This window comes from Humulus lupulus, chromosome 1, assembly GCF_963169125.1.
Source record: "Humulus lupulus chromosome 1, drHumLupu1.1, whole genome shotgun sequence".
Taxonomy (NCBI): Eukaryota; Viridiplantae; Streptophyta; class Magnoliopsida; order Rosales; family Cannabaceae; genus Humulus; species Humulus lupulus.
In genome coordinates, this window is record NC_084793.1 from 5818241 (window position 1) to 5888624 (window position 70384).

The 70384-nt window shown below is 33.5% G+C and overlaps 4 protein-coding genes across 9 annotated transcripts; 1 reads left to right on the forward strand and 3 right to left on the reverse strand.

Annotated features, from left to right (window-relative positions):
- Positions 1-15323: 15323 nt before the first annotated feature.
- Positions 15324-21200, reverse strand: LOC133783619 (uncharacterized). Of its 2 annotated transcripts, XM_062223271.1 has the most exons (18): positions 21014-21199; positions 20820-20922; positions 20623-20697; positions 20357-20431; positions 20096-20170; positions 19884-20000; positions 19672-19745; positions 19214-19316; positions 19093-19135; positions 18651-18713; positions 18121-18347; positions 17627-17747; positions 17437-17540; positions 16737-16850; positions 16488-16658; positions 16258-16407; positions 16019-16164; positions 15324-15742 (listed from the first exon to the last, which is right to left on the reverse strand). In XM_062223271.1, exons 1-18 carry the CDS (start codon positions 21075-21077, stop codon positions 15597-15599), a joined length of 1971 nt encoding a protein of 656 aa, XP_062079255.1. In that variant the 5' UTR covers positions 21078-21199; the 3' UTR covers positions 15324-15596. The 2 variants fall into 2 exon arrangements, with proteins under 2 accessions (XP_062079255.1, XP_062079261.1); XM_062223277.1 differs by lacking the exons at positions 17627-17747; positions 18121-18347 and having other exon boundaries at positions 21014-21200.
- Positions 21201-35315: 14115 nt separating this feature from the next.
- Positions 35316-38979, forward strand: LOC133783633 (tetraspanin-18). The gene is made up of 6 exons (XM_062223284.1): positions 35316-35805; positions 36582-36681; positions 37046-37126; positions 37221-37325; positions 37537-37734; positions 38548-38979. Exons 1-6 carry the CDS (start codon positions 35534-35536, stop codon positions 38611-38613), a joined length of 822 nt encoding a protein of 273 aa, XP_062079268.1. The 5' UTR covers positions 35316-35533; the 3' UTR covers positions 38614-38979.
- Positions 38980-43080: 4101 nt separating this feature from the next.
- Positions 43081-48195, reverse strand: LOC133783644 (uncharacterized). Of its 4 annotated transcripts, none has more exons than XM_062223294.1 (6): positions 47866-48195; positions 46679-46828; positions 46270-46346; positions 44315-46150; positions 44063-44198; positions 43081-43974 (listed from the first exon to the last, which is right to left on the reverse strand). In XM_062223294.1, the coding sequence occupies exons 2-6, from the start codon at positions 46818-46820 to the stop codon at positions 43253-43255; spliced, it is 2913 nt and encodes a 970-aa protein (XP_062079278.1). In that variant the 5' UTR covers positions 46821-46828; positions 47866-48195; the 3' UTR covers positions 43081-43252. The 4 variants fall into 4 exon arrangements, with proteins under 4 accessions (XP_062079278.1, XP_062079295.1, XP_062079283.1 ...); XM_062223311.1 differs by lacking the exon at positions 47866-48195 and adding an exon at positions 47154-47516; XM_062223299.1 differs by lacking the exon at positions 47866-48195 and adding an exon at positions 47072-47516.
- Positions 48196-59576: 11381 nt separating this feature from the next.
- Positions 59577-63012, reverse strand: LOC133783665 (uncharacterized). Of its 2 annotated transcripts, XM_062223315.1 has the most exons (8): positions 62840-63012; positions 62629-62700; positions 62284-62418; positions 61903-62034; positions 61498-61590; positions 61096-61201; positions 60958-61015; positions 59577-60881 (listed from the first exon to the last, which is right to left on the reverse strand). In XM_062223315.1, the coding sequence occupies exons 1-8, from the start codon at positions 62904-62906 to the stop codon at positions 59790-59792; spliced, it is 1755 nt and encodes a 584-aa protein (XP_062079299.1). In that variant the 5' UTR covers positions 62907-63012; the 3' UTR covers positions 59577-59789. The 2 variants fall into 2 exon arrangements, with proteins under 2 accessions (XP_062079299.1, XP_062079305.1); XM_062223321.1 differs by lacking the exons at positions 62629-62700; positions 62840-63012 and having other exon boundaries at positions 61506-61590; positions 62284-62417.
- Between the last annotated feature and the right edge of the window lie 7372 nt (positions 63013-70384).

Consider the following 70384-nt stretch of genomic DNA (forward strand, 5'->3'; position numbering starts at 1 on the left):
CAAATTGATTGATCGTTGTTTTTCTTAAAAAACACGAGATATTGATAAAGGATTAACGCGAACGAAGTCTTATCCTGGATATAACCAGGTCGCCTTAAAGGCTTAGAAGTTGATTCAAATTGATTGATCGTTGTTTTCTTAAAAAACACGAGATATTGATAAAGGATTAACGCGAACTAAATCCTATCCTGGATATAACCAGGTCGCCTTAAAGGCTTAGAAGTTGATTCAAATTGATTGATCGTTGTTTTTCTTAAAAAACACGAGATATTGATAAAAGATTAACGCGAACTAAGTCATATCCTGGATATAACCAGGTCGACATCAAACTTAGAAGTTAATTCAAATTGATTGATCGTTGTTTTTCTTAAAAAGCACGAGATATTGATAAAAATTAACGCGAACTAAGTTTTCAAACTAACGTCCTGGACATAACCAGGTCATAAAACTTAGAAGTTAATTCAAATTGATTGATCGTTGTTTTTCTTAAAAAGCACGAGATATTGATAAAAATTAACACGAACTAAGTTTTCAAACTAACGTCCTGGACATAACCAGGTCATAAAGCTTAGAAGTTAATTCAAATTGATTAATCGGTGTTTTTCTTAAAAAGCACAAAATATTAGTCAAGAATTAACACGAACTAAGTTTTTCAAAGCAATGACCAAAATGCGTAGAGGAAAAAGGAAATAAACCAATTAAATGCAAAAATTGATAAAGCCAATTGTCTCGAGGTGGAAAAACGTCATACAAAAGTTACAAAAAAAATATTAATAATAATGTGGGTGCGAAAAAGAAAGGCCCTAGGCTCCACCGGGCTGCTCTGTTGAGGTCGCCGTCTCGCCCTCCTGCTTGGCCGCTGTGGAGGTCTCCCCGGTCTCAGAGGGCGCCTCTCGCTGAAGAAGAGCTTTGAACCCCTCCAGGAAGGGCTCCTAGACTTCCGCTCCTAGGAAGGAAAAATCGCCATCAGGGTTGAAGACCCAGCAGTGGTATAACATGTCCTCCATGGCAGAGCTGGAGGTCGCCTTCTCTTTTTTAAGGGCGGCCTTAGCCTCCTCGGCCTCGGCTTTTGTGGTGTCCAGCGCAGTCCAGGTAGTCCTGGCCTCCTCGAGTTCAGCCGTTACAGCGGCTAGGGTGGCCTTGTTAGCCTCGGCCTCTTCCAGCTTGGGGTAGGACGCTTCCAGCTTGGCCCGCGCGGCCGCCAAGGCATCTTTGGCCTCCTGTTCCTGCTTTTGGGCAGTCTTCAGGGCGGCCAAAGTAGTTTGCTGAGCGGCCAAAATAGCCTGATGCTCGCCCCTCATGTCCTCGAGGCGAGCCTTGGACCTGGATATGCTCTGGTGAAGAGCCAAGGCACCCTGCAAAGCAAAGAGGCAACTGCCTTAGAAAAGAAAAAAGAAGGAACGTACGATGCATGGAAACCAAAGGATACAAAGTGTAAAGCCATCTTACCGTTAGAGCCATTCCCAGTGAAGACTCCATCACGTTCTCCGGGCTCCTTGTTTCGATCGCCCACAGGTCCCTTTCGGTGGTGCCATAGTAGTGGTCGACGGTGTAGGTCGCCGTCTCGTACACCGTCCCTCGAAAGACGTCGGGAATTTTCTCCAGGGCTGGGGGTCCACCGGAATGCGCACCTCGGGGGCTGCGATTGCCAAAATCCTGGGCTCCACCCCCGTATCCCGAACAAAGGCCGGAGCTCGTGGAGGGGGCGGGGGCATCTTCTCCACTGCGGCAGGAGGTGGAGGTACCTTGGCCTAGGCAGCTGGGGTCTGGTCTTTCCCCTATGCAGGGGACTTGGTTGGGGTCCTAGCGGCCTTCTTCGCCACCCGGAGCTTCTTCATTTTGGGTCCAGAGGCCCCGGCAGAGGAGTTCCCTCCGGCGAACATAGCTCACAGGTCTCTATTCCCGGGCTGAGACATTTCCTCTGGCAAAACAAAGACAACATTAATATACAAGTAAACATTCATGCAAGAACAAAAATAAGGGGGAAAAAGCGAAACTCAAGTATATATATTGAAAGGGATCCTACCCCCCGAGCTAGAAGAGGAATCTATGGTCACGACCATCGGCCTCATAGCTTCTACGGGGAATCTAAGACAATGACTTCGCAGGCTGGCACGGGTTCTGGGTCCGAAACTGGCTCAGGACTAGACTTTTCTACGTACTGCCTAAGACCCGGAGCTACGGTACCCTCCCGGAGCGAGGGCCATGACCGAAGATTGGTCCCATACTCCTCAAATAAGGCCGACCTAAAGGCTAAAGTGTTGTCTGCGACTACGGTACCCCTAGGGCGGCTACTTTCGTAATCCAGCACGAGCCAGTCGACACACTGGAGTAGGGTTACATCGAGGTCGGGGTTGTTTCGATGGCGTTCGACGGGCTGGTTGGGATTAAACCTAGCTAACCGAGGATCGGCGGTGGCCCTATCTAAGCCCCTGAACATGTAAGGATTACCTTGCCCAGAGGGACCTGCGGTTGCTCCGGACCGGATCCTCTCCTCGTCCGTTCTTTGGGCGACCACCAGCACCCGCTTCCTCCTCGTCCTCATCCCCCGCGGCCTCCTCCTCGGGGATGGGCCTCATCTCGCAAGCTGGGGAAAGCCCCCGGGGTCTCCTCAAGGCCAAAGTCTGGCCCGGAGAGATCAGTTTGCACGCCAACATCGTCTCGTCTGTCACGAGCAGGCGATAGTCCTTTTCACTGGGGGGCAAACCCGCCAGTGTCTCGTACTGACTCCCGAGAATCACAGACTTGTCTGTCCTCGCGAAAATGGCTGCAGAATTATTCTAAGTCAGAAATGGATAAAGGGGGGAGCTAACCATTACTTAACTTACGAGCTAAGAGAAAAAGGTACTTACGAGGATGGTTGAAGTAGTGCAGTTCGTAGTTGCCAAAACCCCTTGGACATAAAGAACTGGTCTTTGAAGTCGTTGGGGTGGCTGGGCAGCTCGATAACCTCAGCTGTGTTTGGGAATCGGGTCAAGTAATAGAACGCGTCGTCTCGCCCCCGCTGCTCCGGGCTGGCCTTGAGGCAGAAAAAATATAGGATATCTGCCGGAGTGGGGACCTCCCACTCCTGTTTCAAGAACAGATATCTCAACCCCGCCAACAAACGGTAGGAGTTGGGGGGGAGTTGGGGGGGAGCTGGAAAGGAGCCATTCTCACGTAGTTGAGGAAGTAGGCGAAGTATTGGTCCAGCGGGAGGAAGGCCCCAGCCTTGAAGTGCTCGTCACTCCAGGCCGCGAACTCCTCGTCGAGCGGCGCGCAGCTCCTCTCACCTTCCGCAGGAGGTCGGGCGATCAGGGCGCCCCTCCCCAGCTCGATGTTGTGGGAAAGGAATATTCTATTCACTTTCCCTTGGTCAATAATCTTCGAGACAATCCTCTCGGCCTCGAAGAAAGCATCGGGCGCCACCTCGAGCTTCTGCTCCACGGCCGGCCCAAAGACGGGGATTGGGGAGTCTGTCATCACCTCCTTTCCTTTGGATTGTTGGGAGGACGAGCTCCCTGCGATCCTCTTAGGAGCGTTCTTCTTGGGTCCCATCTGGTCGCCTAGCGAACAAAAGAAGAAATTTCAGAAAAGGCAACCTAAGCATAAGGGAGAATCTAAAGAGAAGTGTTTATTTTGCATGGCCTGAGGTAATCTCAGCCCGTGGAGAGTGAGACCACGCGGTTCTATGAACACGCGCCTGTGCTCCCAACAGATCCCCGATTACTCGGAATTCGTGTGTCAGGAGGGTCAGGGTAGAAATTTGCCTTGGAAGGAAAGTTTCAGTAGGCAAGAGGTGCAAAACTGCTTGTGAAGCGTGTCTCCGAAGTTACCCGGTTTTGCACCCAAAGTACTGGATATTTTGAACAAGCATACCCAAAAATCTACCCAGAAGATTTCCCCAGAAAACGCACCCTACTGAACCATGCCCCTAAATGGTTTTCCTCTACAATCGATGCCCTAAGATAAAAACCTACACCCTTCATACCCACAAAAAACCAACAGAATATTGCATGCAGCTACAGGAACTATTTACCTAGGCTACAGTGAAAAGAGAATTTAAAACATGCACAGTCAGAGAACTTACGAAGTAGTTTGCTGTGGGAAGTATGAAGGGGTCGCCTGGGTTGGGGCCTCGACGGAATGACTGGTTCCAAGACCTCAAAGGAGTCCTTGCACCTGATCTTGTGGAGTGCTGGGAACGGTAACCGGGAGGAAAAGAGGGTTTTTTGAGGGTGAGAAGAGGAAGAAGATGGGAGATTTGGAAAATTTTCAAATAAACGGGTGGTCCATGCGTAAGGTGGCCACCCCTTTTATATACGTGAAAGGCCACGTGAGGAGGGCCGTTGGATTGCCCTAATGTGGGATCCGAGGCTCTCCACCCGAAATGTGAAACGACGGCTGAGTATAGGCTAGGCCATTTAATGCGGTTCTCAGAAGACGTACCCTCACCAACCACGATGTTCCACGTATTCGGCGCCTGCGTAAAAGGTGGAATATGGAGAGTCCATGGAGAAGCCTAAAAGCCCCTACTGTGGCCCTACACGATGTCGTGTACCACGAGCAGGGGCTTAGGGGGCAGATGTACGCCCTGATTTTCCAATGGGCTATTATTAGCGAGCTGAGATATGGCCTATACCGCATGACCGGAGCTACCGTCGTCAAGGCCTACCTCTTTAGCTCGAGGTAACCAAAAGGTTCATCGAGATTACTCAAGGGCCGAGTCAGGACTATGAAGGCCGCAGGTCGAGAAGGCATCCAGCTCGGGGTACGAACTAGAGTTGGAAGCTATGACATTTTATAAAGTCAACCACGCAATGTAAACGTGCATATATCAGACATCACGTGTCTGATATATCCCTGAATTCTCGGACACGCAGCATGAACATGCGTATTCAGGCTCCCACGACTGGGTTGGGCCGTGTGGCCCATTATCCCCCTTACCTGTTGATTAGACCACACTTCATTTGTCAGGGTTTATGAATTAATCATGAATGTCACAGAAGTGACATGATGGGTAAGAAGGTCACGGGATGACCCCCTTACCAACTTCCAGGTGCCCTCTCCTATAAATATGGAGACCCTGGGAGTTGCAAAGGGTTGAATTCTATTATGTAACAAAGTATCCTATAAAGAATACCAAAAATATAGCAATAATATTGGCTGGTGGAGTAGAAAGATTTTAACATTTGAACCACCTAAAAACGTAGTTGTGTCATCAGTCCATTAAAAGATCATTTATCTATTTCGGTTCAATATTAAGCACTAATCTCTTTCTCTTATTTTCTTAATTACTTGTTGGCGAAGAACCGCGTCAACACTCTCGTAAAGTATTCATGGAGACTAAAATAAAATGTCACATGATAGTTTTTTATAATATAAAACTTAAATTCACTAAAAGTTCAATTAAGACACTAATTTATGCATTTCAAATAGATCTCGATATGATTTTTTTTTCGAATTTTTTTCACAATTTTTTTATATTTGAAACATAAAAATTTGCAGAAAACTTGATACACCTCAATGTACCTCGATGGATCCTTAAAAATCATGATTTTCATGAAAAAAATCATCTACATCGATGCATCTCGACGAAACTCGATGCAATTCATATAAAGGGCATAAATTTTCACTCAAGTATCCGTTTGAGGTGATTGTTTTTTTTAATTTTGGTATTTTTTGTGATCTAAACGTCTGAGATGTGTACACACATATTTGAGAAGTTCAAATGTTAAAAATATACCCAAATTTGAAAATATAGGGGTATTGTTTAGAACTTTGGGATGTTTTCAAGCTTTCAATTTCCCAAATGTGTGCATACACATCTCAGACATGTATATCTAAAAAAAGACCTAAATTAAAAAAAACGAAAGGAGTATTTTTGGAAACAAGTGAATAGTGGCATTATTTTGCAATGTTGATATAAAATGACATATTAGACCCCATCATTTGTTCATTTGTTTTTTATTAAACTGGATCTTATTTTAACCAAAATAAACAATTAGTATTATGCATATCTATATAATGTTTAAAAAGCTAGACACCTATATTATACATAAGCATATTATTCAATATTAAAAATCTATTAATTACACGTAGAATCGTTTGCTTGCTTGTAATATTTATTACAGCAGGGTTTCCATTCTCATTAAATTGAATATACAAAACCAGCTATTTTCATTTATTGTTTGCCTAACTATGTGGTGTTTATTAGTATATATATTAACATTAATTGACTTGTATTTATTAATTAAGGGAGCTTGGCTCAATCCAAGTAATTAGTTCCAATTGTTAGCAAATGCAACTTACAATAATGCATTAATTATTTTTTCTTTTGGAAACAATAATGCATTGATTTTTATCTATGTCAAATTCCAATCAATTGGTTGGGACCTATTATTAACTCATTACATTATTTCATTGATTATTATTTAGATAGCACTGTATAAATGCCAAGACCACTTATTATACATAATAGCATATTCAATGGAGTGATATAAAAGTATTGTATAGTTATTTTTTTAGCTCATTTTCATAAAAATTGAACTCCAATGATAGTATAAAATAAGTGTCAAATTTGACACAAAATATAGAATATGCCAAATTTAACCCACAATAAATATCACATTTTTTAATTACTTATTTGTCATTTATTAATAGAAATTATTAATTTTTAATTTATCTTTTAATAAAAAAATTAATTGTTTTTGTATATTTTCAATAAACATTAATAAACTATATTGACGTTTTTTTAGCTAGTTTGCATCTTGTGCATTGGAGTACAAATGTAAAAAGCGAGTAAAATATATCATTGACATATATTTTTGGCCAAATTTGGTACAAATTATACACCATCCATTGAAGATGGTCTAATGAGTTCTTTAGTAAAATGGCCTATTTTTTAAAGTCATTTTGTATTATGGCTTAATTTTGATAATTTTTTGCAAAATGAAATCCGATACTCCAGACAGCTGGTCGAAATTTTAGACAGATGCTATTTTGCAAACAATTATCCAAACTAGACCAGAGTGCAAAATAACTTTAAAAAATAAGCAATTTTCACCCGTTACTCTATACATATATAATATCCAATATAACCCCAAGGGGTGGCTCAGTTGGTTAGGGCGAACTTGAGGAGATAATCCCTCACAGGTTCGATTCCCCACTGAGTCATTAAACCTCAGGGGGCCGCTGGGGCGATCTCCGGCTGAAGCGATGGTCAGGGCAGTCAAAGGAGGGTTATCCACTAATGAATGGACCTCTGGGCATGCTGATATCGCTCAAGTGGTAATTACCACTTGGCACCAGGGCCTCCAGGGATTAGTGGGGGTGGGGCCCCTGATACCCTAGGTTAGCCAAAAAAAAAAAATTTATATATATAATATCCAATATAAATGTCCATGCTAATACCAAATTTAGAATAAAAAATTATTAAAAACTATATTTAGCACATATTATATCTAAATATATAAATGCAATATGTAATAATCCACAACAAATTTTATTAGAATTGAGTAATTCACAAATAATATAAAAAAATAGTTTAATTTTATTAGAGAATTTTAATCACTATGTAAACTAAATTAACTGGAAAATTATAAGTAATCCCAGTGCTCTTTTATCATGTTTGGTAGGAAGGAATGGATATGAGAATGGAATGAGAAAAGACACTACTTTGTTTGGTGTGCAATTTTAACATTGGTAATAGCATTTCATTGGAATTACAAATTTCATTACTGAATAATCCTACAAACAAAGCAAAATGACTATTTTGCCCATTCTTTTTCTTCCTTAAACGAAGACAAAAAAAAAATTCTAGTAATGATATTTTTGTCAATACACCACTCATTTTATTCTATTATTGCACAAAACAAAACAAAATAACAAAATAATTATGATTTCAATATTCATTCCATAAATAAACTAAATATCATAATATCATTCTCATTACTATTCTTATTCCATTTCGTTACCATCTCATTATCATTCTTATTTCATTCCACCAAACAAAATGCCACCTAAGGTCCTTGAGGAAAGTTACTTCACAAATTGTTGTTTCATGGAGGCAAAAAACAACTCTTTTGGTTCCTCTATATGGCGAACACCATCTAGGGACGTGCGATTGTTATAGATGGCTCGAGACGGAGAATCAAAAATGAAAATAAGTTTAGGATTTCTAAAAAATAAGTGGCTTTCAAGGCCTCTTCTTTCACTTTTAAAACCAGCCAAACATTGAGGGTGATCTTCTAGTTAGTGACTTGAAAAATTGACTACAAGTTGTTTTCACATGGATAATGTCCTTTTGATTATTGTGAACACCCTTTGCAACAAAGGCAAAGAAGATATGTTCATTTAGCACCATTCCAATGATGGTAATTACTATGTCAAAAGTTGGTAAAAAGTATTGAGACAAGTCTCATTTACTTCCTTTGAATCTTTTAACTTGAGGGTTCTTATTAATTGGTGGAAATTCTTTTATAAATTTAAGCTTCCCCTAAAGTTAAAATTTTTGGTTGGAGGGTATGTAAAAATTGGCTCTATGTTTGTTCAAACTTAAGAAAAAAGGCATGAATGTTGATGACCCTTGTTGTCTTTGTGGTGTTAGGGAGGTGAAGACTATCACATATAATAGTGTAAAAAGGTCAGTATAATCTAGTCCCTAACTCCTTTTCGTGATAAGTTACTAAACTCTAATGTTTGCGATGCTATGGATTATATGTTAAATGTTAAACCTTATGTTATTATTGATGAGTTTGAGCATTTTTTGTTAATCTCTTGGGGCATTTGGCAATAACGCAATAATAGGTTGCATGGAAAATTTTGTCCCCATGGGTCTAATCTTATTAATTAGGTTCTTTTCATCAATACTCAACCTCTCTTTTAGATTGTTTCCTACAAGCACCTATATGGCATCTCTACTCAATTTGGGTTCTCACATCCTAGGTGTAGTGGTCTGCAGTGGCTACGCTGGTCGAAATGTAGTGGCTCGTTGGTTGGTGGGTGCAGTTATGGTGCTACTGTTTGCTTCTTGTTCTCGAGGCGACGGTGGCCTGCTACTCGATATGAAGGTGTCTTCTTGCTGTGCGTCGAATATGGGGTTGAGGATGTGGGTTTTGCCATTGGGCACATGCTAGTCATCTTGACGTTAACTACTAGATGTTGCGTTGTTTTTTTCGAGTCTCTGATTGTTATTTCATTGTTCTGTTTATGTTTTCTTATGTACTTTGAATAGTGGTGCTTGTTGTCACCCTTTGTCGGTTGACGATTACTTGGCTATGACCATAAGTTTTGTATTCGATCTTTATCCATGTACTCATATCTATTTGGGTTTTCACCCTTTTGGTGAGTTTGCTAACCCCACCATGTTTTATAAAAGAAAGTCAAACTCACTAAATTTTTTGGGTGGGAGATTTTGAAGGATTGTACGATTGTGTCAATGTTGTATGACGATATGCCTTATGTCTTATCTTGTTGGCGACTTGTTATTCTCATATTTGTTTGAGAGTGGTATTAGATCTTGGATTAACTTGACAACACGAAAAAAATCATTGTTCAACTCTTTGATAACATAAAATTCTTTGAATCACTCTGAAATAAAATTACCAAATCATTTTCATTTTGATGGTCTACCAGTGTATTTGACTTGGTTAGCCATTATTTGAGCCATCTACTATATAAAATAAGGAATTTACTCTTTTGGTACCATTTGTTTTTACAAAGTATCATTCTAGTATTCTCTGTTTTCAATAATGCTCATACGACACCTGTATTTTGAAAACATAGATATTTTGTATCCTAATTGATAAAATTTTGTCAATATGACCTAACCATCAACAATTATATATAATTTGTAGCTCGTATGATTGTGAGTAATTTGATTAAATTAGTAAAATTTTATTAATTAAATTTGAGTTTATGGTACCAAATATGTACAATTTTAAAATTTAAAATACAGGGTACCAAATATGTACGGTTTTAAAATGCATGATACTAAATATGTACGATTTCAAAATGCAAGGTACCAAATGAACATTATTTGTAAATACAAATACCAAAATAATACTTTGTAAAAACACAGGATACCAAACGGTTACCTATCCTATAAAATATATTGAGAGTGAAATGAAAGTTGATTTCCGAAAAATCTTTTTCTAGCAGCTTTGGCATGCCCTCATTTTCTTATGTATAGTTAGCTTAGCATAAGGTAGACCAACCTCTCCTCAATGAGCCTACCCTTACTTAAAATAGTAAATAGTCATTTGCACCATTTCAAGTTATAATCATTAATAATTAATGATTAAGATTATTATTTGTCATCTAAAAGAAAAAAGTATATATATATTTATGTAACCAATTAAAAAAACAATGATGGGTGTTTGCTTTGGAAAATAGAAAATGAAATAACATCAATGGGTCAGCATCAATAATAATAATAATAGAGAGATTTTGTTGAAAGATTTGGTCGTTTAAACCAACCAAACATGCAAATAATAAGCAATTGCCTAAGAGCCATTCTAGTTCTAGGCGTTGACGTTTTTTCAACGTTATGACTATAAATTCTATTTTTATTTCTTACATGTCTCACTCGAATGTATGATATCATCACCATCTTAAATTAATAGTTTGAAAATAATAGTTTAGATAACATTTTTAATGTAAATGTTGATGAAATAGTAAAATGCCATATTTAGCACATTATTTAATTATACTCAAACTATATGCAATTTTTTTTCTAATTAATAAATTTGCCTTTCACTTGGTATTTGAATATGTTGGGATGTGAAATATGGCCAAATATAAAATATAATTTAATTTTGCCCGTCGTCTTTGGTTAGGGTGGTGGGGCTTTGGCATTCTTTGTCGAGGTTGGGGTTCAAACCACCCAAGCTTAATTATGTGTGTATAATTATAGAGATTTTGGTAAAAATGATATTTTTTTAAAAATAATTTTATATTTTGATCTAATTTTGATAATTTTTTACAAAATAAACTCTGTCTAAAATCATAAGAATTTATGAGAACAATAAATAATAACTTTGTTATCACATAAGGAAATTGTTTTTTTTAATTAATATCTAAAAATGGTCACCAAACTCCCTAATAAAAGTTGACTTGGTTTGTTTATGTCTTTTTGGAGACTTAAGAAATAATAATAATATGCAACTAACACAATGGGGTTTATCTATTTTGCTTTTAATTTTGTTCAATTGTTCAAGTACAACAGGCAGTTATGTGATTATTAAATAAGTAATTTGTTTGCTCACTAATTATTATTATTATTATTTTTTTTTTGTAGAATTTTTATTATGCTTTGGGTGATTATGACACTTCCTGATCATGCCATCCCATGTAAATACTAAGTAGGTATACAAGTTTGGCACTTAAACAAACATAAAAGACTCTATTATTTTAAGCAAATTTGCAATGTTTTTAATTATTAGTCTTTATTGGCAGATCTCAAGTCTTGCTTTTCTAACCTCAAAAAAAGAAACTCAATTTGGTTGTTTGTTCCATTCCATTCTAAGGCCAACTCGAATGAGACTGCAAAACACCAATTTGGTGCTAATGGTGCACCATATATCACTCCAATAAGACTGTAAATGACATTGCAAAATTGTGGATATGAACAGTGTCACGACATTATTGATGTGACACTGTTCACGACATTATTGATATGACACTGTTCACTACGGCAACATTTTTTTGTTTTGGTTTTTGTGTTTTATATTAATATTTTTTTTATATAAATATATGTATATTATGTAATTTATAAGATAAAATAATATAATAATATGATGCGTACTTTGTGGATAATATAATAATATTGAATATATTTTTTGGTGTAATTTTTAGTATTATGGTTGGGTTGGAAAAAAATATAGCGTTAAAATTATCTCATTTTGATGTTGTTGATTCAACACCATTTCGGTGTTCATGGTTGGAATTGCCTTAAACATTTACTTTGCTATTGCCTCAACTTTTATCTTTATAGAAAGCCTGTCACCATTTCAATGGCTCAGCTTTTGTCTAAGTAATCAAAATGAAATATGTCTATACATAAATTGTTATGTGAAGGAAAAAAAATGGCTATTTTCAATTAGAAACATTTAAATGACTACTTGGAAATAATGAAAATGAAATTTTTATTTAGTCCCATCTCAAGTGCTCTTCACTTTTCCCATTTCAACTTATAATATTTCTACTAAGTTAGTAGTGTTTCTAAAATGGTTATGGTACAACCTAAACTTGTAACAAAGTAATGTTTTGAGATTTCCATTCTATTCTACTAGTAAGATTACCTCACTAGCCCCTTGTTTTGTAATGTCCTATTTTCGTATTTTAAAAAAAAAAAATTATAATTTAAGAGACAAAAGTCAAAAATACATATAATTTGTGGGAAAAAAAGCAATTCACTTTTAATTTTTAATTCCCCTAATCACATGAATTAGTGCCACATCTAGAAGACTAAGACTATACATCACCTTCCTAGTCCAACAAAAACCTTAATACAAAAATAGAAAATGACAGGACAATCACCTTTATTACTAACAACAAATAAAATGACAGTAAAGTCAATATAAAATTACATTGTGATGAGAATAATCTCATAAAAGAAAAAAAAAAAATTCTCACTATAAATACAACAATTTGGTCAGTGGGATTAGCCACATTCCTAAAATTCAAACTCTTGTATAGTTGCAAGTATCCAATGAAGTTTGATATGAAATAAAGTTTATTTTCACAAGTGATTGTTCAATCAATAATTCATTAAAAAAAATCATTGGTTTCTTTAGTCGCAGAGATTGAGATAAATAATAAAATTTGTACTCCAAAACATTTGATCATTTCAACTTTTCAAGAGATGATTTGTGATCTTAGCAACAAGATAATCCACCCCTTTAATTGAAAAGTAATTTATTCTCCAAGCTACCAAAACCATCATTACCGATTTTGATAGTTCATAGAATAATACAAGTCTCTAAACCAAACTGGGGTCCCCCTCTTTTTCAATTACAATATAAATAAATAAATATATATAGAGAGAGATAATCTTTGATAATCAATACATATAATAAGTGATCTTAAAAAGACAAACTAAGTTATTACACCATTATCATTATCTTGTCCCTCATTAACAACTTTGTATAAAACAACGAAGTTAATCAATTTTTGGTTCCAAGGAGTGGTTGTGCTTTAGATAAACCACTATTAAGGGAATGATCTAAGGTTTGAGACTTGAGGAGATTTGGTGATCCTTCCTTCTGTTTCTTTCTAAGTGCCTCTAGAGTCTCAGCTGCCTAAGACCAAGCATATCCCTTTACCAAAAAGTCTAAAATGCCCTCAAAACTATCTTAAATCCTCTAGTGTCATCAAAGGGCAATCTCATCAATTACCACTTCCCCTCAAATCCTTGAGTATTTCTCTAAATCTACAACTATCTCCAAATAATAGCCATTTATCTTCCATTACCCAATAAACCTCGGTAATGTGCTAAAGTACCAAAATACTCATAGGCTCGCCCTGAACTGGATATTTAACTTTTATGCTAATTTGTTCTCTAAGATCGCCTCTTACCGAATAACTCAAATATATCCACATAATAATGTGATCTCAATCACATCACATATAATAAGTGATCTTAAAAAGACAAACTAAGTTATTACACCATTATCATCTTGTCCCTCATTAACTTTGTATAAAACAACAAAGTTAGTCAATTTTAGGTTCCAAGGTCAGGTTGTGCTTAGTGATGTACACGGGGCGGGGAATTGGCGGGGAGTGCTCCCTCCATCCCCGTCCCCATTTATATTTTTAATCCCCATCCCCACCCCATCCTCGCTTATTCTTCGTAAGGAGCGGGGTGGGGAACCTTTACTGGGAACCCATTTATTTAAAAATAAATTTTAAATTAAAAATCGTAAATTATATGTAAATTAAAATATTACACAATATTTATTATTTAAAATATTAAACATTATCCTAAATAAAATTTAAAATATTAAAAAAATTACTACTATACTACAATAACACATAAAAAAAGAATATAAAATACGTTTAAAATATTACAAAAATATATAAAAATTTAAATAGGCCTCGTCGAGACCGGGAGTGCTATCCCCGCCCCGTTCCCCATTTAGATGGGTATTCCCCGCCCTATTAGGGACGGGACCCGTGAGGAAAATGTGCATCACTAGTTGTGCTTTAGATAAACCACTATTAAGGGAATGGTCTAAGGTTTGAGCCTTAAGGAGATTTGGGAAGATCTTGAAAGAGCCATTCTAAAATCTCTTCTAGAAAAATGATAATAATATAAAAATGCAAAAGCATTAGTTTTAAGACCACAAAATTTAGGTGTCCAAATCAACATTGATAAGGAGTTAAATCAGAATACTACTAACAAATTGTTTGTTCACGGGTCATTCAAAATCATCATTACTTAGCGTTAGTTAATTGAGCTTAGAAAGCGATAAGTTACATCATGAAAATAAATCAATAATAATAATAATTAAATAAAAAAATAAAAAAGAAGGGATAGAAACAGCACCAACTAGATGAAAGGGCTTAACTTGATGACAAAGCCAAGCCAACTACCCTTTTTTAGACAACCACAACAAAAAAAGAGAAGTGAGTTGTCAGCTTTAGCTTTTCCACCATCATCATTTCATGTTAGGTTCTTTCTTTTATACTAATACTAATAACAATACTCGACTAAATTAAGTAGGTGATGCAACTAAATATTTTATATATAAAATGGTCTTAATCTTTACAGCTAGGCAGAGTAAGTTGGTCATTAGTGGCAAAATCTTACCCTTCACTTTCACTTTCAGGCTCAGCATGTGTAAAAAAGAGATTATATGAAGTCAAAAAAAAACACCCTTAATCAAATAATACATATATATATATATATAAATATACACACATGCTACACTAGGAAGATGGATGGCATTTCCTTACCTGTCTAGGCCAGTTTAAACCTTGACATATGAGAAAGTGGAGATTCTAGCTGTACAAGTGCAGAGCCAGTCAGCCAAATCATGATGGCCTTTTCAGTTTCCAGAAAATAACAAAGTAGATCTAGACCACTATGGAGATTTGCAGAACAAAAATGTGGAATGAGACTCAGAGATCAGAAAGAGATGTTGATTGCACTGAAGAAAAAGAATTACCTCCTCCAGAACTGGAAGCACCATGACAGCTCAGGGGGCAGGCAGCAATTAGCTTCTCCATCATAATTGATTGATAAGTTAAGGCTAACAAAACTTGTCCTTTTTTTTTCTTCACAAAAACTTGCATCATAAACTTTCTAAAAAAGTATCACAAAAAGTGCTCAATCATCTAGATGAGTTCAATCCAATAAGAGTTTTTGCTTGTTGAAGTGTGCATCTTTGACAAAAAATTAGCCATTTCGAAAGAAAATGTACAGACACACCACATGGATGCATGTTAACTATAAAGCATGTAAACTAAGGCCTTAATGGAGTACAGCGAGTATCGAAAAACAAAAATGACATACCAAAACCTATGATTTCAGCATATTGTGATGCCAAGTTAATACTCAGAGTATACAGAGACTAATTTTACAATATCTTGTATATATCCAAGGGAAAAGCCACCTATGGATCATCATCATGACGCGCAGCTAAGATAGGTAACAATGAAATATTCAAAACAGGCTTTCCAGCCTGTTGAATTTCAGTAAGCCCATGAGTTGTCAGACCGTCCAAATGATTTCCCCTCAAATTAAAAAGCCCAAGATTACCTGTTAAATAGCCAGTGCAAATGCTTAAATCTCCAAGAGTCAAGATTATAGAAAACGTGAGTCTACATGAGCTCTGCAATTTCCTTGGAAAGTTTTGAAAGAAATAGAAAATGTTCTTTTGTTGAAGTAATGTGAGAAGCCTTCTGTCAAAGGTACGAGTTAGACTCGGTGAAGTGAAGTAGGGTGCAAGTGCAGTAGAAAGACTTTGGTGACAGAAAAACTTAATGTTCAGTCAGCCATAGTCACAGCTAAAAGTTTCTTAGTACTAGTAAATACCTTTCGCAGCTTTAATGGCAGAGCATACAATATAAGAGGCTTCAACTGGCATCCAATTATATGCTGCATTGATGGTCTCAAGTTTTGGAGCCCGTAACAGGAGCGTAGACAAAAAATTTGCAGCTGCAACTCCACCACGGTTTTTGCTATACATGATGCAATTGAAAAAATTATAATAATCAATTTTATGTCATGAACTACATAACAAATTGAAATAGAAAAACAGAAAATGTTTGAACCTTATGGTAATCTCAACTAGCTTTAGCTCCTGTGTTTGTGTTATGCTTTTCTCTAGGTCCTCAAACCCAGGTGAGCCCAATTCAATGCCACTAATGTTAAGTATTTGAATTGATGTGGACAACAAATTTCCCAATGCTGCTGCTACTTGGCTGGCAAATAAAAACTGTAAACCCAACTCGTGTTTAGGAATTAAAAAAAGGTGCAACTCTTAAGCAAAAGTCTGACACACCTGCCAAGGACATTGTCAGCAATAGATAGAGATTCCAGGGGTTTCTTGAAGGTTAAAAGTGTATTGATGAGCTCAATTACTCCACCATTGGAAATATCACAATTCTCCAAATATAAATCAGTGAAGGGTGTGCATTTTTCAGAAGCTTCGATGAAATAGGGAAGTAAATTTCTGTAACATTCAATAACAGTTGTGAGACTATGCACCCACAAAGCTAAAAAATTTGCAGGGAATAAAACTCCAACTGACCTAATTCCTCTATCTTGAATTGGATTATCACTTATATCCAGAAGCTCCAAGTGGGGCATGTGAACCATAGCATATCTAAGCCCAAGTGCATCATCTTCGTCTAGTTCGTTTCCCCTAAAATCACATGAGTGACATTTCTATAAGTTTCAAGCAAAATACGTAAAACTATTCTTTCATATTTGGTTACAACTTTGTATTAATAAATGTTATTTGAGCTGATGAAAAGGAACGCTTACTTGTATTTTCATTGAAAGCCTATTACATATATACACACAAGCTAGGAATTCTATCTGTGGAAGGTCAACTAATTGGGATTCTACACTAATTACAATCCCTGAAATTAAGCTAATCACATCACATAATATACACAATCTGAAACACAAAACATAAACCTATCTGTCATTAAGTGTATGGGTTGGTCTAAAATGAAAAGTTTTACTGTCTTGCAACACCGCTTCATCTACTTGGTACAGCAATGGATTTATTAGATAGTACTGGTGAATCAGGTTAATATATTAAAACAATTACAAGAAGATTATGAAACAGACTTTTTTTTTTAAATCTAATTAAGATCACAGTAATTTTTCTTGGCCATGGTTGATTGGGTTTAATAAGAATAAGAACGGAATGACCAATCTCATTCCACTGTTTGGTTTAGAAAATTGTGAAGACAAAGTTTTTTCGTAAACACAAAAGTTACCTTATATTGAGTGCACGTAATGATTGCAAGGACTTGCCAAATCCTAAGGACATTGGACCACTTCTTGAGAATCTCGGAATAAACTCAGAAAGCCAACCGGTTATCTGCATGATTGTGTATAAAGCCTCATGTTATGTAATTGTATGAGGATATAATAAAATCTTCAATTTAATTGAAAGGCATATCTCACATTGTTTTCAGAAAGGTCAAGAACAGAGAGACCAGATGAAGCATCACGAAGAGTGTTAAAAATCATTTTGGCGAAGTTCCAGCCTAAGTTATTATAAGATAATTTTAAGGAACACAAAGACCTGAGAGCAAAAGTGGTAAATTTTACAAGTAAGCACAGATGGGCCAATGTAACTCAACTCCCATAATTATATAAAGTTAATATTTTACAGTAATTATATGCATTCCTAGAAAGTTGGAAAGAGATAGCAAGGCAACAGAGCGTGATCAGCCTAAGAATTGATATGGAAAGAGATAACGTGGCCATTCAAATCACTGGTTTTTTTTTTTATGAGATAAATTGAGCCCCAGTATATATTTTATATATTTAAGAAGCAAGATAGGTAATACAGTTAATATTTTAAGGGAATATTAGGTATCATAAGTGCCACCTATCTCAACATTAAGAAGCAAGATAGATAAATTAAGGAAATATTTTAAGGGAATATTCTGTACCGTGATGACAGAAATGATACAAGTCCAAAAGGTAAGGAATCAAGATTTGTTTCAAGAAATCTCGATGTAGTAATTGAGAAGCTCTGTATCCCATGTGTTGGCACACTATTCAGCAATAGAGAACCACAAATTTCATCTATGGAATCTGAAGAGAGCTTGCAGTGAACAAACTCAAGTGAAGATAAACTTTCCCTATTCTGGTTCAGAAGTTCACATAATCCACCAACCTATAGATGCAGGCCATATGATTGAATCGACACTTTCCATAGTAAATGAAAACTCAACATGTAGCATTTTCATAAATTCAAAGGCACTACACAGCAACATAGATGTTGAATATTGGCTATATCATGAATGATTGAGCCATTTCACTTCTTGTTTAAATAGCATCTACTGCAGACATTTCATAATATGACGTTGATATTCGCATTAAAATTACATATGGCCTCATTACAAACCAGGTACGCATACAATGCAGATTTGATTTGACCTTTGTTATTAAAGAAGGAAAAAGAAAGAACTGAACTTACTTGCTCTTCGGATCTGATCCACCAAAGTGCCAAGCTCTGCAACTTGCAGTTTCTCAATAAATGCTGTAGCATAATTAAAATAAGGATGTAAAATTGACTACCATTAGTTTAAAACTCAAGCAAATAAGTATAAAAGGAACATACACCTATGCGCACACATCTTGATCTACTCCCGTCTTATGCTATGGGATAATATGAAAGATGATACATTCAAACTCAACAAGGAAAATGCTTTGAAAGACAAAATGTTTCAAGAGAAAAATTACATTCAAAGCAAAAAAAAAAAGTGCTCAAAAGATGTTTTGAAGAAAATGTTTTTTCTTTTTTCTTAAATAAGATGCATTTACAGAGCATGAAACTTCACACCATAAAAATACAAACCCCCACACCACAATATTTACCTAGCATAGATTCATGATACTATATGGGATAAATAACTTACAGAAATTTCTCTACCACATATATTATTTTGAATTCTTAGACATCTGCAAAAAAGAACAATGTAAACTCATGGTGTGAAGCATAACCATATCAATTCAAGCATGGTATAATCAAACACTCACCTAGCAAAGCGCCCAAACTCTCGGCAATGGAAATATAATTTTGAATAGTCACAAGTGGCAACCTTCATGTAATTCTCATAACCAATATGTTTCAATAAACTATCTGCATATGAAAGGGAGAATGTCAATGAACCATTCACATAGCCATAAACCTAAGCCCTATGCCAGCACAATTCCATTATAAAGATTACTAAAGTGAAGTCAGAACTAAGAAAAAAATTTCTCATTTACAATTTGCATTAGTCTGTATCTAATCTACACTAATCCGATTAATTTGACAAAGACAGGAAAAACCTGCCATACTCTAGTACCTACTGAACCATCATATGAGCTATTGAAACTTTAAGATGCCATTTAAATATCAAATGCTACCTACCACTAGAAATGATTTTTGGACCAATAAATCATCATTATTCAAGCTATGAAATTTATCAACAGGAAAAGCAAACATTATATACCTGGAATCCCTATTTCACCAAGACTTTCATCAAATAAAGGGAGTAAAGCAATCTCTGCCGCTTGATCTAGGCAGCTGTTTTTCCCAGTTAACAAGACAAAAAAAATTGCAGGAATCAGTTATAGTGTTCCTCAAATTTTCTTAAAAGGAAAAATTTGTAAGAGAGAATAATAGCCGTATATACAGAGCATTTATTCCATCAAAGGGACAAACTTTTGTAAATGAGTTTCCCAATATATCTGCAGCCAGTCAACATATTCGTTCTGATTAACAAGCTTAGGCCAACGCAACTCATATAAATGCTTCCATGCCTTGTCCCAACCTGAAATCCTGCAAAAACATATCTTCCATAAGCAAATTATTTTCTTTTCTTCATATACACATTCCAAATTTTACAATGTTTCGTCATGAAATAAAAAACCAACATTCCACATTTTCTTCCATTTTCATGGTCAGCATCGTCGTACTCCTGCTCCTCCTTCTCCTCAGAACTAAAATCCCTGCCCAAAAAGATGGAGTTTTGATATCAATCAAAACATCAATTTATTTTTCCTTTCTGAAATCATTCCTCAAATCCCAAAAACAATAATTACATAAACCATTAACAAATAAACTTTTTCTTCACATACACATTCCAAATTTTACAATGCTTTGTCTTAAAATAAATAATAAAATGAAAAACCAACCTTCCACGTTTTCTCCCATTTCCATGACCAGCATCGACATACTCCTGCTCCTCCTTGTCCTCATAACTAAAATCCCTGCCCAAAAAAGTGGAGATTTTGATATCAATAAAGAAAATAACCATTATTTTTTTCCTTTTCGAAATCATTCCTCAAATTCCCAAAACAATATTTCAATAAACCATTACAAAAATTATTTTTCTTCACATACCACATTCCAAATTTTACAATATTTTGACATAAAACAAATAATTCAATAAAAAACCAACCTTCCACGTTTTCTCCCATTTCCCTGGCCAGCTTCGTCACACTCCTGCTTCTCCTTCTCCTCAGAACCAAAACCCCTGCCCAAAAATTTGGAGATTTTGATATCAATTAAAACAAAAATTTGTTTTTCCAACTGAAATCACTCCTCGAATTCCCAAAACAATAATTACATACACCATTAACAAAAAAAGTGGCTTACATCGCCATTCCCAACTTCAGCAATGGTAATGGAGGTAACCGAAGAAGTAGCCTATCAAACAAGTCAGTTGGCAGCTTACGTATAACTGGCATCAAATCATCTCCTGCAAATTCATTGCAAAATAATATTAAAAATAAAATTCATAAAACTTACAGATCAATAGCAGCATATTTATTTTTGTGTAGAATTAATACCACGAAGTATTTCGTCTTTGACTACCTCAAGACACAAGGTAGTCAAAGATGGAGCTTTCCCCATTCTTAAACCCTAAGAAAGCCTTTCCCCAAAATCAGAAATTACTCCATAGGAGCTAGGGTTTCATTGGCCGGAAAACTAATAGGACTCATCGGAATCTTCTCTCATCATCACAGATAGAGATGAAACGGAGCAGAGTAAGGATAGAAAAGGACTAAACGACGTCGTCTCGATGAAATCTGAATTTGGGCCGTTGAGATTGAAGAAGGTTGGGCCTTATCGAATGTAATGGGTAAAAGTTGAAAAATACCACATAATTTAGTTTAATTAAATTTTTACCAAATTTTCAATATAAATTGACTAAACTATCCTCATTTATATTGATTAGGGTATTTTTATTTTCCATTAATAAAATATTTGTGATGTTTAACATATTTATTACAAATTTAGATGATATTAGGTTGTAAATGAAATGAGAAAGCGGTGTAATAGATATAGAGAATTTATGGGTTTTTACAACAAAAATATTCAATGTTTATAGAATGTAGCATTTAAATACTTAATTTTTTTTATTGAAAAAAATACCTAAAGTGCTCAAATATATTATTTAAATACTCTTTTTTTTTGGAGAAAAATACCCAAAGTTGATAAAATGTTGCACATTTACTTTAATTAATTTTTCTATAATTAAAATTATATGAAAATAACTTTAACTAATTCTAAAATTAAAAAATAATTTGTATTTAATAAAGGGCAATTCTTTAGTCCCTCACTTGTATTTGATGGACTTAGTCCTTCATTAATTTTTCAGTCATTGGATTCATGGTGGATGGTGAGATTGTGGTGTTTGCTTGAGGATATGTTAAAATACACATATATCCCTTCATGTTCTTTAGCAACCGGCTACCTTTTGCATTTTTTTTTGTTATATTTTTGTAAAAAAAAAATCTCTATTGGAAGTTATGTATTATTTTTATGGAAGCAAATCTATTGGAAATGTAAGCTTAATAAAAGTAACACAAATTTACTGCTATTATGTTGCTATTTTCATGAGGTTGGTTTTTACATGTGATAATATGTGAATTGTTTATATCGAGTGACAAATAGTTTTATGTGTATATATATGTATGAACACATACATAATTAGGTTCTCTTTTTATTATTATTTTTTCTTTTTTCAAGTTGTGGGCATTAATCCAATTTAAAGATTTGATACAATAAATATGAAACATTAGAAGAATTTCACGAATGCTGAGAATAGAGGTGATGAAGCAATGGTGCCAGAAAAGGTTAAGCCTCTCTCTTTAAAATATTAGCTAAATGAAATGTTCATTTATTTAATATTCCTATTATTTATGAGCTTTGTAATCTTTATAAGTGATGTTGTAGGCTTAAGGTGCTTCAATCACTCTTTTAGGCCTTCTTTTATTTATTTCTTTTGCATTGTAAGTATAGATCATGGGGAGTTTTGCTGTAACTAATTTCAAGCCATTTATTTCAATGTTTCCAGCTTTTTGTGAATGTGACTTCGAGAGAGCATGTGCAAGTAATCATATTTTGTTGTTAGGAAATAAACAAAAATCCAATAGAGTTGATTGCATATATCTTAGATTGATGATAAAAGTTTGTAGATTGATTTCGGTTCGCTGCTTTAATAGAAAATATATATATATATATATATTAGTGAAACTCATAGTGCATTATTTGTTTGTTGACGAGGTTTGTACTTCTCTAACTCATTGTCTCATCTTTTTTATTGTGTCTATACAATATATAGATGTGTTTCCTCTGTAATAATTAGCAGTTTCATAAATATATAATCACATACTCTTTGTCATGTTAAGTTTCATTTGTTATTGGTCATTTTTTTCCTTTCACTTTTATCATTACTCTCATCGAGTTTTATATTGTTTAACTAACTTGACTTGAAATTATGTACATTGTAAAATTGTCTTTTGGCTCTTCCCAGAGTGTGCACTAATGAACAATTTTTATGTACAAATTATACAAATTAGATGCAGTCTGCATTCCTCTACATCAACTTATTGGACTAAAATTTTCATCATAATATCATGTAAAGTTAAAATCTCTTAACTTACTATTTACTCCAAAACTTTCTAAAATTGGACTTAATCACAATTCAACTGTCACAATAGAAAGCAGTAATAACTGCAGTTTGAGTATTTGGCAGTTTTAGCGAGTGAAAACGACCTTTAGACTCAAGTTGGTCAATAGATTATATTAATAGCTTTATAGAGAGAATATGTAACTTAGATATCATCTTGTATTTAGCATTGACAAAGGTTGTACTGAGTTCTTGTATTATGTTGATAAGAGTTTGAAAAATAAAAACAAAGTTCGTATTCAGATTATATAACTTTGTACTGAGCTCGATTTGTGCTTACTAAAGAGTGTTAGTCTCATTCACTCGATTTAGGTCATACTTGTTTGAACCAAGTAAATTTCTTATATTGTTAACATGAGTACCATTTATCTAATTATCATTTGGTCGAAAATGTATTACTAGTGCAATGTTGTAAACATGAGTAATGCAGCTAATAAAATTTTCTATGATGATCATTGTAACGCCCCAACTCCTGGGACCGTTACGGTGTGCCTTGTAAATAGTGCTAAACTCGCTAATCGAGACATTTGGCCAAAACCGTGATCTAAGTATGATTAGCGGTTTAGGGATTAAACATTTTGGTTTAGATATAACATTTCACTAGAACGTTTAACATATACATTGGGATCCCGAAAATACAATTCAGAGTTTATTACAGAAAATATATACAACAGGCCGTTCTAAGCGGCAAAACAGGGTTCAACCCTAGTTCCACTTTAAACCTCGACCGTGGCTATCGAGCAGCCGCATATGTACACGTCATCACCTAAGCCCTCCAACTCAAGGATGGTTTAGCTTCCTCTTGCCTTTACCTGCACCACATAGCACCCGTGAGCCGAAGCCCAGCAAGAAAACATAACACTTTTCATAAACATTATCAAATGATTATCATTATAATCACACTGAATATAAAGCTTTCAAACCAATGGGTGCACATCACATGATTCTAGCGGGAGAGTGGCTGTTAAGTAAGCCACCAGCCTCCAAGCTCTGTTTTGTAGCGGGAGAGTGGCTGTTAAGTAAGCCACCAGCCTCCAAGCTCTGTCTTTTAGCGGGAGAGTGGCTGTTAAGTAAGCCACTGGCCTTCAAGCTCTGTTTTCTAGCAAGAGAGTGGCTGATAGGTAAGCCACTGGCCTTCAGGCTCTGTTTTCTAGCAAGAGAGTGGCTGATAGGTAAGCCACTAGCCTTCAAGCTCTGTTTATTCATCGACCCTCAGGGTCGGTCAGGCATTAATGCTCCTTGAGTCATTCAATGCTAGTAATCGATTAGATCTAATCTCTGTTGGCTTGCGTGATTCACGCTAAGGCCGTTCTGACAAGTAAGTCAGCGCTTCCTGACCTGTGTCCAGTAACACTGCCGAGCCTGACAAATAAGTCACAGCCTCACAGCTGATACTAACACTTTTGTCGATTCTGTATTCAGTCCATACACAAGTAAGCAATGCTATCAATATGTATCATATGCCAATTATCCAAGAATAGGGCATTCAGCATGCTTACTAAACAATTTCTAGCACAGTCATGATCATGCATAAACTCAGAGACTCAAGCTCTGACCAATCTCATATTCACCGTTCATGGCATGCCCTATCACATGTTCCTCGTGCATTACATGCATCACACTTAATTATCCAGCATGCCTCAACAACAGTCATATGCAAATGGCAAGGTTTGCCAAGCATTCATTATGCTAACAATGTTTACATTTAAACATCCAACATGCATCATTCATAGCCATGCATGTCATACTCAATAGCCAATCAACATGCATCATAATAGCCATGCATGTCATGCTCAATAATCAATCAACATGCATCCATAATAGCCATGCATGTCACATATACACAGGGTGCAGTTTTCTTACCTCAGATTCGAGCTAGTACCAATATAAGAACGATCCTTGAGAACGATCAACCTTTAAGTCCTTAGCGGTCACCTAATCATAACCATATATGGAACACCATTAATAACATGATAATCAAAGGTTCCACACCAATATCTTGCCCCCAAGAGATCAATCCAAACTAATCCAAGTAGTAGGGACACTCCCGAGGCCCATAACTAAGTTCTCGGGGTCAAAACGAGCAAACGGGGCGAAAGCAGGGCAAGGGCTGCGGCCCTAGCACCTTGGGCCGCGGCCCCCAGGGTTCTCTAAGGCAAGGGCCGCGGCGCCCAGCAAGGCTCACTTTCTGACACCTGCTTCTTCGAACTAGGGCCGCGGCGCACATGAACAGGGCCGCGGCCCCCAACCCTGGGCCATTCCCAAACGCGTTTTAAACACTCCAAATCTTTCAAAAACATACCCAAACATTCCCCAATCATCAAATCAAAGTTCCCAAGCTTCCTAATACTCCAAAACCCTCAAAACCCAAAGCTCAAACCGACCAAAAACTCAACAATTAACAAAGTCCAATTCTAAGCTTTAAAACTTTAAAAACTTAAAACTTCAAACTTAGATTACCTTCGATTGGGTTGTTTCTCGTCAAATCCTTCGGTTAAGAAGCTTTTAATCTTTTCTAGGATCGCTATGCCTCGACCCTCGCTTGATTCCGACTCCTAAAACTCAAGATTTCCTCAAAAAGGCTCAAACGGTAAAACAAACTGTTTTGAGAGAGAACGAGAAGTTTCTAACATATGTTCTTATCTGTCAAGCTACTTCAAGCTTAAGTAACCTTAAATAAAACCTTGTGCTCGGGGTCCCGAAAACACCCCCCGGGGACACTATAGTCAAAACTTCCAGAATTTCACCCTGATCTCAAATATTCCCAATCTATCACCAAATAACATTTCTATTACCCCAAAATTGACATCGTTATGACAAAACCGCTAATCCATTATATATGACCGTCTCATGTCGAATAGCTCGAATATATCTCCATAATAATGAAATCTCATTCACATATTACAATATGCACCCAATTTACAAATATGCCCTCAGCAGGCCAAATTACCAAAATGCCCTTATCATTTTAAATACTCCCATACGCATGCATTTATCATCATATAATAATATAATTCACATTAACATGCATATATTCATTTTATAACATATTAAATCAATTATGGCCCTCCCGGCCTCCTAATCAAGGTCCTAAACCTTATTAGGAAATTTGGGGCATTACAATCATGAAACAACTAAGGCTCATGAGGCGTGCTCATGGGATTCTAGTCATTGTTGGTTTTTTTTATTATTATTACAATAATAAAAACCATATTTACTTCAGTTTTTTTTACTTTCAGCTATAACATTATTACTCACCACTTAATTAAATATTACTTACTAGCATAAAAATGTTACTTATACGCAAAAAAACAAATAAAATTACTTCAAAGTTTTTTACTTTTTGATACAACGTTATTACTGACCATTTCATTAAAAATTATTTAGTTGCATCAAAAAATTACTTACCCAATATCGTAAATAAGTTCAAACACAATATATTTTTTACCTTTTTTCCCTCGACTGTATCTTTTTTAGACACCAAATTACTTTATTGTCCTTACTTTTCACAGCAATATCAACACAATTTCTTAGATCCGGTTTACACAACCAGTCAATCAAGCATAAAGTTTAAAAAAGAAAAACACTCAAATTATTCAAAGCTTGACACTTGGTACATTATTTGGGTCCCACTTGTTGGACTAAGTTCCTTGATGAAACGCCCCAACTCCTGGAACCGTTACGGTGTGCCTTGTAAATAGTGCTAAACTCGCTAATCGAGTCATTTGGCCAAAATCGTGATCTAAGTATGATTAGCGGTTTAGGGATTAAACATTTTGGTTAAGATATAACGTTTCACTAAAACGTTTAACGTATACATTGGGATCCCGAAAATACAATTCAGAGTTTATTATAGAAAAAATATTTACAACAAGCCGTTCTAAGCGGCAAAACAGGGTTCAACCCTAGTTCCACTTTAAACGTCGACCGTGGCGGTCGAGCAGCCGCATATGTACACGTCATCACCTAAGCTCTCCAACTCAAGGGTGGTCCAGCTTCCTCTTGCCTTTACCTGCACCACATAGCACCTGTGAGCCGAAGCCCAGCAAGAAAATATAACACTTTTCATAAACATTATCAAATGATTATCATTATAATCACACTGAATATAAAGCTTTCAAACCAATGGGTGCACATCACATGATTCTAGCGGGAGAGTGGCTGTTACATAAGCCACTAACCTCCAAGCTCTCTTTTCTAGCGGGAGAGTGGCTGCTAGGTAAGCCACTAGCCTCCAAGCTGTGTTTTCTAGCAAGAGAGTGGCTGATAGGTAAGCCACTAGCCTTCAAGCTCTGTATTCTAGCAAGAGAGTGGCTGATAGGTAAGCCACTAGCCTTCAAGCTCTGTTTATTCATCGACCCTCAGGGTCGGTCAGGCATTAATGCTCCTTAAGTCATTCAATGCTAGTAATCGATTAGATCTAATCTCTGTTGGCTTGCGTGATTCACGCTAAGGCCGTTCTGACAAGTAAGTCAGTGCTTCCTGACCTGTGTCCAGTAACACCGCCGAGCCTGACAAATAAGTCACAGCCTCACAGGTGATACTAACACTTTTGTCGATTCTGTATTCAGTCCATACACAAGTAAGCAATGCTATCAACATGTATCATATGCCAGTTATCCAAGAATAGGGCATTCAGCATGCTTACTAAGCAGTTTCTAGCACAGTCATGATCATACACAAACTCAGAGACTCAAGCTCTGACCAATCTCATATTCACCGTTCATGGCATGCCCTATCACATGTTTCTCATGCATTACATGCATCACACTTAATTATCCAGCATGCCTCAACAACAGTCATATGCAAATGGGCAAGATTTTCCAAGCATTCATTATGCTAACAATGTTTACATTTAAACATCCAACATGCATCAATCATAGCCATGCATGTCATACTCAATAGCCAATCAAAATGCATCATAATAGCCATGCATGTCATGCTCAATAACCAACCAACATGCATCCATAATAGCCATGCATGTCACATATACACAGGGTGCAGTTTTCTTACCTCAGATTCGAGCTAGTACCAATATAAGAACGATCCTTGAGAACAATCAACCTTTAAGCCCTTAGCGGTCACCTAATCATAACCAAGTATGAAACACCATAAATAACATGATAATCAAAGGTTTCAAACCAACATCTAGCCCCCAAGAGATCAATCCAAACTAATCCAAGTAGTAGGGACACTCCCGAGGCCCATAGCTAAGTTCCCGGGGTCAAAACGAGCAAACGGGGTGAAAACAGGGCAAGGGCTGCGGCCCTAGCACCTTGGGCCGCGGCCCCCAGGGTTCTCTGAGGCAAGGGCCGCGGCGCCCAGCAAGGCTCACTTCCTGACACCTGCTTCTTCGAACTAGGGTTGCGGCGCACAAGAACAGGGCCGCGACCCCCAACCCTGGGCCATTCCCAAACGCGTTTCAAGCACTCCAAATCCTCCAAAAACATACCCAAACATTCCCCAATCATCAAATCAAAGTTCCTAAGCTTCCCAATACTCCAAAACCCTCAAAACCCAAGGTTCAAACCAACCAAAAACTCAACAATTCACAAAGTCCAATTCTAAGCTTTAAAACTTTAAAAACTTAAAACTTAAAACTTAGATTACCTTCGATTAGGTTGTTTCTCGTCAAATCCTTCGATTAAGAAGATTTTAATCTTTCATAGGATCACTATGCCTCGACCCTCGCTTGGTTCCGACTCCTAGAACTCAAGATTTCCTCAAAAAGGCTCAAACGGTAAAACGGACTGTTTTGAGAGAGAACGAGAAGTTTCTAACGTATGTTCTTATCTGTCAAGCTACTTCAAGCTTAAGTAACCTTAAATAAAACCTAGTGCTCGGGGTCCCGAAAACACCCTCGGGGACACTATAGTCAAAAGTCCCAGAATTTCACCATGATCTCAAATATTCCCAATTTATCACCAAATGGGCATTTCTATTACCCCAAAATTGACCCCGTTATGATAAAGCCGCTAACTCATAATCTAAGATCGTCTCATGCCGCATAGCTCGAATATATCTCCATAATAATGAAATCTCATTCACAAATTACAATATGCACCCAATAGGCCAAATTACCAAAATGCCCTTATCATTATAAATACACCCATATGCATGCATCTATCATCATATAATAATATAATTCACATTAACATGCATATATTCATTTTATAACGTATTAAATCAATTATGGCCCTCCCGGCCTCCTAATCAAGGTCCTAAACCTTATTAGGAAATTTGAGGCATTACACTTGAGGGACTAAATAATTTGCCTTTAATAAAAACATATATTTGATTTTTAAAAAAAAAAGTTAAGAGAAAAATCTATAGCTAAAAAACTATTAAAAAATATAAAATTATTAAAAAACGTTAATATAATAAAAAATATATTTATCAACTTAATATGTTTAAATTATGAGTAATCGGTTACCTAAATTATCCAATTTGCCAACTTTTTTTTCTTTATTCATATATGTTGTGGTAACTTGTTACCACCTTCAAAATGTCAAAAAACATAGTTTTTTTTTCTTTACTAGTGCCATGCTAATTTAGTCTTGCTACTGTAAAGCATTAATACAAACAGATTGTATACATTACTCAATAACTAATAACTAATTCATGAAGAAAATACCGAAAAGGCAAAAATACTTTTAACAATATCTTTGTAGCCTTCCAATAAACTAGTTGACATCCTCATCATAATAGTGTCTTAGCCATCATTATGAAAGTATATTATCAAAAAGCACAATATACCAACTTTCTTAGCACCATGAATGAATTTGTCCAAAACTTCATCGTGCACTGTAGCCACAATGGCACCAATGCACGATGGCGAGCAAGGGCAACATGGGGCACTAAATTAGAAGCCCAAACTTTGAGAAAAGTATTGGTGGTGAGGCTCACCACTGCCTCTGGTGATCGAATCACCACAACTCTGACTAGTTTATGTGATAGCCTTTAGCAACAAATAATATTGATCCTTAAGTGGATCTTGATCGTTTGAGTGAGTTGAATACAATCGTGTAACTGCACAATGTTTGGAGTTTAAAGGTGGCTGAAAAATGCCTTAAAAGCCACAGTCGCATGGATCTTCGACAACGTCCTCACAACACTCTAGTGTACATCAATTGACGAGACTTTGGGGACTAAGGTTTTAGCGGCTTTTGAACCCCTTGGCTTGGCACGCGTCGACTGATGGTGATTGGAAAGTCGTCATTTGATGGTGGTTAACTAGTGTGAAAGAGCGATGGTGAGGTATCGAGCAAAAGATGGAGCAATTGAAGCACGGGGGATATTTGTAACGCCCTACTTCCTTAGAGCCGTTACTAAGTGAGTTTTTAAGACAAAACAGTGTGCAATGGACTCGCTAACCGAGGTTTTGAAACAAAAGTGTGACTAATTAAAAGTTAAGGCTGTAATCTTTGAAAATGCGTCGTTTCATTAAAACTTCTATTATTAAACATTTGGGATCCCAAAATAAGGTTTGAAAACTAATTACATCTTGAAATAAGGTTACAGTTGGGAAATAATAAAATCATAGATTATTACAGCCATTTTCGAATAAACCCCCAACCAAAGCAGTCGGGCAGACCAAACATGTACACGTCGCTTCACGCTCTCCGTACTCATGGTTGGTTGACTCAGTCATTGCCCTTACCTGCAACACAGAGCACCCGTGAGCCGAAGCCCAGCAAGAAAACTCATGCAGAACATAACATATGCAATGTATACAGTTTATCATAACAGATAATCCTCAAATAAACAAGTCAATCATTAGACTAATCAAACACGGCCATGCCGCCCCAGAAACCTTACCAAAGCCCTGGGGTATCGGTTCTCACCGCGAGGATAACTCATGTATCCCTTGGGTCCCACCCTGACTATAGCATCCCATGTGCTAGGTGTTACTTCCGGCCCCGCTGCCGTACCCGGCCTACGCCGTTCTCGGCCCTTGCCGCTCAATTCATCATAATCACACATAGCATAAATCAAGCAACATTCAAACAAATGCTAATTCAATTAAATATGCACCCTAACATGTAATGCAGTATAGGGCCACGCCCTGCAATCATCTCATCATGCAACATGCAATATAGGGCCGTGCCCCGCAATCACACTATGGGCCCACGCCCCATCCTACGGGTGTTATAGTTTTCTTACCTGAATTCCGAGCCTCCTGATGCACTAAAGCCGCGAGCACGGTCCTCAAGCACGAGCCTCACCAACAACCTAGTCACAACACACAAGAAACATCCCTCAATACTAATCAACTCAAAACCACTTCCCGGGACCAATCCCGCACTCTCGGGACCTCTAAAACCTTAAAACAACACCCCGGAGACATCCCCCGAACCCCCGGAGCAAAGGCCTAAAATTGCCTAAAAATGATGCCCTGAATTTAGCCTTGTGCCGCGGCACCACATCCTTGTGCCGCGACACCCATCAGTCAGAGGCTCCCTCGCCGCGGTACGAAAAACCTGTGTCGCGGCACGCCTTCGCAGACCCTGAATTCTGGGTTTTCTCCGAGCTAAAACCTTCCCAATTCATACCAAACCAATACCCAAACCCCAAAATCAAATCCAAACTTCATATGACCCATCTAGCAACCCATAAACATCATCAAAGCAATCAAACACACAATCAAATCCCCAAAATCCACATCCTTGATTTCAATTTCAGAAAATTAAAAACTCAAAGTTCAAACTTAAACCATGCTCAAATCTCTTAACCCATAACATAATCAAGCCTTAAATGTGTATAAATTCCTTACCTCAAGTAGAGAATCCCATCCCAAGCTCCCTTGATTCATCTCCTAAGTCTCCAAATTTCAGCTCCTTCACTTTTCTTCTTCTTCTTCTTCTTCTTCTTCTTCTTCTCATTGCCCTAACTTTCCTTCTCTTTGGTTTTTTCTTCTCTTTAGTTTTTATCAAAACCAATCAATGCCAAGCCCCAAACCGTGTACCCCCTATAACCCAGCTGCCATAAATCAATTTCCCAGCCAAATGACCATTTTACCCCTCCTTGCCTATCCTTTCCCAACTAAACCTCAAGGGCACTTAAGTCCTTTTACTTCTATTTCATTTCTACCATTTTCTACCTAGAACTTGTTACTCTCAGCAGTAACTAATGGTTACCCAGGTTACTAAATCTCCAATAACCATTACCCGCTAAATCTCAACTTAACCATAAAATTCCCGAGGTACCCCTAGGCTCCTCCCGAGCCGGGTATAGAAATCTCGTTGTGACTCTTAAGTTAAATTGCTCTCTAGGACCGTCTCGGCACGTGCATCACAAAATAACACCACACTCACGTGGTACAAATCACGGAATACAATTATCACAAATATGCCCTCGGCGGGCTAAAATTACAATTATGCCCTCCAAACACAATCAGGGCCTACATGCATACTAATACACATATACATGCGTCTCAGCTAAATAAATAGTCAAATAACATGCTTTAAATCATAACCATGCATTTAACTCATAAAATCACACATAATTCCCATCGTGCCCTCTTGGCACGCTAATCAAGGCCCTTAAGCCTTATTAGCGAATTTGGGTCGTTACAATATTTTTTGAGTAACCTAAAATGGAATGCAAACTTTTGATGAAGCATGGTTTATGGAAAACTGGGCCTGTGTTGGCATTGTTTTCTGTTTTTTGTTTTCAAAGTTATGTTCTCAGAATTGAAAACAGAAAACTGTTTTTGTAGTTTTTAAAAAACAATAGGTGTTTGGTTAATGTTTTCTAAAAATAAATTTTTAGTTTTTTTTTTAATTTTAAATAAAAAATTAACAAATATATTTACAAAGAGAAAAATATTTTAAAAGTTTGTAATAAATAATGAGATAAAATAATTTGAAAAAAAATGATGAAAAATAAGAAGTGAGAAAGTAAAGAGAGAAAATTTGAAGAAATAGAAATTAAGAAGAGAGAAATTGATCCAGGAAAAAATGAGAGAGAATATGATGAGAAAAAAAGTGGAGAGAGAAAGTGATGAGAGAAGAAATGGGGAGAGAAAAAAAATGATGAGAGAGAAAATAAGGAGAGGGAAAGTGATGTGAGAGAAAGTGAAGAGAGATAAACTAATGACAGAAAAAATGATGTGACAATAAATGATGTTAGATAATAATAATTAAAAAAGTGACGTGATAAAAAAAAATAGACAAAAAAAATTTAAGAACAACAGAAAATAACTTTTTGATGTTCTCAAAATTTTCTGTTTTTTATAACTTTGTTTTTAAAAATTTTTTTTTTGAAAACAATGCCAAACACCTCAACTTGTTTTCAAAAAACAATTTTTTAGGTAAGGTGCCAGACAGTTCCTAATTCCTAATTTTTCTTGATTTGGGTAAAAAAAAACTACATTTATTTAAACTACCGCTAAAAAAATCCTAATAATAACATACTAATAAACATGGTAGATAATACATCAAACATGGCCATGCCAATTCTCCCACACGCTATGTGCATGTCTGCCACATGGCCACTTGATGCATGATCCTTAAAGTGCCTTGGGCACATCCACATGACAACATAAGACTAGGATTTCACTTTAGTTTATTGCTCACGTAACTTAGAGCGTGTTTGGCTCCTTCACTTAAACAAAATTTATTTTTTGTTTTTAAGATCTAAAAACTGTTTTCTGAAAATAATTAGGGTGTTTACTATAGTTTTCAGAAAATAATTTTTAAAAACAAAGTTACAAAAACCATAATATTTTGAGGATAAGAAAAATTATTTTTAGTTGTTCTCAAATTTTTTATTTTTTAATTATTATTATTTCGCATTATTTTCTTTTTTCTCACTTTTTCTCTCTTCACTTTATTTAATATCAGTTTCTCTCGTATTACTTCTGATCTCCTTATTTTCTCTCTCATTAATAATTATTTCAGTATTTTATCTCTCATCACTTCATATAGTTTCATTTTCTCTCTCCTCATTTTTTCTATCCCACAATTTTCTCTCTCATTTTGATTCTTGCATCAATTTCTCTCTTCTCGATTTTTCTTTCTCAAAATTTCTCTCTTTATTTTTCGTCACTTTTTCTTTCACATTACTTTATCTCATTATTTATTACAAACATTTAAAATATTTTTCTTTTTGTAAATATATTTATTAATTTTTTATTTAAGATTTTCTTAAGAAAATAAAACAAAAAAATTATTTTTAGAAAACACTAACCAAACCGCTATTGTTTTTTTAAAACTACAAAAATTGTTTTCTGTTCTCATTTTTAAAACACAATTTTAAAAACAAAAAACAATGACAAACATGCCCTTATTTTCTTGGCCATGAGAAGTCCTCACTCGCCCACATCCTTAACCACTTGTAAAGAGATCACAGTGTTTCTATTTCCTTGACCATGTCAATATTGGCTTGGTCATGACTTCCAACAACCACTCCACTGTCCCCATCCTAGAAAGTCCCACCTCCTAGAAACTTGCAAGGCTCTCCAAAGCTTGGACATACCACCTCCTGAGACAGACGCAATGTGCTCACATCCTAGGTCAACCCCTATCAACCTAGTTAGGTGCTCCGACATTTTCACGCCTATATTTAAAGGTCCATATGCCCCGGTCAATTGTCTCGCTCAAGTGCCTTATCTGCATGTCTCGACCATGTGGTTAGATCGCATGTCTTGGAAAAATATCTCAAATACATGTCTCGACTCAGTCTTTATGGTGCCTATCCGCCTTCTCACGCACAATGTACAGGGCAAACTCACACACCCTTGCCTTGCCCATCTCCTAGTAGCCATTGCACCACTCATACCTCCCACCATTACCCACATTGGATGCTCATTTCCACAAGTGTCATTCCATGGCATCCAAAGCAAATCACTCTTTAAGGCCGCCAGCACATTTACGAGTGTGTAACATGTGTAGAAAATTGTTGGCGTGTGAGAATTGAGTATTTTGGTTAAAAATTAAGTGTAATGATTGAGATATACTTAAATTATATACATTATTTATTATAATAATATGTAATTAATCTCAATCATATAATTAAAAATAATGTGATCCCTACTTAAAATTATCCACGGTTAAAATTTAATGCACATCTTAGTGTAAAAAGTATTCATTACTAGACAATTAATTAGGCATTTTATTTATTTATATAAATATTTTAATATTTGAGTGGTCCAACCGCGGAAACGATCAAACCGGATTAGGACAACGGCATATTCCTCTTTCACAGCAAATAACATAACTTTTTTATTTATTTAATTTTTTTTTTTGTTAATTTGAAAAAAAATTCTAAATAAAAAAGTTTGCTCTTTTTTTGTGAGACTGATTTACAGAATCGATTCTCTGTACCATACCAGTAATCAATCCAGTTTAGGGTTCTTAAAGATTTGATTTTTCTTCAATTTGTATAACCAAAAATGGGGAGGCCAAATTGTTGCCACATATCCTTAGCTTTCGTTCTCAAATTCCTTAATTTTCTTCAAGCTTTCGTGGGTATCTCCATCATACTCTACTCCTTATGGATGGTCGATCAATGGTACAATCACATCCCTATAAACCCACCACCTCTTGCTCCTTCGCCGCAAGTTTCTGATCAGATCGCTCCGTTCAAGCTCGCTTTCGATTTGGTTTCCGGCTTCGATCGCAGTTTATTGCTTGATTTGCACTCCGTTAATCTTCCAGCTCCATGGTAACTTTTAATTTTAGCATTTTTCTCAAGTTCTTTATTTTGTTTTGGTTGTAAAGCTTTAAATTCCATATGGGTGTTGAATTTAATGGCTCACTATTCTGACTTTTATAACTTAAAGTTGTGTTCTGAGCTTTTTGCCCCATAAAAAAAAAGTGTGTTCTGAGCTGATTGGTGATTACCCTGATTGTCATTTCTCTTGGGGACTTAGTAATTTGCTAGGTTTCTTGCCTCTGAAGATTGTAGGGTAGTATAAAGTTAATAATAATGCATTTTAGTTAATTTTCTTTAACTTGGGTTTGGGAATTGAATGAATGAAATAACATTAATTTGATTATATTAATTATGAGAATTTCCTTGGCACCTTTTTGGTTAACAACACTAGTCAATATAACTGGATCTAAGTATTGAATTGTGGGTTCCACAGTTGTATCAGTTCTGCAACTGTGGTGCCCTTTGCTTTTTTTTTTTTTAATAATTATTGAAGTCAAGTTTTGAAATGAAGAAATAATTCATTAGCTTTAAAAGTTTTGACTTATTCTCATGTCTTACTATAAAAACATTTCTTGTTTGGTTTGCTATGAATTGCCACTAATTGTTTGGGAGTCTATATACTTTTAATGGTGTGATAAATATTAATAAGTTCACATTATGATTGCTTAGTTGGGGACGCCTTCTATGAAGAAAACCGTCCATGCTATAATTTAAGAATTTGAGTGTCTTCTTGGTTCAAAGTTTGAAACAGTATTTATTAGCTTGATGGCTCATCATGTTGGCAGGTTCATCTACTTTTTCATGGGAGTGGGCATTCTTTTGTGCAGCATCACTTTCATAGGTTGCATTGCAGCTGAAGCAATTAATGGCTGTTGCCTATGTTTTGTATCCTCCTAGAATTGACTAAAATTACAGCTATATCTATCTGGGCCTGAAAAACTGTTTTTAACATAACTTTCCTGTCTTTTTTTTTGACGTGAACATTCCTCGACCCTCTATGTGATGTCAAATAACATTAGCAGGAAAAGATAATTATAGTTTGATAATTTCATTTTGTACAACTGCATGAAACTAAACAATCTGGTGAATTGCATGCACGACCATATTCTTCTGTAAGAATGTTTAGTGCAAGTTCTAAAAATGGATTTTGACATATTACTCATCTGCAAGTGAGCTGATATAATTTACTGAATTTTATCATTCTATTTTAATTGTTCAAAATTGTTTCTTAACTGTATAAAAAAATTAGTACACTTTTCTTAAAATTGTGTTTATTCTACTAGAAGCTGCTTTGGTGGCATTCATTGCAATTGATCGTCGTTGGGAAAAGGTTTTCTTCTTCTTCTTCTTTGTCAGTGAGTTATGATTATTGACCTTGTGTCTTCATTTATCTGTGAAGTAATGTTTATAATGGTACCTGTCAGGACCTTCCATTTGACCCAACTGGTGAACTTCAAAGTCTTCGAACTTTTATTGAACAGAATATTGACATTTGTAAGTGGATTGGTATCGTTGTGGTTACAATACAGGTATGTTACTGTCCATTTTAGGGTCTATTTTGTTTGATATGTATATATTTTTCATGTAATTCTATTTTTGTATTCGTTCATGATATATGTTACAATGGAGTGTGTATAAATATTTTACAAAAAACATGACCGTGATGTGGCATTTCAGTGCATTTCTTTTGCCTGTGAAGTCTCTTTTCTGCTTTCTTATATTTCTGCTGAAAATGTTCAGGCATTATCTCTGCTATTAGCAATAATTCTAAGAGCTATGGTTTCTACTCAAAAATCTGATGATGACGGAGAAGAGGATTTTGATGTTAGGGGTAGAACTTGGGAGCCACTGCTGAATGCACAGCTTGGCCAAGCATCTGGATCAACCAAAATTGACGGAAGAGGTCCAGACATCTGGAGCTTACGTATGAGAGATAAGGTATTTGCCTGAAGAGTAATTATAATTTCAAAGTTTTAAGATCGATTCCTGTGAGCCACCAGCCAATCCAAACTATTGATATTATGCTAATAATACCAGTAACAATCAGTATCTTCCAATTACAAAAGCAGCAAAATATGATTATTGAGAAAAAATGACAGCTAACTTATTGGTTGGCACATGTGATGCAACAGTTTATGACATAGTAAATAATAAATGACTAAAGGTTGTCTTGAAGTTGTGACTCATCCCAATAATACCAGAATCCTATCCCATATTTATTTGTTTGTCCATCTATGTGTTGTTTGCTTTCTTTACCCTTATTGTTATATTATTTATTGTCCATATTAAACTAATTGCAGTCATATGTCTCATGTGAAAACAAAATGCATGCGATGTTTCGTTCATATACTTAATTGTTTTTACACAAGAGTGTTAGAGTTTTGTATATCAGTGGCTGACAAGCTTTCCCAAGCATGATTCTACCTCCTCAAAAAAAAAAAAAAAATCACTGAAGTGTGAGGAGGCCTTCGCAATCCACTTGCATTTAGGAAAATCCTTCAGATTTAAGGAATTTAGACATGACATACTTTCATTTCGACGTGTATCGTTTGGTACGTCTTGTATTCTAGTAGGTAGTGCCTATAACAGGTGTGCATTTCTCTACATATGTTGAGTGAGGATTCTAGAAAGAGAAGGGGGGTTTAAAAGATGTTCATGCTCCTACTTCTGCTCCTGCATTATTATAAAAACTAGTTATGATCCTCACGAATGTGTTTCCCTTCTCATAGTATTTTTAAATATGTGCTGCAGTATGGATTGAACTCGAGCGAAAAGTTCAATTCCGTGAATCAGAATGCACCGAGGAGTACAAATTAAAGGCAGGCAGTGATGAAGCTTGAAGGTTTACTGCAGGGGTGAAAAAGTGTAGCAGTGCTACTCATATTTTCTTCTACTTCCTGCTGACTACAGACGACAGAAAGAGTATATATATTTATCACTGTTAGCTTGTTTATATTTGTTAATTCTAAGCTCCTGCATCCTGCTCCTGTTTTTTTTTTTATTTTTTTATATAGTGATGTATAGGTCTGATCTGAATGAAAACTTGTGTTTCTCAAACATTCTAATGCTTTGTTCAATTGGGAGTTTTTGTAATATGTGAGGAACTAATATCATTGATTGTAATTTGTAAAAGAGAATTTACTCATTTGGTATCCTATGTTTTTGCAAAGTATTATTTTGGTACTCTCTGTTTTTAATAATGCGCATATGGTATACTGTATTTTAAAATTATACATATTTGATATTTTAAACTCAGATTTGATAAATAAAATTTTTTTAGGTATATGTAATTAAGTAATTAAATTTAAATTTGGAACTTACATAATTGACAGTAGTTTGATTAAATTGGTAAAATTTTATTAATTAAATTTGAGTTTAAGGTACTAAATATGTACGATTTTAAAATACAAAGTATCATATGAATATTATTAAAAACAGAAAGTACTAAAATGATACCAAATAGTTACCTACCTTTGTAAAATGAAGTTTTATATTCGAGTTTCATTAGCAGAAGATGCCTTGCCCTGATAATCACATAAACCCCATCAGACTTACAAAATACCACCAATAGAGAGAGCTCTTTGTGAAACTACAAAAGGGTTTATCTATCTCCTTTAAAGAATATGGGAAAGAAAAACAACCCCCATATAGAAAAATCCAGTTTTTGCATAGGGAAAAAGATATTTACTTGGTAATTAATAATGGGTTTTTCTGTGTCTGTTGACTCAAATAGTTTTATCATAACAGATTGATTGTTTTCTGATGTTGTGTCCCCTTTAATGGTTTTGTCATCCTCATATGCTTTAATAATAATATAATAAATAACCGACTGAGTCACGAGATGTGCCTATATTTATTACAAGTGCTTTTCATAAAAACCAAACAATATAGAATATCATTCATTGTTCATCTCATGCATATATTCTCTTTCCACTCTTGCCTTGGCCCCTACAATCCAAGAATTTTCTCAATAAGAAACTCATCAACTTTTTCTGACAACCATTTTCTCTTTTTTTTTTTGACCTTTTGCCAAGCAAATATTCTAAAATCATATAAAGAAAAATAAATATTTTGGAGGTAGAAGAATGGAACATATCAATTTTGGGGAGACTTCGGTGCAGCCAGAGCACGATTCGGGTATTTAAATAATTTTTAAATTTTTTTTTTTTATGACAGTGTTTATTATTGTCATTTAAGATATCCCGCAAATTTTCAAAAAATAGGTTGCATTCGTGTCTTTTTTTTGTATGCGCGTGTAAAATTCAATTGTTTGAACCTTATTTTCGGCATCATAAATTATTCAGAATTTTTTAAAAATTGCCAGAATGTCTTAAATAACAACAATATACACTGTCATACAAAAATTAAAAAGAAAAATTATTTAAATGTCCGAACCGTGCCTAGCTGCACCGAAGTGCTACCCTATCAATGTTATCAATGTTCATGAGTGGCTAGTGATTACTGAATTGAATGGTTAATGTACGACTCTTTTTGCAAATTTTCAAAAAATTTCGAATAGTTTATTGTACTGAAACAAGGTTGTTACACTCGTGTCTGTTTTTTGTATGCACGTATAAAATTCAATCGTTTGAATCTTATTTTCGGCATTATAAATTATTCGGAATTTTTTAAAAATTGCTCGAATGTCTTAAATGACAACAATGTACACTGTCATACAAAAATTAGAAAGAAAAATTATTTAAATGTCCGAACCGTGCCTAGCTGCGCCGAAGTGCTACCCTATCAATGTTATCAATGTTCATGAGTGGCTAGTGATTACTGAATTGAATGGTTAATGCTGCACATGATATCCCATCTGTAAGAGTACGACTCTTTTTGCTCTTATCAAAAGTCTCTTTTGGGTTTTTAATTTTGTGTGGTTGTGAGATTTCTAGTTAGAAAGAAAGAACCAACCTAACTTGGATTGTTTTGGTTTTGAAGGCCTACTTGATTATGAAGGCCATCAATGTATGGTGTCAACTGTCAAGAATGAAAGATTATGAGGATGGGATTTTTTTTGTTTTTGCATTCTAGGTTACTAAAAGTCAATCATTCCAAAATTTGTTGACAGAATTTAATAATTAAGACAATATTTAATACTTTAGCAGATTCAAATTCATTATTGAATCTTTTTTGTAACCACTTTCTTAAAAGGAAAACAGAAAGAAATCATAAAAGGTATTTAAAAATAAAATAAATAAAAGGTTGGAAATAACACCACGATTGCTCAATCAAAATTTAGAAAAGAGTAATGATAGGTGAACCTAAAATATGTACTCAAATATTATATACAGTGTGATGTATTACTGTTTTTTAAAATAGTGAGTCACAGTTTTAATAAATGTGATTAGTTAGACTAAATATATTTTGGTGTATATTTTAAGTGCACATATCATTACTCATTAGTTACACTTTATGTGTAATATTTTGGTGTATATAGTTACACTTTTTAATGTACATATATGACCTATTCATTTGGTAAATAATAAAATAAAAAGTGAAAAAGATAGAGTTTATGACACACTTCTAAAATGTAATCTCTAAATTATGATAGGGATTATACCCTTTTGGACCCTGTGTTTTTTCTCATTACTTGTTTGGATCCTGTGTTTTGACAAATTATTTTTTGGACCCTATGTTTTGTAAAATGATTAAAATAGAACCTTAAACTCAATTTTGATGAAGAAAAAATTGAATATAACAACACAGTTTTTAAGCAGAATGATTTTATTTTTATTCTGAATTATTAGTTTGGTAAATTATTTGTGATTTTAGTTGAGAAAACATTGACCAAAATTGGGTTTAGGGTTCTATTTTAACCATTTTACAAAACATAGAGTCCAAAAAGTAATTTGTCAAAACACAAGGTCCAAACAGATAATAGGAAAAAATACAGGATCCAAAAATATATAAACCCATTATAATATGGTATTTAAGTTAGCCAAGCTTGACTTTGTTTGATAAAAAAAGATGTAAAAAGTTAAGGATGAATTGTGTATAAGGTATGAAAAAGTAGAAGATAGTGATATAATTGACATTTTTAAAAAATTATTTGGTATTATAGGAAGGAAAAAAAAGTAATATTTTTTCATTAGTCATTTTAATTATTTTAAAAAAATAATATCATATTTTGGTCTACAATCCACTCCTACATGGAGGGATTGTTTTTGGTGAGCACTGATGATTTGCAATCCATATTTATTTCATTTTTTGATTCTCTCAGACAACCCAAGTGGAGAAAACTAGTGTTACTTGACAGGAAAATATGTGGTGATGGGATTACTCATTTGATACTGATTGGTTAAAATCAAGTTTGAGTTTCACATAGGTTTCAATATTAAATTGGGAATTTACTTTTTACAAATATAACTAAATTGTCATTAATTATATGTAATTAAATAATTAAATTTGAATTTAAAATTTATATAATTGATAGCAGTTTATTAAATTGGTAAAATTTTATAAATTAAAGGGTAGGTAACCATTTGGTACCCTGTATTTTTACAAAGTATCATTTTGGTGCCATGTGTTTACAATAATGTCCATCTGGTAACATGTATTTTGAAATCGTACATATTTGGTACCCTATATTTTGAAATCGTACATATTTGATGCCATAAACTCAAATTTATTTGATAAAATTTTGTCAATTTAATCAAATTGCTCTCAATTTTATGAGTTCCAAATTTAATTTTAATTACTTAATTACATATAACTAATGGCAATTTGGTCATATTGATAAAATTTTATTTATCAAATCTGAGTTTAGGGTACCAAATATATATGATTTTAAAATATAAAGTACCATATGAAGATTATTGAAAAAAGAAGGTACCAAAACGATACTTTATAAAAACACATGATACCGAATGAATAAATTCCCTAAATTAAATTTGAGTTTAGGATACTTAATATATAGAATACCAAATATATACGATTTCAAAATACAAAGTATGTAATAAACATTATTGTAAACATATACCAACCTTATTAAATTAGATCAACCTTATTAAATTAGATCGGTGACATTGGTATTGGATATATTATGGTGTCCCATAGAGAGAAAGAGAGAGACCATGGAAGTAGATAATTCATTGATTTATTTCTCTACCGTAAAAAAATTAGAGAGCAAAGCAAAGGACCACACACCAAACCAAACTTGAAGATGCCTCTTAAAAAAATAATGCTTCTGTAGTTTCTAACTCAATTTTCCATCTTTAGCTATCCAGTCAAAAAAGTAGACAATGTTTATACATACACAACCATAGAACATAACAGAAACCATTTTTCATTTTTCTGTTTTTTGCAACATAAACAAATAAGGTGATGGTGGGTGGGTGGGTAGTAGGACTATCATTTTTGGTTTTAAATCAAATACACAGAGATAATTGAGTTACAACAACTTACAATTAAAATTAATACAAAAAAAAAAAGAAGGAAATTGGAGACAAATATCTCAAAACCTCCCTGTCAAGTCCACAACAGCTTCCTTCATAAGCGTTTCCATCAAACTCCCTTCTATCTCCTTTCCTATATTATCCATTTCCAATCTCGTAAGTTCGTTCCACCCTTTTCCCACAATCTCCTTCCTCACCACACCGTCCACTACCAGGCTGGCGGCGTCCCCACCGTCCTCCCAACAACACCTCAACTCACCCGAAAACCAGTCCTTCATCTGACCCCACAAGCAGTCCACCAATAGGGGTGAAGAATCACCCTCCAGTAACCTATCGTGGGCCCCGTTGCATGTGATGCTTAGGCTCGTGTCGGGGCCATAACCAGTGACTTCTGCTAAGGCTGTGTTAACATAGTCAAATACAAGCTTTCTGGTTGACCGTAAATATCTGCGCTTGGCCTCATGCATAGGCTCTTTGTCATCTACGTTGGCATACTTGTCCCTCAAAGAAGGATCCAGTGGAGCTTCTGGTGTTTGCCATCGATGGAGCACCGAGTCTTGGGTATCGCTCCCTGTCTCTCTGCTGAGTCCAGCAGCTGAGAGAAGAGTTTGGACGAAAGCAAGCCATTCTTGCTCGTCTTCTTCGCAAACTATGGGAACTGAAGAGGGTTTTAATGTATATGAGGTGGCTGTCTCCACGCAAGAGTCATCCCACGATAAAGTCCGTGCGATTGATTCTATAGGTGGTGACTTGTCGATCAAGTTAGACCTTAGTAGTCCTCCTGTTTAGATCGCGTAAACAATCCAAAAAAACCTTGAGATACAGATTTTCCCTTAAAAAAGTGAGTAGTACTATAAGAGAAAAATTACCTTGAACATCCAGCTTCAAGTAGCCGGAGGTCTCATACTCTTCAAAATGGGGTTCTAAAACTGAGATTGGACTGGGCTGGTCCTGATTCTCACCGACACCCCGTGACACCGTTGGTTTTGTCAGAGACAACCCTCCCTGCTTAGATTTAAAGAAAGCTCTTAAAATAATGAAAAGGAAAAAAAATGCAGGCAAAATGTAACTACAATAAGGACATCATCGAAAATTACAAAATACATCACAAATTTAATTACCTCTCGTGAAACTATGCCTGACAAACAAGAAACAGAAGGCAAACGCTCTTCAAGACCAATCTCATTACTAGACTGAGATACGGCATCAATCTTTCCCGGAGGCAATAGAAACCTTGGGGTTTCAGCAGAAGCATATTGAGATTCACCATTGGGTCCAGATGAACCAGATTTTTCTTTGCTAGATTTTTTGCTTCTAGAAAAGAACAAACTTGAAACTTTCCCTTTCAATGAGGACTTGGTGCTCTTTGCTTTGGTCAGTTCCTTGGGACCGTCTGTCCTGTCAGCTACAGCATCTGAAATTGACATATTGAGTCTAGCCCCAAACACTGTAGAAGACACAGGTAAAGATTGTGATCTCAGAAGACTTTTGGGAGAATTACAATCATCCTCTTTGATCGAGTCACCAGTCAAGCATGAAACTAATTTTCTTGGTTCTTGTTCTTTGTTTATTTCGTCAGGTCTAACTGACTTCTTCATATCTGAAAGCGCAAGCATTTCTCCTAATGTACTTGAGCTTCTCCGGACATGTCTGAATTCCTGAGAGTTCCCATTTGATGTTGATGCCATCATGGCCCATCTCTCAGAAAGTCTCTTTTTAGCTTCTCTGCAAACAGAAGACTCTGGAGAACAAGATGCACGGCTGAAGGAGGAAGAAAAGGGGCTGCCTATCCTATTGATGTAATCCCATGAATGTCTAGAAGATGGTGACATGACTTCTTGATCGCTGAGAATTTCTGCCACATACTCAATTTCTGATTTGTTGAATGAACTCTCATCCCCAGTATAGCCGTTGGAAAAAACAGAAGAAAGCAGAGTTTCATCCCGATGATGACCCATAAGATTATCGCGCACATGCCGTGTGATCTCTTTCGCCACTTCCCTTGATTCTCGCGCCTCATCATCTTCAGGATCCTCGTAGATGTTTTGTTCGTGAAACAATTTTGATGAGGCAATAGGTTGAGTCACAGCCCTAATGTCATGAGTCTTGCCGGAGCTAGGTTTTAATACCACTATTCGAGTTGGTTGCATAGGATATTCATCAACTTTCTGATCAGAAAACATGGGAGAATTTTCAGGGTTGTTTTTGTCCAACATAGCTGTTTGACCCAACTGGGGAAAATTATCCGTTGGTTTATCACTCTTTGGCCTTGATCCAGAAATTTTTTCTTTATCAACTATCTTTGAAGGTCTAAGAACAGTTATCCGCTTAGTCTCGGGAGGTGGAGGCATAGACTGTAATTCATATAGATGCTGAGAAAACGCAGGAGTTGATTCGTTAAAAATCTTGATCAATAAATCTCTATTGGAATTTAAGACTTCCAATGCCTCTTTAAATTCCTCAGACTGCCGGAGCTTCTCATCTGTTGCCAACCGTTTTGCTTCCGCAAACTTTTGTCGAACAAGGGCCATATTCCGATCATTTGTATTTGTATTTGCATTATGCCTTTCCTTTTGTGGTGATTTGTCTTTTATACAAGTCTTGTTCTCAGGCTGTTGCCAGACCTCGTAAACATCCTTATATTCATTCCTTTCCGGACAATGATGAACGTCAAATTGCATTCTATTTTCTGAGAATCCATCTTCTTGTTGCCAAGAACTCAAAGGCATCCCTGAATGACTGAAAGGCGGTTTTGAATAATTGTTTGTATTGCTTCTTTGGAGAGATGGATGGGGATGCTGTCTTGGGAATGCATCAAGGCCCATTAACTTGGCAACCACATTAGGGGGTTCACTTTTAGACTCAATTTCTTTTGACATTTCTTGGTCTATGAGCATCTTTATGGGCGTCCCATTTGCTTTCTTGTTGGATAAAGTTCTCCTGAACTCAGACACAATCTGCAGACACGAAAATAATATCAGGGAACTTGAGTGTATTGTATGATTTGATTAACTATAACTCCAATCATACGGGATTGATCAGAAAATTTAATACTAACAAATCCAACAAGATTTACCAGTTTATCCTCAATCTTATCTCCAAAAGGTGAGCTCATTCTAGCTACATCCGATTGACTCCTCCCGAGTGAAGAGCCTAGCAAATATAATATTTACATCATGAGCAGATGAATTTGTAACCGTAATCCAACAGATAATGCTAAACTAAGCACCATTTATCCTATGCGTAACAAGAAAAATAGATACAAAATATTATTAAAAAATAATTATTAAGAGAACCTCTACAAATGAGAAAAGCTTATGTTGAGAGCAAAATGGGCATTACTCGTTCATATTTCAAAATTACTTCCCAATTATAACCGTATAATATCAAAGCAACCATTCTAAGAAATAACTTGTCAGGTTCACAAAAATACGATTGTACTTCAAGACGCTCTAAACCAAATATGAGCGTGAACCAAAAATTACCATCATGGTGAGGTCTATCTGTAAGCATCCTATTTGAAGCAACCCCATTGCTCAAATCAAAGAGGTTGACCATTCTTCCCAAGCATCCTGGGAAAGGTTTCTCCCCATTACCATTAGCTTTCCTCCTCTGAGTCACATTCATTTCAACACCTGCAAAAATAAATATATTTTTTAATTCATCGTCCCAATAAACAAGCTCTTGTTTCACATATTTTTCAGAGGGAGAAATAATCTTCCGCTAAATAACAAACAAAAGCAAAATGTCGAACAAGATCCCTAATATTCAACACGATATACCATTATATGTATATATATATATATATATATATAAAAGCAGCAACAATCGAGGGTATGAAAAAGATGATAACTTCACTAAACTATCAATGAAAAAACCTCCTTTACTAGACAGCTACAGACTTCAAGCTCAAATAGAGGGGGCTAGTCAGTTATCCACAATCAAAAGATACAGCCATACCAAGATAAGAAAAGGTAAGGCCATATAGACGGTTTTGGAGAGAAACAAGATACAGCCAGATGTGATATGTGCATAGACAGAGAGAGAGTTCTTTGGTAAAAGAGTGGGAAGAAATAAATCCTTGATTTAAGAGAAAAATAGAGACAAATCAGTTGTTATGCTGAGTGAAATTTCAGCACACCCACTTGAAAAATCACATCAATTTATACTTCATTAAAAACTCCAAGCAAAGGAGCCAAACCCCCCATTTACGTCTCAAAGAAGCCACATTTAATTTAATTTAGATTTTTTTTTTACAGACTAGCGCTCATAGAGCAAAAAATTTCGAAATTGTAAGCAAAACCCAAAATTGGAAAATGGACCGACCACAAAAACGAAAACAAATAAAACCCAAAAAAAACATAAAATGATCGTACTAAGATGTAACAAAAAGCGAAGATTTCAGCTTGAAATAATGATACAGAAAAGCTGTCTTTATTACAGCACAAATAATAAGAAGAAAAAGCAAATCTAGAGAGAGAATTAGATTCGAAAAACAGTAGAAGAAAAAGGCTCCGTAGAGTGCTGAGATCGAGGTCGAGCTAAAAGGTCTCAGGCCAAACGAAAAGTACTGTTTATAATCGGAACCATTCGTAAAAAAAGCCAAAACAAACGGAAAATTCTGACACATTTTGAACCGAGACATCACAGTAGAGAGAGAGAGAGCTGAAACCTGCTGAGGTCGTCGGTAGCTGACATTCCGCTGATAAAAAGACCGGAAAATCGAACCTGATCTGACCGGGCGACTAGATCGGCTGAGCTCCGAGTCTCTCCCGTGAAAAATGTGATACTGATCTTGGTCACCGTTGCTTGCGCTCGAGTCTTTGAGCTTCTCTGACTCGCTTTCTCTCTCCTCACCGACTTTACCTTTCTCTCTCTAAACTCTCTCTCTGTGAATCGCCGGACTTGAAAAGCTTTTGCTTAATTCTGATTGATTCACGAGTTTCGATTACGGAGAGTGGTGGAGTGAGAAAGAAAGAACTCTAAAACGAGATATAGAGAGAGAGAGACAAAAATATATTTCGTTTTACTTATAATAAATAAAAAAACCAGATAACGCAAATATTTTATTATTTATTTAATTATTTACACACAAGTCCTTCAATTCTTCGATAATCACAATATTCGCAATATTTTTTGGGTTTATTATCACCAGTGCCATTTTGATTTGGGGGTGTGAATGTGAATTTTTTCCTGTGGCCCACAACTGTGATATTAATTAAATATAACATGCATATGTTAAATAATTGATTATTGCCATCGTGTGCATAATAATGGCCCTAATTAATGGTCAATAAATAAGATATAATTTATTATTAATAATTGCCATTATTCAATATATCACTGTTAATATGTTTTTTTATTATTATTTTAACTTATGGCTAAAGTTTTTGGAATAGATTAAAATATTTATCAAATCAATTATTGTTTTTTTATATGTATTTAATTGTGACAATAACATATAGTCAAGAAAAAAAAAAGTGGAAATTAACATTTTGGATATTTTAAGGAATTTATTTTTTCATTGATATTGACATAGATGTACTCTATGTCAGAATTTACCATACTATTAAATAGACATTAAGTCTATAAATAGCTTATTTACTAAGTCAAGTCAATTTGTGAAATTGTGAGTTTTTTAATTAATTTATTATTATTTCCAATAATAATATTAAGCATAACAAAAGATTAATAAATAATTACTAACAAAAAAGAAAAAGAAAAATCACTCATAAACTTTCTTTCCTCCATAATTTTTACTCATAATAATGCTTGTTTATATAAATACGAGAAAGTGGTGAAAATGATTTTTTTTTTGTAAATAATTTTGTACTCTGACCTACTTTTAATAATTTTTTGTAAAATAACTTATGTCTAAAATTCAACCAGCTATCTAAATTTTTCGATCAGTTGTCTAAAACTTTCGACTGACTATTTTAATTTTTCGACCACCTATCTAAATTTTCGACTAACTGTCTAAATTATGAGAGTTCATTTTGTAAAAAATTATTAAAACTATACTAGAATTCAAAATAACTTTAAAAAATAAGTCATTTTGCCAAAGTACCCCGTAAATATTGATCATGGTGTTCAATATTTTATTATAATGCAATTATATAATTATTTTTAAAAGAAAATTAAATTATTTTATTCAACTAAAAAAGATGCCAAAAAACAAAATTGTCCCTCCTCGTTGTACTAAGCATACAAAATCAGTTATAAGCTTTTTTTATGTATTTTATTTTATATTTTTTATTTTTTAATTATTGGTTTTAGCTGAAAAAAAAAAGGCCAATAAAACCTTCACAACTACTCATAATAGACCATACTTTCATTACATAAATATTTTTAAGATACTCAAATGAAATAATTAGTAATATATTAATGCCACTCGTTTTGTAGTTGGTCAATTATTATTTTTCTTTTTCCACTTTAGTGAGTGTGATAATGATTTAAATAAACTATATCAAGATTTATTTTTATTTTATTTTTTGTTGTGTACAGTATAGAGGACAGAAAATGTGCAATATTATTTATTTAATTCAAATCTAATGCAACTTACGAAATTACTATAAATATTTTATGATTAGTGTTTAGACAATGTATGACAAAACGACAAAAGTTTAATACTTCAATTTGCAATAGTACTATTATGAGCTTTTTACATTATACACTCCTTTTTTTAATAATAATTAAACTCTTTACATTATACAAAAAATTAAGAGTATATATCACTAGAGGTACCTAATATTTTTTTAAAATATCACATAGGTCTCCAAACTTTATTTTATATCACATAGGTCCACATACTTACTAAATGTGTTAAAAGATTATTTATAGAATGTGCAGCAAAAAACTATTTATGGTCCAACGAAAAGCGATTTATGGGTCATAAATCCCCATAAATCACATTTCGTTGTGCATTTTATAAAAAAAATTTCTGATAGATTCAAGTTTATGTGATACATATTTAATAAGTTTGGGGACCTAAGTGATATTTTTAAAAAAGATTGAGAACCTCTAATGATATAAACTCAAAAATTTAAAAAAAAAAACTAAAATAGCATTGAATTGTTTGGTCATGGAGTATTAATTAATTTTGGGCCTTAATTATATACTTTAGAAGGTAATTAGGTTTACTAACTTTACTCCAAGTTTCATGGCTTGGGTTTTGACCGGGGAAAAATATTAGTCACAACTTACAAGTATAATGACAAAAATAACCCTTAATTGATTGGTTATGAGAATTTAACCCCTCCACAAAAAAATATATATCAATTATAACCATGTGTTTTTCCCTCCAAAACCCATTTGGAAAAAGAGAAAAAACTTTGTTTATATAAAGAAATTTTGTTCTCATTTGCACTATTAAAAAAATTGTGAAAAAAGGACTAATGATAATATGTGATGATGGAGACAAATATCATTGTTTGACAAGGATTACAAAGAGAGTAAATATTAGGTTAATTGAATGGAAAAAAGTTAAATCTCAATGGGTTTATAATAATTTTGACTAGGGGTTAATTAGTTATTTGTAAATTAAAAAAAAAAAACAAAAAAGAGGTTAATTAGTGAAGTGGACCAATTACTCAAACCAATAAGTTATAGTAAACATGACATACTACCAACTACTTGAGCAAATATACATTTTTTGCCCATAATTAAAGATAAAGATTTGTGGGCCTTTTATTCATCATTACTTAAAAAAAAAACTATTTTTAACACATTATATAGATTTTTTGTTTTGTTTTTGGCTTTGCTATGATTTATTGCTTTTGGTCTAAAAATAACACTATAGCTTTTCTTGACCATGTATCAAACTAAGGCTTTATTTAGTATATCTTAAAGCATTGCATGATACAATATTGACAATACAATGATATTAAACCTATTTTGCTTTTCTTTACAATGCATTGAATTAAGGCTTTATTTAGTATAACTTAATAAACATTGCATGATACAATATTCACAATACAATGACTTTTTTCATTAAAAAAAAAAGTAGAGAATTTTATTCAATGTTCTATATAATCCACTACAAGCAAATCAACACTAGGAAGCAACTTCACAAATAATAATGGTTTTATACATTTTTAGACTCTGTGTTTTGTCCAATTAATTGTTTGGACTTTGTGTTTTAACAAATGACTTTTTGGACCTTGTGTTTTGCAAAATAATTCAAATAAAACCCTAAATTTGATTTTTGTCAAAAAAAATTGAGCTAAAATTATAAATAATTTACCAAACTAACAATTTAAAATAAAAACAAAATCAGTTTGTCTAACAACTGTGTTATTATATTCAATTTATACTTTATCAAAATTGAGTTTAGGGATCTATTTGAACCATTTTACAAAACACAGAGTTAAAAAAAAATTAACCCAAAAGACAATTTGGGAGTTGGAACTCTTCAAAGCCAAAACTAAAAACAAATGTAAATAATAAACACCAACAAAATGACCCAAAAACAAAGGTCACTTTCATAATTTTGGCCCAATTTTTGGCAATAATGAGGTCAAATATTAATGGTATTATACAACTAACACACTAACTAACGTTTTCAATCATATATTTTTTTTTAATAATAATAATAATAATTGATTTTATGTTTAGTGATATGATAGTATCACTTAACCAAACTAAGTCCACCATAAAATCTTGATTGGGCCACAAATCTTTGATCATTTTCCAATAGAGGAAATTGAGTGGTCATAGGGTTTTCACATGCAAATGAAAGTGACTACTCATTTTCTTATTCCTTTGTTTGTTATGAGTAGCTATTTATAAAATTAACCTAGTTTACAATTATTTGTTACCATAATAATTAATATATAGAATATATTTATAACTTTGATTGTTTAAAAACAAAAGGTTGGAACCAATGCACCTGACCTGACTGACTCACCAGGGAAATGTCCCTTTTATAGTGATTCTTTTTTGGCACCCTAAGGTGCCTATTGTTACTTATAATACAATATTTATTTTTTAACATAAATTATATATAACTTACTAGTAAAAATATAATGTGTTTTTCCCTTTATATATATTTTTTTATAATTTTAAAATGACCCTTATTGATAGAATGGTGCTCTTTGTAAAAATTTGTGTTCAATTTACTTTTAGGTTTATTACTTTTTAGACCAACTGTTTTGCTTTATTATTTATTTCAATTTTGTATTTTGATAAATTATTTTTTTGACTCTGTATTTTGTAAAATGACTTAAATAGGCCCCTAAACATGATTTTGATGAACAAAAAATTGAATATAACAACACAGTTCTTAGGCAGAATAACTGTATTTTTGTTATGAGTTGTTAGTTTAATTAATTATTTGTGATTTTAGTTCAAAAAATTTTGATCAAAATTGGGTTTAGGAGTATATTTAAACTGTTTTAGAAAACACAGGGTCTAAAAAGTAATTTGTCAAAAGACAGTGCCCAAACAGATAATGAGATAAAATATAGAGTCTAAAAATATATAAACCCTTTATTTTTTCCTCATCAAATACTGTGTAAGTATATTTGGTGAAAATATATAGTTTTTGAAAAATACTTTATAAAAATAGTATTTTTTATGAATTCTCACAAAGTCAAATTTTACAAACAATTATAGATGGTCATGTTGTCTAACAAAATATATTATGTCAATAATAAAATTAAAGAAATGCTAAATACATTTTATATTACATTTTTTTTTTTGGAATTTGTTAAATCAATGAATGATATGTGTATTTCACTAATAATTTCAAATATTATTAAAATATAAAAAATTAAATAACATTCACGTATCATGCATGGATGGAAAAAAATGTAAAAGATATTGCAACACAGAATTTCCTTATCACTACTCATAAAATTATTATATTAAGAAGATTTTTGTGTTTGCTATAAATTTGATATCTAACTTTTTTTTAAAAATTGTTCAAAAATGACATTCAAATTCATGATGAAAAGGTAGATTTTTTATTTTATTTTTTATCATTCATGTAGTTTTCAATTAAAAAAAAAAGTAAAAGTTGAGAAGTAAATTCTAAGTAAAAGTACAAAAGAGGGTAAAAGTACAAAATCATAATATTCATAAAAATAAGAAAAATAATTTTTATCATTACACAACTTATTTAAATTGAGATTATGTGATTTTTAATGGGTAGTTAATAATATTATCATATTAGTAGCTATACATTTTATATATAAATCTTATATTTTGAAACAATTTTATTATTCTATTTGGATATTTTGGAACTTGTACTTCTCACCCATGCTCCATGCCACGATTACATGAATATCTTTTTCTTTTTATTTATTACTATAATTATTAAAAGAAAAAAAAGTCCCAAAAGACTGGTGAAATTATTGGATATATGAAAAAATTAAATGGGACGTGCCCAAAAACAAAAAAACAAAAAGAAAAAAGTGAATTAGTGAGCCACAAATAACGTCTATTTTTTAGCCACCATAATAATAATTATTAGGCATCTTTAAATTAAAAACAAAGTGTGTAATTATGTTATTTTAGGGAAAGTGAAATGTTTTTTTTTAAAGTAAATAAATAAATAAGAAAGATGAAAACGAAGCACGTGCGATGCGAATGAATAGTATTTACAAAAGTGGTAAAAAAGTGTGTCAAAAAACAAAAAGGTAGTAAAAAGTAAAAAGTGATAACGGTAAAAAATAAAAATAAAAAGCAAAGCGCGTGGAGGGAAAAGAGAGAGAGAGTGGGGTCGGGTGACGTGGCGAAGTGGGTTCGTTCGTTGTGTAGCGGAACAAACGGGTCGCCGACTCGAGTCTCGAGAGCGTGCGGAGTGGGTAGAGCTAGAGAGAGACTGACCCTTCTCTCTCTTTGTTTTTTTTCAGTAAAAGATAATGCCACGTAGGCACTCATAATGCCACGTAGGCACTTCTACCAATTTTAGCTACTTAATGAAACAACTGTGACTTTTTTCCGTTTAAATGCAAAATGAGTAAAGACAAGTAAATCTAAAATATACATCTAAATATTATATATATAGTAATATGATAGTTTAGCTTAGTCAATCATATTTATTAAAATAGAGATTACTGTTTTAAAAAGATTTGGGTGCAGATTTTAAGTGCACATATCATTACTAATGCAAAAAAAAAAAATATTGTATTGGTGTATTTTTTTTGTTCTGCTACCATTAATCATTTTTGGCGAGAATTTTTTTTATGTTTTTATACATTAAAATTATTTAAAATATTTTGTAAATTTATAAAAAATTTAGAATAATTTGCAGTATTTAATTATTTCTACACACATAACAAAAAATTAATTAAGTGTGCAACGACATGTTTGAATATTATTTTTGGCATTGTAAATTATTTAAAATTTCTAAAAAATTTACAGAATATTCTAAATAAATAGAATTATCACGCTTATAAAAAAATTACGCCGAAAACTTTTTACAGTAGGGAAACACAAAAAAAAAACGAACCGACAAGAACAACCTTCTAAGTTCAATTCCATCTCCCTAATCTCAAATAATAATAATAGCAACATAACATATTGTTATATGGTAATATTAACAAACCACAAATCACAAATAATAGCAACATTGGCTACTTATGTGAGTACCAAAGGAATATTAACAAATCACAAAGCACTAAAATTATGTGCACTCTAATTAGACATGTTTATTTAGTGATAATGAGAATCATATGCAGGGCGTGCCTGAGATGAGTGAGATCCTAGACAAATAAGAAAAAATTATATATTAGTTTTTCAATTTTTAGACTTTTTTGTATGTAAAATTAATATTTTTCTAAAATTTGGGGGTCCTAACCCGCCTGTAACGACTTTCATTCATATGTCTACTAAACGAATGAATATAAAAGATAAGAGCGTAAGAAAAAAAAAAACCCCCAAATAACAAGAGAATCTCATTACATCAATGACTTTTTTTTATTTAATTTTTTAAAACTAAAAATTAAAAAGACAATTTTGTCCTTCAAAAATCTGTCTCACCAAAATGGATAAAACAAAATCAATTTAACATTCTGATGATGTAAACAATATAAAACAATTTTGATTTTCTTTCTTATCAATTTTAATAAACGACATAATACAAATAATGATTATAATTATTTTATATTTTATTCTTATTCATTTTTCTATTGATTTACTCCAAAATTATGATTACATATTAGTAAGTTAAAAAAATCATAAGTAATATAACTATCTAGCACATATATCACTATTATTTGAGTATTCACATAAATCATATCATTTTGTTGTGGAAAAACCTATAGCAATGTATTTCATCAATCTATGATACATGATACACTTTTTTTTTTGAGTGATATGATATATTTACCCTTTAAACATATTGAAATTTGTAAAAGAAAAAAAGCCTTTTGCCAAAATTGAGTACATGCTACCCTTCTTGTGAAATTAAAAAGAAAAGCAAAAAGTTTTTTTTTTTTGTTTCTCTTTATTCAAATGTGAATTTAAATAGCATTATCACATTGATTGATTTGGCTCTATCTAATATAGCTAATTTAGTTTTTTTTTTTCCTTCTTGACTGAATTCACTACCTAATTTTCTCTTCAAACCCATCACTGTCTAAGTATCTACCAAACTTGAAGATATAAAAAGGGGTGGTGTTACTTCTGTTGGTGAAAGTTATTAAAACTCTGATGCAGTCATGATGATAATAAATTATAATTATACTCACTTGTTATACCTAATTAAGATTAGCATTTTAAATTAGGTAAGTTAATTCTAAGCTTAAGAAAATTTGATTGTCTCATCCGAAGGCCATCTCCAACCATTACTTTATTTTAAATCAACTTTATATTTATTTTTTTCACTTTAAATTACTATTTCATCTTTAATCTCTACTTTAATTTTACTTTAAAATAAAAAAAATCTTTTTTTTAATCATCAATAAATATTAATTTTATACATTAACATTATATATATATATGTAATTAAGCAATAATAATTTTATAACAAGTAAACAAAATATGAATGAACTTGACTTAAATGCTACATTATGAAAATTAATCATTACTTTTTTAAAAAATATATGAAAAAATACAATAATAATTATACAGTAATTTTGTAAATTAGTATATTTCTTCCACAAATGATCAATTAGTGCATCTCGAAGTGCAAAACGAGCTTCTTTATCTTTGATCTGTTTGTATTGATTAAGAAATTCTTCAAATTTGGTATTCTCATCTACCACCTCAATATTTGGTATTGGCCCTTCCATCCATTCATTGATTGGTGCATTAATATCACGTTCATCTTCGATTATCATATTGTGCATAATAATGCACACAATCATTATTATCATGTAACACATGTTTGTTCCAAAAAGTAATAATCCAAATGCACGTTCTATATCTTTCCGACATGATTTTTGTTTCATGGAAAAATATTTCTTTCTAGTACCACGTGGATCATGGATAGTTTGTACAAAAGTAGACCATTTCGGGTATATACCATCAGCTAAATAATAACATGTGTTATATTCTTTTCCTTGAATAACATAATGAGCAGGAGAAGCAATACCTGAAGCAAGATTGGAAAAGAGATGGGATGCTTCCAATACATTAATGTCATTATTGGAGCCTGGTAAACCAAAATATGCATGCCATATCCAAATGTCATAATAAGCTACAACTTCGAGAATAATTATTTGGTGCCCACTTCAACAAGCATATTGTCCTCCCCAAACTGTTGGACAATTTTTCCACTTCCAATGAATGGAGTAGCCTAGAAACGTCATTAGCAATAGGTTATCTTAGATATTGCTCAGCAAAAACCTCCACAATTGCACGACAGAATCTCTTCAAATTTTCAATAGTTGTTGACTCCTATTTTTATGTACTCATCGACGGCATCTATTGGGATGTCATATGCTAACATTCGAAACACGACAGTGATTTTTTGAAGACTAGGCAGCCCAAGTTTGTCCATGCCATCCCTTCTCTGCACAAAATAGTTGTCATGACCTTTCACAACATTAGCAATACAAAGAAATAAAGTTCGAGACATTCTAAATCGACGACGAAACATTGAATCATTATAACGTGGGTTCTCTGAGAAGTAATCGTTGAACAAATTACGATCAGCACTTTCACAATCGCAGTTGATAGTTCTATGACCAAGAACTAAGCTCCATGGACTGTCTCGTTGTTTAGTTAATTGAGATAGCGAACCATGTGAATATTGTTGTTTGCATTCATGGTGATTAGTGCTTCTTCTTCTGCATTAATCTTCTCAAAGTCATTAATTAGACTTGCATCATCATCATTTTCACCATCAGAGTATGATGACCCAGATGTGTTTCCAATATTGAAATTTATTTTTTATGATATACAAATTGAATGAGTTTTAGTTCAAATGAGTATAACATTTTATAATAATTTGAAGATAATAGTTATAATACAAGATTTTTTAACCATTGGATGAATTACACCCTCATCTCAACCATCGAATTTACTTTTTTCAAAACTTATCAAAGTTACACAATATTCAAAATCAAAAGATAAATATTATCTCTGATTATATCACAACCATTGGATAGATTACACCCTCATCTCAACCATCATATTTACTTTTTCAAATCTCACCACACTTGCACAATATTCAAATTCAGAATATAAGGATTCTCTCTGATTATATCATAACAATTGTATGGATTACACCTTGATCTCAACCATGAAATTTACATTTTTCAAATCTCATCACACTTACACAATATTCAAAATCAAAAAATAAAGATTATCTCTGATTATATTATAATCATTGGATGGATTACACCCTTGTCTCAACTATCAGATTTACTTTTTCAAATATCATCACACTTACACAATATTCAAAATCAGAAGATAATGATTCTCTCTAATTGTATCATAACCATTAGATGTATTACACCCTTATCTCAACCATCAGTGTTTTTTTCATCGATGAAGATGCACAGTGCATATCTTTAAAATAAAGATAAAATTGCAGCTAGGTTGGAGAGGGATTTTTCATGGTTTTCATTTTTTAAATGAAGGAAATGGACTTATAAAGTCAAAGTTGGAGATGCCCTAACTATCATAAAAATACTTTAAACTTATCACATAATTTTACTCAAAAAAAATTCAATGTAGTTTAAAGTCCAACGTATAAGATTGTGCCTTAAATTAAGGACAAGTTTTTGTATTGAATTCAACTTTGAAATGTATGTTTTTGGTGTTTGAATTGAAGTAATTGGTTATCTATAGTTGTTATTAACTTACTAAACTAATAATCTTGTCATGAGAATTTAAAACTGTAATTTGCTTCAAAAATACTATACTTTACTTTAGACAAAATAAATGTCTATTTTCACCTAATACTCCAAATTAGAGGATTAACCAAAATACAATAGTTGTTGGAAATTTTGGATTTGTAAGTTGCTTATTTTTTAATAAAATGATGAGGTGGAGACTTTGGATTAGTCAAGGCTAATTATCAGTGTAATAATGTGATTAATGTCGAAATTGTTTTTACTAAATATTTTGGGGAGAATGACAAAGATTTTTAGGGATCAGCTTAAATGATTGAACATAATTATGTCGTTATGCATAATTCAGGTTAGATTAGGGAATTTCAGCAGATATTAGATTTAATCATGCAACAAACGAGGAAAAGGAGAGGAAACCAGAAACCAAGTTTTAATTCTATAGTAGGTTAGGTGGTTGATATTTATGTATGATCATAGTTGTTAAATTCATTGATTTTTTTTTTAAATAATAAAAATAAAAGTCTCAACCAAACCCCAAAACGATTCTATTTCCCTACTAGGGTTTTGGCTTTGGTCATTAATAAATATACATCTAAAGAAGTTTTATTTTTAGGCATTACTCCATTTTGGGTTGTTTTCCAGCTTCAACCCACCTTCAAAATTGTTACTAGTTTTCTAAAATATGCACCTTATCCATTAACCTTTTTTTTTTTTTTATCTTAAATAAATTGTCCTATTTACATACATATTTTTATATGGGATTTATACTTTTTTGGACTCTGTGTTTTTTTCGATTACGTGTTTGGATCCTATGTTTTAAAAAATTAATTTTGGATCCTATATTTTATAAAATTGATCAAATAGATCCCTAAACTCAATTTTGATGAAAAAAAATTGAATATAACAACACAGTTTTTAAGTAGAATGATTTTATTTTTGTTCTAAATTGTTAATTTGGTGAATTATTTGTGATTTCAGTTGAGAAAACTTTGACCAAAATCGATTTTAAGGTTCTATTTGAACCATTTTACGAAATATAGATTCAAAAAAGTAATTTGTCAAAACACAGGGTTCAAATAATTAATAGTACAGAACACAGGGTCCACAGAGTTATAAACTCTTTTATATGTTAATTAGTTGTTAACAATCTACAAAAGAAAGAAAGATAACATTATATATAACATGAGTTGCAAAAGTCACACTATTTTAATCTAAAAATTACACTAATTTGGAATCATGGACAAAATGTAACAACTATTGAAAATCTATTGTATCATCAAAAAGCATTCGACTTAACTATCATAAACACACAAGTTTCACTTGTATCTATCTATCGATCTACCTAGCTATGTTATCAAGGGTAATGGCTTGATACCTGGTAACACAAGGACGACCGGTCATGGATGCGAATGCTATCTTCAGAGTCTTCACTGAAATGAGCAAGTGTTCCTCTACGACTGGAATCATTCAGGCAACTCTCGAACTCATCAAACACGTTATAGTGAGAAGCATCTCTTCTTTGGTTTCTACTTTCTCCAGGATATTCAAGGGCAAGATAAGAAGATGAATGATTCTCTTCTGGAAAACACTTCCATCCTAAACTAAGAGCAAGTTCAGATGATTGAAGAGTTTTTGTCTGTGGAGGATAATGATGCACTTGACTAAAAAGTTTGCTCATACTCCAGTGGTCTTGGTGGGGAAAACAAGTGTCATCATAGAAATATTCATCTGGGCCAAAATAGTTTGGTCTGCGTGATAGGGTCAAGGGAAGGTGGTTTGAATCTGGTAGTGTATGAATATCTTCTTGGTCTTCAAGAATCTCTACTCTAAGGTCATGGTTGTGGTGGTAACTTGAAGAAGACATTGGCAACGAATATTCAGGTTCTTCATTAATGTGAACATTCGATGAAGCGAAAGATCCATTATCATCATCATCAATCCATGCCAATGATGAGCGATGGCTGTTTGGCTCTATATCATGGGAACTAATAATAGATAAGGTTCTTCCAAATTTCTCCTTGTCATAATTCCAATCCAATGCAGGCGCATTTGACTGGTTTCCAACCAAATTTCTATTTGACTGATAGAATTCGTCCAATTCTTCCAAGAGTTCAACGGATCTGTGCTTTCTGACAGGATACACAAAACTTGAATCACTATCAATGCGCAGCTCTCCTTCATGTAATCCAAAGTCCCATGGTTTATAGTAATAATGAGGGGCATCGTTATCATGATGTAATGGAGCATCCAATAATAGAATCCTCCCTCTTGATCTGTTCCACAAAGGATTTGGTATATCATCATCAAGATATGGATCACATTCAATTTCCGGACAGTGCCTAGGGGTCCACTGAAGTCTATTGCAGTAAATATCTGACTCAAAGGATGGCCGTAATTGAGATTCGATATCACTCTCTTCTTGTCCCAATTTTTTATCATTGACAATCTGCAAGAGAAAGTAATATTGCTTAGTAACACAGACACAGTGGTTTTTGTCCATTCAAATAACTATCTGAGGATACATTGATGTCTTTGAACTCTGGGACCAGCCGCTTGAGAAGCACAGGAACAATATCACACCTGAGAAAGTTTCTACTTTATATTATTAAAAATTCAAAGAAAATGAAATGTAAATACTAATGAATGATTGTGAGTGTTACCCCTTTGAACAGAGCCCATCAATTTCAGGAAAAGAGACATCTGTAACCCAACGATTTAGTTTCTCTCTTTTTCTGCTAAAAATGTCTGCATGTCTGGACTGAGTTCCTGAAGACTTAAAACAAGTATTGAGTTACATTGGCACATGAATTCTCAATTTCTATGTGAAAGGATCAACTAATAATATTAAAAACTGCATTATGCTGTCTATTGATGTTACAATATAAATTCCTGTTAATCAAGAAAAGGAGCTTCTTTGTCTCAACAAAGTTTAAAAAGAATAAAAATTAGTGATAATACAACAAAGGTTGTGTGGTCATAACATTCTACTTTGTTCTTATCATCTCGTTTGCCGCCAAAGAAAGAACTAATTAGGCAGAGCTGCCATGTAAAAAAATAATTACCCTCGGACCTTGAGTTGGGACCATATTCTTCCATATCTTTCGGTTTCCAAAAGACATCCTCCAAGGATGAACAAGCTTTCTTCTTACGTACATCTATCAACAAAAGGAAATAATGAAATGCGCTTCTTTCTTCTATTTATTTATAGTTCTACAAAAATAGGACTCATTGCTTAACTAGGAGAAATAAAATTCAAAGAACCAAGAAAACTTTGTCTTTTCAAACTATTTAGAACTAGTTCAATGCGTATTTGAAAAACAATGGAGAAAACTTGAATCCAAATCAAGAATGAATTTCCATTATATGTATTTTCTGCAGTTCTTTTTTTTCTCTTAACAATGCCCAATCTCTAACAAAACAAGAGTAATCAGAGGAGTATTTTGAAAATGTCTCTTTACAGTGCAAACCTGAGTTTTGTCGTGTCCCAGCACTACCAAAGGGTGAGTGAAATGAGGCGAACTGAACTGGTGTAGCATTTTCAATGAGCAATAAGGAATTGACTTTTTCCTTGCAACTATTATTGGGAACGTTGATGTTTTCTACACAGGACACAATTCATCAAAATAAAAACCCGCCAAGCAAATAATTAAAATGGATTATATGATATTTCATTTGTACAATAAACTCCATCAGAGAATCAAGAAACCTTTTAGTGCATAGCAATGATGTGACATGCAGGCCTCTTAAAGAGACAAAAGAGCCAAACCCATTTTTTTTTTAAAGCCCTGAAAAACATAGGTTCTTTGATGAAACCAAAACCAAATTAAAGAGACATACTTGATAATTACCTCTAGAATCGTTCACTGAATTGAAATTTTCGGTTTGGTTCGGCGCATTTTGTGCTAAAGAAGAAACAAATGTTTTACTTGCATCTTCCTTAAATTTCTTAAAGAAGGCAAATTCAGAGGTTTTCACGTCATCAGCTGCATAAAGAAGTATTAAACTTTTCTTATTTATAAATAAGCAAGAAAAGGAAAATTACAAGAGATTATGTAAATCAAAGAAGAAAAAACAGTGCCACAAAAAAAGAAAGAAAGAAAAAACAGCCATATGCATCTCCAGAACAGTTCTGTAAATTGTATAGAACTGCCATATAAATCTAAATGGTATAGAAAAGTTCTGTGAGAACTCACATCTTGGAGCCTGGACATTTAGAGGAGAATCAGTATCTGTAAATTTCACTCTTTTCCCGCCGCAGTTCATGTCTTCAACAATTACAATATGAAAACGGAAACCGGAACTCGATTGTTAGCCTTCTAATTATACTAATACAAGCATAAAGAATTTGAAATTGATTAAAGAAACAAGAAATGGAATGAAGCTCCTAAAGTACTCCATGAAAACCTGGCTGAGATAGAGTTGGAATCCACGACGGAGCCTTCGTGTTAGGTTTGGAATAATTTCTCTTCATCGTAACCCTAACCCTAACCCTAATCCTATCTGTGTTTTGGGGTCCGAGGAATTGGATCTTCTGGTTGCATTTGCAGAGACAGCAGTTGAAGACCGAGAAAGATAGGCGCCAAAATGACGAACTCTTGAAAACTTGGCACTATAATTAAAGAATGATCATAGAAAACGACAATAATTAAGTAAAACGACAACATAATTTGAAAACAACAGTGTCCACGTAAAACGACAATAAGTCAAGAAAACGACAACATTTACTAAAACGACGTTATTTGAATAAAACGACACTACTTATAGAAACGACAATAAATACATGAAAACGAAAAAAAATACAAAAAAACGACAACAAGTAGTGCAAATGGCAACATTTACAAAAAAACAACAATAGTTACAATAAAACGACAGCATTTACAAAAACTACATTAATTGGAGAAAACCACAACATTTAGAAAAAACGACAATATTTAACTGAAACGATAACATTAACCAAGAACAACAATAATTACATGTAACGACAACATTTATAAAAGTTTCACTTTAACGAAAATTGTTGTTTTCTGTTATATTTAATTTTTTTTAATTATTTTCTAACACAGTTTTAAAGTCATTTAAATAAAATATATAAATTAAAAATAAATAAATAAAAATTGAATAAATTGAAAAAAATAATAAATTATCAAAGTATTTAAAATACTCTATAAATTATGTTTTCAAGACAATAATTGAAAAATATTTACATACTTAAATTTATTTTTTTATTAATTATTTATTTTGTCATTTGACGTACTTTGTTCATCAAAATATATCTATAATAGTGAAATAAGACATAAATATGCATATTTTCTTATTTTGATGTTTAGAAGCAGGAGTATTTTGGTTGTTATCCCCAAAATTTAAAAATGATAATGTGGCAATAGGAATGACAAGTGGCAAAGAATGGATGGGTGACTTGGCTTAGGAGTAGACCAGAGAAATGTCATGCTAGACCAGTGTGCCATGTTAGACCAAAGATGTGTCATGCTAGACCAATGTGCCATGTTAGACCAGATGAGTGCGTGTCCTACCAGCCAAGTGCGTGACTGTCCAGTAGAGGTACAGCCGACTAGAAGGTGATATTCATCAACTAGGTAGAACAGACTACGTCAAGATTCCCAGAAACGGCTCCAACAAGAATCGGTCCTGGCATACGCGGGAATCTCTCATTCTTCCCGCAAATTGGGTGTTCTGTTACATTTTGAATATTTTTGTAATTTAAATGTAATAAATATAATAAAATATCCCGATTATAGGGGATAGCAGATGTATGATCCTAAGCTTATAAATACAAGGCTTATGGGATCATAAAGGGGGCTTCTTTTTTGGGAACTCTTATTTTTCTAGAGAGAGAAAGTATTTGCATTTGAGAGAATTCTTGTATTTTTGTAATCTGCACTGAAGAAACTCAGTTGACTCAGCTTCATCTGATCTTAAGTGCAGATCTATAATCACAACTCTAAGTGGATTATGCTATTACCAACATATTGGGGTTGAACCACTATAAAATTGTGTGTGTCGTTTACTTTCTTTATAAAGTCGTCTGTGTCGTTTAAATTCTCTTGAAGGTTTTATCGTTTTTGATGTTCTCACGTCGTTGGCCAAAAATGCGGTCAACATTGGTTATATTGAAAAATTATTTGACAAAAATCAAGCTCAGGGTATCATTTTGTTCAATTTTACAAAACGCATTATCCAAATTGTTATTTAACAAAACAGAGAGTCCGATCAGTAACTTTTGCAAAACAGAGAGTTCAAAATAGTATTTACCCATTAAATAATATATACTTATGTATAAATTTTTGTTGGCTTTAAATTTATTTTAAATTAATTAATTAAAATTTTGTTCAAATAAACTTTGTAAGTTCATATTTTTAATTTATAATTTTTTAATATTTTATTATATTGAAATTCATAGGTATTTTTTCTAAAAGAAAAATAGAAAAAAAAATATTTAATTTTAAAACTAGAATGCACCATATAAAATGTGTATCCAACAAATTATTGGTTTAATGGTTTTTTAAAATAAAAATTATCTTATTTTTTAAATTATAGATAATGTTATAGTTTATTTTTAAAAAAAATATTTATGTCATTCTTTTATAATACGTGACATTGTTTATTTATTTAAAATTTATATGATAATTAAAAAAAACATAATGAAAATAAATTAATAATTTTTTTTAAATAAAACTAAGTAAACTTTTCGATACCATAAATTATTCATAATTTTCTGAAAAATTAGTGATATACCTACTATAACTACAAAATACATTATCATATACAAAAATTTAAGTTATAATTTATCTACGTACCAAAATCAAAGACACCTTTATTGGTAGGGGCAAAAGTGGTACTCCTATTATAGATTTTTTTGTTATATTATTTTATAATATAATGTTTTAGATTAAATAAATGTGACAAATAGTGTCACATATTGTAACATATAATAGAAAATTACAATATTTAGATATATGTGAATATCCAAATATGTAACATATTTGGGATTACAAATTTGTAACTTCCAAATATTGCCATTTATTGTGTAGATTTGTTGTTACACAATTTTGAGTTGAATTTCTTAAAGCCATATGTGAAATAGCTGTTAGAGATATGATTTAAACCCCAATAATGTGTTTTGGGGGTTACAAAATCAAGTGCGAATGATTTGGAGCCGTTTGGAAAAACAACACATTTTTATGTGCTGAAAATGGTCAGTGGCTGCAGCCAAGAATATTGGTGGGCGCGGCCACTGATACTCTTGGACGCGGCCACAAATGCTGACTAACCAAATTTCAGTATTTTCCAACTATTTTGAACGATTAAAAAAACACAAATAACTTACAAATCTCATTTTTAATTCCATAAACATCCAATTAATCATTGGTAACAACCATGGGGTTGGTAGAATTTGAAATTAAAAATGTGTCTTTAAACTCTATAAATAGAAGTCTATTGCTCACTTGTGTGACACAACTTTTCTATCCACTATAGAACTTGATTAGAAAACACATAAATGCTTGATTATTTCATAAAGCAATTTCCAAATATGTGAGAGATCCCCTAGTACTTGAGTTAGGGGGAAATACGTTTTTTGACAAAGGTTTCAAACCTTGTTCAAGTTGGTGATCTTTAACACTCTTCGCTTTAGTAGTGTGAGTGATAATTGTTTGTTCTTTGTTTATTGTTCTTACATTTTCTACTATTGTTTTTCATCTTCTTATTCTTATTTTCTATCTACTTGTATTTTATGTTTAGAGTTGTATTCATTTTGTTACAAATACTTTTACTTTATTTGTATATTTTGTTTAGAGTTGTACTTCTCCATTCTCTTATTTTAGTACTTCTCTTATTTATTTGTATTTTCAGTCATAGAGTTGTAACACTATTTAATCAATCTTGTTTATTTGTATTATTTTGTCTAGAGTTGTAATTATTCTTACAATTTCCATTGATACAACATATATTTTCCTAACATTTTTCAGTATATAGGGGCATTATATTTACACCCTAAGAATATATAAAAAGACCCCATTTTAGTTAAAAAAAAATATTTTTAATACTTTTTCTCAATGTTTTTTCACGTTCTTTAGTTTTTTTTTGTTAATTTTAATATTTTTCTCAGAGTGAGCCTATACGCTGTCTAAAGCTCCCAAGAGAACTTAAGTTTTGCAAATTCTTAACATTTTTATACAAGTGACTCGTGGACTGAAGTTGATTCACAACCTTAACCACGTAAAAATTTGTGTTTACCTTTTTTTTAACTTTATTTTAATTAGTTGTTAGCAAACAAAAAGCTAGTATTCATATATAATTACGCAATAATTATATAATATTTTTTATTATAGATATAAATTGGTAACTCATAAGGTTTATGTAAATACTTTAATAATTAAAAATGAGGCTAATCTAATAAAAAAATATCAAAAGCGACAAGAATTTTCTCATATTAAAAAAAAAAAATTAAAAAAATTAATTAATTAATTAAAAAAAAAGGCTTCAGCCTTTTAACCGAGTCTTTCTCTCTCTCTCCTCAGAAAATCTCTTTCTCTCTCTCTCCTCATAAAATCTCTCTCTCTCTCGCGTGCGTGCGTCTGCCCGACCACCAAACGTCCACCGGCGGTCACCAATTATAGCCACGCGCCGGACCGTTGGATTCAGAGGCCTCGACCACGTGGGAATCTAGAGCTCACTCGCCGATTAAACACCTCAACTGGTCGATTTAAGTTCGGCCACCCCGCGACTTCAAAGTTGCGATTCGGCCACCTCGGGCATCCGTTTGCCGATCCGTCACCACCATCGTGTTCCTCGTGTTGTGGGCTTCAAAACCCAATAACTTATTCCTACATCTACCATAGTTGGGTGGTGGGCCCACCACGAGCCACCGCGATCCACCGTAGACCGACGGTCGAAACTTAGTGTTCGAGGTTTTGAAGTACGTTTTGAGTCTCAGAAAATCATCGTTTGACTTGTTGTGGAACCCGATCACTTTGGTATAATTTCTTTGACCTATATATTATGATTTAATTGTGATTGATTAGAATAATTGTTATTATGTGTATTTATAGTATATAATTATATATTATTGATATATGGAATATTTTTTTGTAATTATACTGGCTGTCTGGGATTATATATATTTCTGATACAGGTTTTGATTTTGGGTTTGTCCATTTTATAGCCGTTGTGCTGTCCAATTTTCTAGAAAAATATTAGATATTAAATAAAGTATAAAAATACATATTTAATTGATTTTATATTAATATGGAAATTATTATGATTAAGTAATTTTAATTATTATTGTTATTATTTTGTTAAGTAAATCAAGAATATAGTTTCATATATATATATATGAAAAGTGTGATTTATAGTAAACATATTATTTAACAATTATTCTTATATATTAATATTTTGTTAATATTTGAATATTAAAATAATATCAAATATTAGTTTCTTACAGTTATTGATATTTGTAAGACCAGTGAATTTTTGAGAAAGTATATTTATTATATCACTGGAAGTGATATTATGACTAATTAATAATAATATAAATATTTATATTTATATTATTATCATTATATTGATTATTACAATTTTATGTTAAAAATATGATTTCTTTTATAAAATGACTATTTGAATATATATACATTCATATATGTATTGTTATTGAGGTATTTTGTTATTATTATTGAAATAAGTTTATTTATAGATGATAATTATTATTGTTGTTGTTGTTATTATTATTATTATTATTATTATTATCATGAGAGTACATTATTAAATGAGCAATGTTTTATATGAAGAGTTATTTGTATTACGTTGATAATAATTATTATTATCACTCATATAGTTTATGGTATTGTTAATATACACTATCAATAGTGTATATTGCGATTTTGATAGAATTTAATAAATGATGTGCCTTGAATAAGATTTGTATGGATTTGATTGATTGACTCTTGCTGAGCAATTTTAAAATAAGCTAAGGACCTAAGGTAAGTAAATCTCACATTTTGTGCTTAAGTGTAAGATGCATGACTATATTGAATGTGTACATCTGATGAGTTAAGTATGGTATGATGATGATGCATATGATAAGTATGTGAAGAATGGTTATATGAACACCATAAGGGTGTTGTGTGATATGTAATTGATGAATTCCGTGATATATGAAAGATGTCTTACTTGGTTAAGAATGATATGAATTATGTGCAAGTATGTGTTCTTATGTTGATGGATATGTGGATTATTTTATGTTCATGATTTGTTATATGTTATGATATATGAAGCGTTTAAGTTTTTAGGCTGGAAACCTTAGACCTGAGCCATAGCTATACGTTAAGGTATAACAACGCCACCAACCCAAAGCTTCATGTATTATGACTAAAGATGTTTTGAGTTATATGAGATGTGATACAATGCCTTGATTGAATACCATCAAACATGAATCATGAACATGAACATTGACATTTCAGCATCAGCATGTATGCATGGCATGTACAGTTATGTGATACATTATTGTGTGTTATAAGACCATGCATATAAATATGAGGAAAATTGTGAAATGCCTTGAAATGTCTTATGTGAAGTGAACATTTTAATGACACAAGGCTTAAGCAAAGTGATAATAAGATGTTTAAAAATGGTGCTACTGTTTTGATGAAGCAATTAAGTAAGTTTAGTAAAGAAGACGGAAGTCTATAAGACTTATAGTGGCTGCCCACTAGTGTGGGCTAGGTCAGGGTTGACCATTCAGATATGTTTGCCATGTTTTCGTCTTTCTCCTCCATATGTGTAATAAGTATGGCAGCTATGGCAACGATGAAATGAGTGTTATGATAAGCCTAGCTGTGATGATGGCTAGCCGGAGGAGAACCCATGGGATTCTATATGATATGTGTAACAAGCCCTGCAGGCATTGGCCGAATCAAACAGTGTGCACAAGTGATATTAGGCCCATAAAAATGTGAAACTAAAAGAAATAGCATAAAAGTAAAGTTTGAAAGTGCATGAGCAATAAATGAAATGCATAAGTATATAAGTCAACATATTAGTATATGTGCACTACAAACTCACGACATTCATGTGTATGTGTATGCATGAGATTTGCTTACTGAGCGTTAGCTCATTCTGTTATTTTCCAACATTTTTCCAGGTGTGGCTTTAGCAGTTGAGCAACTCGTGGAGCACGGACTCAGTAGCAATGCAATAATGGTTTAGAGTTTTCATATGGCTGCCTTAAATTTAAAGTATTCATACGTGTAATAATTTCTACTAATAAGTTTATATAAAAGTTTAAAATTTTTCTGTATTTCTTCGTATCATTTTATTTAATTCTTTTGGTCAAGTGCCTTACATACTCGTAAACCCTAGAATTGCGAGTATGTGGCAGACGTACCCTACCTTAGGGACGTTACATTTATTCCATAAATCAATTTCCAAACCTGTGAGAGATCCATTAGTGCTTGAGTTATGGGGAAATAAGTTTTTTAACAAAGATTTCAAACATTGTTCAAATTGGTGATCTCCAACATTCTTCACTTTAGTAGTGGGTGTGAGAGTTGTTTGTTCTTTGTTTCTTGTGCTTACATTTTCTACTATTTATTTTCATCTTCTTATTCTTATTTTCTATCTACTTGTATTTTGTGTTTAGAGTTGTATTCATTTTGTTTTCGTAGTGGACAAAATTGTCTACTTGATTAAAAAAAAAAAAATAGTCCAACAAGCAGTCAGATTAGCATCTTGGCCCAATAAGCCAGCCTGACTAGCCAATAAAGCCCAATCCCATGTGAATAGGTTCGCATATACAATGAACCGTCCAAAATGCCCAAAACCATACCTGGACCCGGACCCGAATTCGGATACGCCCAGTCAGCCAAGGACCTTGAAACAGTCAAGACTCGCACCACATTTGCCAAGAATTTCGGAAAGAAACCACTTGGAGCGAGT

Coding starts and splice junctions, on each gene's coding strand:
- LOC133783619 (XM_062223271.1), bottom strand. CDS start 21,077: ATGGGGAAAGCTCCATCTTTGACTACCTTGTGTCTTGAGGTAGTCAAA. Junction 17,748..18,120: donor GTATCATTTCTGTCATCACG/GTACAGAATATT, acceptor TTTTGCTCTCAG/GTCTTTGTGTTCCTTAAAAT. Junction 15,743..16,018: donor TGCCATTAAAGCTGCGAAAG/GTATTTACTAGT, acceptor GCTATTTAACAG/GTAATCTTGGGCTTTTTAAT.
- LOC133783633 (XM_062223284.1), top strand. CDS start 35,534: ATGGGGAGGCCAAATTGTTGCCACATATCCTTAGCTTTCGTTCTCAAA. Junction 36,682..37,045: donor ATGGCTGTTGCCTATGTTTT/GTATCCTCCTAG, acceptor TAAAAAAATTAG/TACACTTTTCTTAAAATTGT. Junction 37,127..37,220: donor TTGATCGTCGTTGGGAAAAG/GTTTTCTTCTTC, acceptor GGTACCTGTCAG/GACCTTCCATTTGACCCAAC.
- LOC133783644 (XM_062223294.1), bottom strand. CDS start 46,820: ATGAATGTGACTCAGAGGAGGAAAGCTAATGGTAATGGGGAGAAACCT. Junction 46,347..46,678: donor AGATAGACCTCACCATGATG/GTAATTTTTGGT, acceptor TATATTTGCTAG/GCTCTTCACTCGGGAGGAGT. Junction 44,199..44,314: donor CAGGCATAGTTTCACGAGAG/GTAATTAAATTT, acceptor AAATCTAAGCAG/GGAGGGTTGTCTCTGACAAA.
- LOC133783665 (XM_062223315.1), bottom strand. CDS start 62,906: ATGAAGAGAAATTATTCCAAACCTAACACGAAGGCTCCGTCGTGGATT. Junction 62,419..62,628: donor AAATGTCCAGGCTCCAAGAT/GTGAGTTCTCAC, acceptor TTCTTTATGCAG/CTGATGACGTGAAAACCTCT. Junction 62,035..62,283: donor TTCAGTGAACGATTCTAGAG/GTAATTATCAAG, acceptor TGTCCTGTGTAG/AAAACATCAACGTTCCCAAT.